A 72,089-nucleotide genomic window follows, 5' to 3' on the forward strand; every position below is an offset into this window, starting at 1 on the left:
GATAACCAAAACTGAATGATCTTGGCTCCTCTCTAGACACCCATTATCTTTCTTGAGCTTTGACATGTTGCCCTCATAAAAGGGAACCTCCTTACCACTTGAAGAAGCCGAAGGCTTTGCATGTAAGGAAGAAACCCCGCCTTGACCTCCTGCAACACCAATCCCGCCAAGAGACAGGGCTCTTTGCCCCTCCATAAAGACTATCTCAGAAAAAGAGACAGATCAAAACCTCCCCCCTACTGCTACAACACCACCCTCAACCACCGAAATCCTCCACCTAACGCGCAATAGCGAGGAACCAAAAGAGAGCAAAAATTTGAACAACATGCAACCCCCTCTGCATGCATAGGCACCCATGCCCCCTGCCAAAGTCTATATGATCCCCCAACAACACCCCAAAACACACTCAAAGCATAGGCTGGGCCAAACCCTAGCCTGCATACACCCAGCACGCTCCCCACGCCATTCGCTCACTTCATTCTTCATAAAAAATATAATGTTAATTAAAGATATTCATCAATATTTTCAACCATACCTTACCTTATCATTTATCGTTAACATATATATTAAAAAGGAATTATGAAAAATAATTAATAATAATAAAAACAATAATAATCTAAAATTTGTAATACACTGATATTAATTTATTAATAATATAATAATTATAAAAGATAATATAATAATAATGTAATTTTAATTTACATAAAATTTTGCTATTAATGTATTACTAAATTATAATTTTTAATTATATTACAATTATTGTTATATTGTAATAAATGTTATTTTGTTATTGTACTATCTTATATTACTGAGAGACCAAAAAAGATGTTTATACAGATGAGTTCAGGGGAGGTAGGGCCTCAGCAGTGAAACCAAAAAGAACTAGATGAGTGTCATATACAATGTACTAAAAGAAAGCTCCAAAATAAAGTTGTACTTGCTGCCATAAGGAACTAGAGGAGGATTTCATCCTGGTCTTCCAGCCATGTGGTCCACCCCTATGGTCCTTCCATCAAGACCACCTTCTTCCTTTCCATGATTTGTATGCACATGTCAACCTTGTTGAAGGGCGGAGCTCTGGTATCTTGGAGTTCTTTAATCAGTTTCTTAACTGCACTCTCAAAGGCAGTTTGATTTTCTACGATCCTTGCCCATTCATAACCATCTTGCATCTCGTATATAAACATGGTGGCTCGACCTTCTTTGAGGAACCGTAAGAGTTTGTTTCGTTCAGCATTCATCAGGAAGCAAACCTATATAGCAATTTTATAATGTGTTAGTTTTAAAAAAAAACCAATAAGTTCCCTAGGATTACCTTGGAACTTCTCCTCATCTCTAAGTTTCCAAATAAACCAAAGGATAAAAGAGGACAAAATTTGCCAAATTAAGTTAGCATCCTTTTTAAGATTATGGACGAAACCAATAACTATATCATAAGTAAAGACATGCTCAGTAATGGATATTCCAAACATTAACCAGATCTCCCTAGCAAAAGGGCAGTCAAGGAAGATGTGCCAAGTGGATTCAAGTTTATTGCATACAGAACAAAGATCATATGCAGCTAGATTATTCCTAATAGGCAATCTATCTAGTAAGAGCTGCCATCTGAAACACTTGATCTTAGGGGGGATGGGAGATTTCCAAAGGTTCTCAAAGGTTTTATACCAGGCGGTAGGGCTGAGGTGGACATTCCATAGGGTGTTGACATGGTCGATCACAGAGGTGTCCTGGTTAAGCAGGTTGTAGATAGCTTTGGATTTAATTTTAGGGAGGGGGGAACCATCCTTCCAAAGGAATGAGAGGTACCCGTGGGTGTCGACATGAGTGTTCTTAGGGAGATTGAGGGTGTTACAGGCATTCCTAATCATATTGTAGGTCTGCTCATGCGAAGCAGGGAGATTAAATTTACTACTAAGTTCCTCCCAGGATATGAGGTTGTCATTTTCTAGGATATCCATAACATACTTGATCCCCTTATTATGCCAGAATCTAGCAGAACAGCCTTGGGTTAAGGCCAGTGGCTTAGAGTTGTGGTGGAGGTTCCACCAAATCGACCTTTCACCATGTATAGCATTGGCTTATATTACTTTTTATTATATATTCACTCTTTTTATATTATATAATAAAAAATATTACTTTATTTAATACAATTCACACTACAATATTATTATAATAAAATGTAAGAATGTTGAACCTAGCCTTTTTTAATTAGTTGTGCATCACTTGGGTGATTGTCTTGTTAGGCATTCAAATTGATGTTTCATTATGCTCATTTTTCCCTTTTTTCTAAATGAGCACATTTTCTTTTGGTCTACGAAATTTTCCTTCCTCAACTCCATCAGTGTTGTAAGTTAAAATGATGGTTTGCTCACAAACCCAACAAAATTTGAATAGAGGCATACTCAAGATATTATTTTATTAGTTCATTTGTGTTTGTAATAATGCATAAATTATGTAATATTGCCATTTGAATCACTTTTAGTCATACATCCACATCCTCTACCTCCCTTTTCTCACATCCAATTTGGGTTTAAATTCCATAGGCGGTGCCATATTTCTCTCCATTGTTTAAATTCTTTCAAACTCAAGATTTCATATCTCAAAGGAGCACACACTTGTCAAAACCTCTAAATTAAGCAAAACAACATACAATGCATATTTCAAATCTCAAAGGAGCACACACTTGAAATAAGGCTCGAGATTCTCGATAGGAATGTACAAAAAAAAAGCAGTTTTGACAACAAAAGAGCATACCCTCCCCCCTATTCTAATCATGAATAGAGTGACCGAAAAGACCATAATACTTACAAGAATGCAAACCAAATGTTCTTATGCCACCAATATAATGACAAAAGAATATCCACCAAACCTCTCATTGCAACGAAAACCCATCTCAGTATAAGACCTAAGACACAATCAAAATATAATCAGCCCACTTCAAATCCTATCCCAAAACCAGTAACCCATACTAGATACAAAAGAACCAATACCCAATTCACTAAAGACTCAATCTACCCACCCATTTCAAATTGCCCACATTCTTTTGTTTGTCTATGATTAAATATAAAAATTAGTTATGCTTCGTAAATAATATTTAATTTTATCCATAATTTAAAAATATAAAAAATTAATTGCAAATTTTATTACATTACTCAAAAAGCATTGGTTACTTTGAAATATAAAAGTTTCTTACCTAATACATTGACTATCTTGAACGAAATATACGTAAACCCTTATAACCCTAAAAAAGGTGATTTTCAAAATTTGAAATCGTTACATTTTGTTGTGTCAATGTCATCAAACGGGAAGTGACCTTTATAATTTATTTTACGGATTGCAGAGTGCAGGGAGCTTAAAATGAAACAGTGACAGGCAACTGAATTAATAAAGGGTATCAAAAGCGATGAACAGATTGATGGCACCATGATAAGAACCAATTTTTTATAATTTAAATAATATATTAGAAGGTAAAAAATCATATTAGTTAAAAACTACATTATAATTATTTCATTAACCTACATTATGAATTAGAGATCAAATATAAATATTGGTATAAAGAAGTAGTAGCAAAAAAGAATATAACAATTTAATTTAATTAATGATGTGACAAAGATTAATGTGCAACAACCGTGAACATGAAGTATGAAATGGACCTAATGGTATCCTAACCTTAATTCATCTATAACCCTAACCCCAAGCTTTATGCTAGAATGATAATCATGTAAAAGATGATACATATTATTTAATTTCGGTATGTATTATTTGTTATTTATATTAGATTGAGAATTGTAATTAATTCATAAAAATAGCACTCCGCATATTGGATTAAAATAATTTTATAATTTTTTTAATGAATTTGCATTGTAAAATAATTTCTTAAATCATTTAGATTTATAATATTTTAAAAAATTGTAATAATTTCTTTTTAATGTTATAATATTATTAAATGCACGATAGAATTATAATATTAGTTATATTTATTTTTTTAAACTAAATTTTGTCAAGTTTACATCAAGAAGATAATAATCTAAATCATTATTTATAGAAATTAAAATGATAAGACAATTCAAATATTGTAAAGATGAACTTAAATTAATTGTATCAAAAAGAAAGAGAACATTATATTTTCAAAATTTAAAATATTTGTACATTATTTATTAAATTTATTTTAGATGAAAAACTGTTAAGACATTATTGCTATCGGATTTCTACAGTCCATGCAATAACTCTTTTGATGCTAGTGGATTTGATTGTGTGCAAAAAAAAATTATACATCAACATTTCGAATCACACTCTTGATTTATCATAGGATGAGAGTTTAAAGGAGATGAAAGATGTTGTACTTTTGGGGGTGCAAATCAACAAACAAAGATGGGTGAAGCTGGGGAGGTAGAATCCACAAGCTTGACCAAGGAAGAGAGGCACGAGAGGTAGGAATTAATCTATTGTTGTAATAATTTAAAACTAAAAATGTATTATTTTTGTATTTTATTATAATAATTAATTTAAATTTAGACAACGCTAACGCTAACTCAAATTGAACCTAATACTAACTCTAGGCTAAGAATTATTTTCGAATGAAAACCTTAATTTTTACAAACATCTAACCCTAACCTTAAGCTAACCTTAACCCTAGCCTAGCTACAATTAAAAGATGGTACATATTATTTAATTTTGGTATTATTATTTAATATTTAAAATAGACTAAGGATTGGAATTCAAATTGCAAAATACGGTAATCTACATATCCTAAGAAAACAATTCTATAGTTTTTTTAATGAATTTTTATTGCAAAATAATTTTGAAATCATTTAATTTTTCAAAAAGTTGAAAGGTTTTGATAATTTTTATAAATTGATAACATTATAAAAAATAATATAAAATTATAAAGTTTTCTAAAATGACAACAAATAATATAATTGAATGGAAAGTATCTTAATATAAATTTAATTAGCAACACACATTAACATATGTTTAACATTTTAATATATATTAATACATATTTGATATTTTTAAATATATTTAAAATTTAATATTTATAAATAATTTTTATATTTACATGCATTTAATATATAATATTAAAGTTAATTTAGCATTTTATTTATAACTGATATTTATTTATTTAATTTTAAATTTTATATTAATTTTTTATTTTTATACTAATATATTAAATATGTTTAATCTAATTATAACTAATATTAATTATAAAGATCAAATTATTTAAAAAACAATAATATTCTTTTTGATATACAATCAAATTTTTATTATATTAAAAATAATCTCCCTCCAATTATGTGGAAGAGATCCATTTTTATTTTTTATAATATCTCTCATTAAAAATAATATCCCTCATTAAAAATATTATTACATGATCATAAAATAGTTTAATGGATAAAATTATATATCAAATACTAAAAATTATATTGAAAAAATTATTAAAATTAATAACTATATAATCTACTTTTCAAAACTTACACATATACAACCTCTCTTGGATTTATATCATCAAACATGATTATTAAAACTAATAAAAACATCCATAAAGCATCAATTTCTAAGATTGATTAAGATGAAACCCTCATGATCCACCACGTACTATGAAAATCTATATTTTGATAAGTGTAGGCCTTCGAGTCTTTTCAAGAAGTTAACAATTCTCAAATACCTGACATATAAGATTAGTAGTTGTCCACTTAGAACTTGTAATCCATAAAATAGCATTTATGCAACTATTATTAAATATTATATAATAAATTTTGTTATAATTGATATTTTATAGGTTGTTTACAATATGTATATCCAGTTTAAAATAAAGTATCTATTATAAATAATTAGAAGTGTGTGAAAAAAGAGATATATCACAGTTGAAAATAAAATTTATAAATATTAGTTTCAATTTCAACTAATACAAATACTAAGTATTACGATTTAACATTTAATTTGTAGTTTTCAAATATGTCGAGTTGTACAAATTATACCAATATTTATATATTCTAAATGCATTCACAAATTTACAACTACTAGATACAATCTCGAATCAATCTTGAACAAATCTTAACACTTTATTAGACAATTCAAAATCAACTTTAAACCGTATTCTAATTATCATCATTGAAAGATAGACAATGAATACACGTACACAAGATAACATCAGATTTATGTGAAAAATGCAAGAAGTGGAAAACCATGTTTAGAGTCAACTCACACTATATGAACAATATTACAATTTGTTTTAGGGCTCACTACCTAAGGAAGCTCGTTGCTCTTAGAAGGCCTTGTAGATTGAAGTTCACTACCTCGAGGAAAGATACAAAATACTTGCTAGGGAGACTCACTATCTTTGAGCAAGATACATTAATATTTGAGTTACAATGAATAAGCCTTCAACATCATTGCATCCAACAATCTCTCTTGAATGTAACTGCTCTCGAGTCACTGCCTTAAGCAACCATAAGGCAATTCAACTCCAATACTTCCACCACAAACTCTTACTACTTTACATTCACATCTTTCATATTCAACTCTTATCCACACTACTTGAAAATGAAATGATCTTATATTTATAACATCTACAATACCTAAAATCATCAATTAGGTTGGCCAAAATAAAAGACAAGGAGTGATCCCACAAAGTTGGTCACAAAACATAATTGTGATGAAAGAGATCCTATATAGGAGATAGAGAGGACTTAAAGCATCTTCTTACATCTTCCAATACATTCCCAAGCATCACACACACTAGCACATGTCCTTCCAAGTCAACAATAGGGTAATATGTATCTATAAGACATGCAGAACGTAGCTAGTCGCCCCAAAAACACATCATCCAAATGAATTAACTCAATGTAGATTCCCACAAGCCATGGTAGGACCCAAATACAACCAAACACACTCTCCAATATTGGCACAAACCCCTAAGAGAAAATTGTGAGTGAGAGAACAAGCCCAATTGGTCATATAACTATAAATCACCTTAAAAACCAACTCTAGACACAATTTGGCACCAAAGAGATCAACCAACACCATGAGAATCACATGGACAAAATCCTTAACCTTCCAATGACACTTCCAAACACTCATTCCATTATAATAAACCAAAGCAAGTCGGCACAACCAAAATAGATACATGATTTTTCATTCTTAGAAGGCTAGGAAACATAATCATGAAATAGAACATCACAAGCATACTTCTAGAACACTTCATCCCCTAAAAATTGAATTGATAAATCACACACACGCCATAAGCATGTCCCCCAAGCCACACCACCTGAAATAACAATGCAGAGAATTCTCCAAACCAATCCTAACTAGTCATCAAATTGTCAACATATTACCATTATCAAGCGTATGAGCTACAAAAATAGGGACCTTAAAAGATAGGAGTGCAACATCCATAAATCATACACATTATATCCAAAACTACAAGACCATAACACCAAATGTAGAAGAATGCAAAGCATTGTTCCAAATCGACTTCAATATGCTTTCCTACGTTCACACACTTCATCAACTTCCAGTGACCAAAACACTTTGTAACAACATTTTCTCACTCAAAAGCAACAAAAAACTACTACAATAGCTTTTATTATGCACAAAGACCATTCGAAAAAAATATCACTTCATCATCATGCTTCTAATCCACATCTTAATACTTATAATGCTCATCACAATACTTATAATCCCAATCTCAATACTTTTAATCCTCAACTTAATGCTTATAATCCTCATCTAAATATGATACCATCTGTACTGCCAATCATAATCATTTTCACCATCATTTTTCTTTGACTCATCAATAGCATACTAAATGCATGCATCAACACCATCACTGCCATAAGCATACAAGAGAAAGCCACGTATGAAAAAAACCATCACCATACATGGTGAGAGAATAACAACACTTTGATTGGACATCCAAACAAGAACATCATCAACAACATTTCTACGCAATTGCATATAATCAATCGTGACACCATAGCATCCTAGGTATAGATGTCAACACCAATAGGGTGGAGGTCAACCATGAACCACCTGCACAACACACGTCAACATTGTACATTAACAACATCACACATCTGATAGGACAATCAACCATCTACACATACATTTAAATCCACAACACCATGTCAACACATAAGATTTACACTATCCAATAATCAACATCATATACTTGAGACATCATCCTACACCATCCACCAATCATAAAATCGAGACATAAATCTAAACCATTCATCAATCATAACATTAAGACATATACCACAAAAGCTTGTCATCAACATATCATCAATGACAACACCTAGTCATCTCCATCATAACTTTGCACACAACTACACCATGTAACAACAATCACACATCATTAATGACATGACACAAGTTGAGGATTGACACAGATGGACAACACCATAATTGCATTGACAATAATCTCTAATACCCTCCACAATATTGAGGGTTGACATCAATGACAACACTTAGTCATTAATGATAACAATTGCACACAACTATACCATGCAACAACAATCACCACATCATCAATGACATCACATAAGCTAAGGGTTGACACCAATGGACAACATCTTAATTACACTGACAACAATATATTGTATCCTCCACAATACTAAGGGTTGACATCAATGACAACACTTAGTCATCAATCACAACAACTGCCAACATAACCCCTTATTAATGCCATTGATTGTCGAATACAAACCAATAATTTTTTTACAAATAGTGAAAGCAAAAGATGAACCCAAAAGGACATCTACTTGAACCAATGTGTACCTTCAATATCCTAAATTTTCCTTTTAATCAAATTTCAATAACTTGACACAAGCGCATATTACTAAGCCATTAAAGTAGAAACAAGCATAGTTAATTTCTCATCCATTTACCATTAGAGGAATTATAATGTAATTTGCAGATCTAATTAAATTTTTGGTAGCATAATGACATGTAAATCAATATTTCAAGAACACGAAAGAAGAAGAATAGAAGAAATATAGAAAAGAGAAGAAACATCGATATACGTGGGGACAATCCTTTTAGGTGTAAAAAACCCACACTCCAAAACATCAAACCAATGCATTAATCTACAACAAATTGTTGCAATACACTTACAAGCTCTAAGCCTTTACATAGAGTCTATATCTTGCTCTTCTAGAGGAAATCCGATAGCATAACCTTGCAAAGAAATATTTTCCTCACTTCTCTCTTAAACCCACATAGAAGACATATACTTTATAGAGATTTACAAGTTTGATGTGACTTCTAGACAAAGCCAAAGGTGGGCATCCAATAACACACGATACATTTTTCAACCACCTTTAAGCATGCAGATGACACTTGCACATCATTTTCTAACCCCTCTCACATGCCCTCAATCTTAAGTGCCCATTTTTTTCATGCAACATGCCTTCTAATACTTGTTCAACCTGCCATATAAATTTGTCATAATCCGTCATAAGAATCTATCATACAATATTGACTCACACAAGTGTCTAAGATGCTAACACATGGCAAAATATCTCTACCAATGTGTGACGCCTACTTTCCCATGCAGGAACAAAATACCTCTTCGTCATCTTCCATGTCACCTACTAGCACGAAGACAACTCACCATGCCATGTCACACTAAAAAACAAAATACGATGAGAAACAAATTATAATTTAGGTATTAAATAAATAGATTCAATTTTAGGAATGGCTAAGATTGAGACACCTTAATTCCCAACAAATATGGTAGTCATAAAATCCACGTTACTCCACAAAACTTAGAACTTAAATATGTTTTTGGAAGCTAGATAAAATATGTAGATGTAATTGTTGGCCTCTTAATTTTGAAAAATTCAACACCTCTTTTATCTATTTTAGGTGTTAATCCAGGCCAATTTGGTTTCCTACATTTATTTTATCTGGAGTTACTTTAATCACAAGCAAACTCATTACCTCACTAGGTTTTGATGGCTATAAATTTCAAATGGATTGGACAAGGCTAACAACCTTGCACATCTTGTGATGTTCCTTAGTTCTATGCCGTTAGAACTTGCATGTAAGCATATGCAATATTGATATTAGAGTTTGCCAATGTTTGAATACACATATTTTGATCTTGTGGATTTGAGGTTTCATGAGGGGAAAGCGTTTTCACTTCATCATGGTTTAGGATAATCTCCCCCTAATGTGCATTACACTTTATCACATTACAATGTGAGGAAACAAAAATATAAATACATAGATTTCATTGATTGGTACAATAAAAGTCTAGTAGCCTCCATATATGTATTAAAACTCCCCATAACTCTATATGACTGCATAAAATGGTGATGATATATGTGCTCTGGTGACTCCAGAGGATACCTAATTTTGGCCTATCCTAAGCCATTACACACACACACACACACAGACACATGCACACACACACACACATTTGTTATTTATTTATTTAATCCACCCATCCCACCAATCTTAGCCATTAATTAAATAAATAATATTTATTTATTTATTTAATTTGCTCTCCACCTTTATCACCTGCTTTAATTAAACATATTTATAATTATTTGATTAATTACAGACTTATCCCCAAATTCTCCAACTGGTCAATTAATTTCTAAATAATTAGTTAATTGATTAATCCAGGCTAATTAATCTCCATTGCATTTTCTTTAATATTTAATTTCTCTTTGTCCCTTAATCCTTGTTCATTTGATCCTTGCCATTAGATTCACTCACATGGATCACAATCTAAACCAGCCATCATGGACAAGTGTCCCTCTCATGTGACTAAGACTTTGTTTAAATTCATTGAACCTAAACACTTGTCACAAAGTCAAACTAACTTTGTATCTTATCCCTCCATTTTATATTACATCTCCAAATCCCAATTATTCATACAAGGATGTTGCCCTAATGCTAGTCCTAAACCCACCCTTATCCCTCATGTGACACTTGTCATGACTATAACTTTGATCCAAAACCCTAATACTCATTCAATCCTAGCCATCTATCTTGGCCCATGATTTCTCTATTGGAAATTTTACAAATGAGAGGCCTCTCACCCCATTTGCATCTCCAATATCACCCTAGCCTTATGCCATTGAATTTTCAATCTAACCTTCTATTATCATATCCTCATCATATCTTTATTACATCCATTTGATTATTCATCATCTTAGTCCTGTCATCATGTTGATTTAATAAGCAACCACATTTATACATCAAAGGAGCAAATTAGGTGGAGCTAGAGGGCATTCTACTTCAAGTCAATCTAAAGAAAAAGAAGGATTCCAGGTGAAGATATTGTGTGTGTATTGCAATATATTCTATGTTATTCAAATCTTTCTTGTCCTTAGTGGCTATAGATTTTTTGTTCATACACTAAATTCACACAAATGGTTAACTATTCCTTATAGATTTGAGTCTTTGACTATATTGTAATCTCTTTGAATGTAATCCAGGGTTCAAATATAACTTATAATGGGAAGAGTAACCAAATTGAGCCTTTGATTGCATTGTAATGTGATCTAGGATAATATTGCACTAAAAACTCCTGCATACCATGATCACAATGCTAATTACTATATTTAAATAATATTTGAGTGACTTAGAGAATTCAAAATAATTAACAAAATAATCGAGTTCGTTTGGACAAGGAGGTCACACACGTCACCTAAGCCACAATCACCTTAACTTGAGGGCATAAGTATTTGTTTGTTTATTACTAATCTAGGCATGGGTATTCTAACCTTCTTGGTGAGCTACATCAACATGCATTAACTTAAGTAGAGTTTCATTTTTAAAGTGTTTCAATATTTTTATAATATAAATTTGACATTAACAAATGACAAGTACACTCTAGAACATCAAAATGACTCATTATATTTGTTCATGTTTTAAGTTTAATGGACTTGAGGTACAAACACTTGTAATTTTATTGAAAATTTAAAAATTGGTGTAATGAAGGTTCAAAGTAGCGCATAGGAGAATTTTTTTGAAAGAGTTTTAGCAAAGAAATATTTTGTAAGGTCAAAGCATGGGAGGTAAAAGTACATTAGGAATATAAATGAATTTCATAAGCAATTCAAAATAACGCTTCCAAAATTAAAACCATAAACTTCAACAATTACAAACATCCACCAATTATTCATTTTCATACTAAACAAACATCTCATGCTTCAAGGATATGAATTTACCATTAAGGATTTCCAAATAGCCTAGAAATGTTTATTATTATTTATGTTAAACAAATACAAATATCCCATGAACTTTGTTTCTCCACCTTGTAAAGAATATTGCTTCCACTTTCTTGTTTAATTTCAAATGAAAATTGCATAACAAATGGTAAGGATAACAATGACTCCTTAACTTGCAAACAGTTTATTTCAAACACAATGAAAAAAAATGACGTAAAGTTCAAAACATTGTTATTTATTCTTTATATAAAACAAAACTTGATCAAAAACACAAAATCTTTAAATCACAATAGATTTTTATGCGATTTCCACTAGTTTGATCCTCTTAATTTACCTTCGCAATACTATAAAAATGCAAAATCGTATTATGAATTTTTTAATTTTTTATCAAATACTATTTTGTATGAAAAATAACAGTTACCTTAACAACCAACTTAAATAAAAACTTAATCTTAATTTTTACAAATACTATCTTGCTACCTTATTTTTTTATAGCATAATGATATCTGGCTAGAGTAAAAGTCTATGCCTCGCACTTCTTATCTAGTATCATTTTTTTATAGCATAATGATATCTGGCTAGAGTAAAAGTCTATGCCTCGCACTTCTTATCTAGTATCTAGCATAAAAGCACTTAAAGTCGATACAGTATCCATGTCTATTTAGGAGAGATATTTCCTTCCCCGGGAAAAAGTAACAAACACTAGCGAGGAAATTTAGCATTAAGTCTAATAGATTTGTCCCCCTTATTCCTGTTATCATTATTTAATGGGATTGTCTTTAGGTATTGCATGGACCGTGAGCTTAGTATAAATGGTATGCCGGCTTCACCCCCCCCAAAAAAAACCCAAAACTTAGTCTTCATTTGCTGAAGCAAGCTCTCAGTCCAGCGAGTTGCAGAGGTAACTATGTTCTACTGTACTTGTTCTCAGATGGAATCATACTTTCTGTTTAATCTGAAACCCTTCTTGTTTTTTTAAATAAGAAATTAGTGAAGGGTTTTATCAGCACTTTGTTATTGCTTCTGTTAAGAATAAGGCCATTTTGTAATGAAGAGTCTTAGTTTAGTTTAGTATGCATTTGGCTGAAGCAGGCCAGCAGTTTCTGAAGGTTGATCAATGGCAGAAATATGTGTTTTTATCAAAAAGTTCAGGGTTCCTTGAATAATATATTAAAAATATGATATCTTAAATTTGTAATACCATGGCTTAACTGGTTGCGGTGTAATGTTAAAGTGATGTCTAAAATGATGCATTTGTGAACGAATGGTTGAGGATAAGGATCGTACACTGCAGTACGGATGCATTCTTAGCTCACTGCGAAGCTAGACACCAATTTGGTTTATAAGGCTGAGTTTATTATTGGTAACTAACTTGTGAGACGCCAATTTTGTTTACGAGACTCCTCTCCAAACGAAGAGGTTGTGGTGTATTTATGTACGAATAAAAGAGATATTGGATCATTGGAAACTGAGTGCCCTTAACATTCTATTACATAGCCGTAAGGCGACCAACTATCTTAGCAACAAACCCTAGGGTAACAGAAAAGCAAAGCATTAGTCTTAGTAAGATTCTATGATACTACCTGAAATAATGCATTTTAAACAAAGCTTTCTAAAGTTGTTTTATTTTAGTTATTATTAACAGCGTTTCAAACAAAGCTCTCTGAAGTTGTTTTATTTTAGTTATTATTGGGTTCATGCTGTAAGTTTTATTATGCATCCCCTAAACTGCGCGTGTTCAAACCTGTCAGACTTCTCAAACATGGAGAAATTGCCATGTAAGTTTAAAGCAAGTGTTGTACCTTTTAAATTTAAAATAAGTGGTAAGTGATGTAAAATTGTCATACCCAGCTGTAAAGCTGTTGAATTTATTTTGGTGGTACTTTGAGAGAGAAATAAATGATTGTGATTATATTAAATTTTAGGTTTGTTATAAAAGTAAGTCCTTATTCACCAGCAAATTTTGAACCATATGTGTAACTATATTGACAAAAAAACCCATCGTTTGTAACTTTACTAATCTGAGTCATTATCAATAAATTGCTGCTAACTGCCAAGTTTGAAATGTATAGGGTTTTTCGACCTTAGGTTCATCCCCCATTTTGGCTGATCTATTATTTTGTTTTACTTTTATTGAGTGTTAGCTTGTAGATACCATTGGAGCTTCTTTTTTCCCCATTGTGTTAGTTCTACTGGTTGTACTTTTGAGTCAGATTGACCTATTTTGGTCATTTGTGGATATTTTGTAGGAATATAGTTTGTTTCATTTTTTTTGCACTAAATCTTTCTTTTAGCTCAAATTCCTTTATTTTTTTTTGCCCCCTTTGGGAAGCAAGCCAAACCCCCCACACATGATATTAAGCCTGGAAAAGGTTTGAACCCATGTTGTTTGTTACGTGACAGACATCATTCTGTCACTGTGACTAGATGCTTGAAGGACCTTATTTTCAAGTATTAATAAGTTTGGCATGTGTTTAATAGAAATGCTTAACAGTATCCTGCATGACAGATTATAATCCCTCTCCCTCTTTAGAAAAATGGAAATTGATTATCACAACTCACAAGTTAAATTGACTTAGTTGCAAAACTGAGGAAAATGAGAATGGAATAGGTAGTGTATCTAGTTGCAGAAATACGTTTCGAAGCTGCACATTAAATGCAAGTTACTAAATTTAGATATTGATGTCCACTAGTGGCCATGAATGGTAAACCGGATCTACAAAAAAGTCCATCTTCTGAGCATGGAATAGGAGTATTAAGTCCCATCTCCAACTTTATCAAGCTAAATGATGATTCACGAAGCAGCAATCCCTAAGAGTGCAAAAGCTAAGATAAGATTGGATAATATAATTACCTGAAACTGAAAGGTGTATGAAAAGCTTGAAACAATGTTTATCAGTTACTCTCTATTGGTTACCGAGTTAAAAGGAATTTTGTATAACGTTTTACTGGTTTTGATTTAAAACTGTTGAGGTCTATATCTTTTTCAGTTCTTAACTGATCTTAAAAGTGCTATCTGGTCATGATGCTTCTTATAGCCAACCTCTGTTACTGGATTCTGCATGAACCCTGCTTGAATCTGTACCAGTTTGAACTGTGTATGGATCTTGGTCCAGTTCTGGGTCCGTTCATGGTTCTCCCCTTATCATGTGGACTTGGTTCAGATATGTCCAGATATATCAGGGTGGAATCCAAAGGTCTGGGTTAGGGTCTAGGGCGAAACTGGGAGAACCCACCTGGGGCCAGGAAAAAGTCTTTTTTAAATGAAAAAAGCAAAAAAATAAAATAAAAATATTTAAAAATCCTAACAAATGGCCCTCATTAGTCTTGAACCAACTGATTGTATTGAGTTTCTCAATGAAGAGCGATATGATTCTTTTTATCGATTTTCTGTGTGCAGTGCACAAATATAAATTTGATTAATCTCTGATATTGAAGAATCAATTTTCAGCTGTTTTCGGTCTTTAATTTTGTACAGCTGATCCCAGCTGTACCTAAACTGGGTATTGTTTTTGGTAAACTCCTAAACCTGATGCTCAACTGGCAGCATAAAAGTCAATGAATAAGTAAGAGATAATTAATGTGGAGCCGACAATATTGGATGATCTAGAGGTGAGGATTAAAGCTAGACATCCTTGGTTGACATGTTGTACGAAGTTATGAACTACCTCAAGCAAGCATGTGGTTTATAAAAAGGCACAACCATCATACATGCATTTTATAAGAAATAGTGCATATGGGAATGAAATGTTCCTCGGTTTCTAGCTCTTGAAGATGGCATCTGCAAGTGCCCACTGCACATATTGAAGGTGGTGACCCGTCTGTCAAAATTCAGGAGTGAATGTGAAGTTGTGCTTAGGGGACTCTCAAGCACTAGCAAGGAAAGGACATGTCTCAAAAAACAACTGTAAGAGAATGAGTTCTGGAGGTTTTTCTTTGTTGGGATATGTTTGGTAATATACAAATGTAATACATTGATGTGAGTATCAGTTGCTTGTCTCAAATCATGTTCTTAAAACTTAACATGCATAAAAAACTGAAGGGGTGATTGATATGTACAAGAGACAAATCTTGCCCTGAATGTCCCAAATTTGGTGCATGAGAACTTGAAATGATGCTAGTCATGAAGGGAATGATTATAAAGTTCTGTGGCAGGGTTCCCTGTAATGTCTCCGATATAATTAAATAGTCAATTTAAATAATTTATTGTATGGCCCCCTACTAATAATATATTTTGGGCTCTTTTTCTTAATAAGTTAGTTATAAACTTTTTGGTGTCAGCCCGTTTGTAACCCTTCGGGAAACTTCCTGGAGCACATTTATATGGCCGGGTTTGGCTTAGTTGTAGGTGTGTGAATTTGGTATTTTTGCTCTGTATGTGTAAATTCTTGTTGGAGTTCGGTTGTCTGCCATTTTGGAAGTGGAAGATCCTCCCTACTTGGCATCCGCAGTTTGGGTGGGAGTAACTCCTCACCCTACTCTGCTTTGCCCTCAGTCTGAGATTTTTGTAATCTGAAATGTTATCATTATTGAATCTGAATTTCTGCTTGCCTGGTGTGTTCATTCGTGTTAAACTAATTATATTGTCCAACATATTGCACATAACGGAACCATTTTTCTGAGGCCGAGATTATTAGTTCCGCACAAGAGAGTTAATTGTCCATATGGAAGGCAAGGAGTGTACGGGTAGAGGACCGTACGGTGGAGGTCGTACAGTGGAGGCTGTGTTGAGCGTACGGTGGAGGGCCATATGGTGTTGGTTGTACGGTACAACTTGAGTTGACCGTACGGTGGAGGGTGTGTTGTCCGTATGGGAAGGTTGTGCTGCCGTACGCATACAGTACATTACATTCCCGTTGGTTTCAAATCAAACTCATTGAGGCTTATATTGCCCAACTGGTCTTATGAATTCTATCTGGTCATATCGCCAATTTCTGAAAGCATGAGGTCACTAAACTAGAACTGATGTAGAGGGTAGTCTTTCCTGTAGATGTTTTTAAATCCCCAGGATAATTCAAGCCACACATCTTTTGCCCACATTGTATAAAGGATCTTAAGGAACCATAGGAGTCTCTAAGTAGGCACATACAGCATTCACAGTTTTTATGGAAAGAGTGTATCTGAGGATAATATTTTACTTAACTTAGACCTGACATGAAATGTCATGATTCGACACCATTCAAACCTGACAAGATTCAACCCAGAGTTATACTAAAGGGACTCTCAGGAAGAATGTAGCTTGCCTCTAAAATGATCTGGAGCCTAGATTTGGCCATCTTAGAGGCATGGGTAGTGAATTAGCAAATGTTGAAGGTTGTATTGGATCTTTCCATGTTACTTTCCATTATGGGTGCTTTATAATTTCTCTTTAAAGGGGAAAGGAGCTTAAATAGAAAATTTACAGAGCAGCAGGGATCTTTCTATGTCTTATCAAAATGCTGCTGCAAGATAGTAGTAACCTTGGTTTTCTAAATAAGATTGCACCTTTCTGTAGTAACCTTCATAAAAGAATGGAGGGTTAGATAAAGATATCTGTAATGGTCTTGGTGATAATCAGTTATGCAGAAAATCCTGTGCAACATTGTTATGACTTGGAAGGAAGTGGGGGAAGGACATTTCCCAAACTCAACTGTAAGATGACCACACACGGAACTGTTTTCTTTTTTATTTTAAATACGTTTTATCAACATAGATTAGACCAATCTTGATGTGAGTATAACTAGCTTGTCTCAAATATGGTCTCCAAAATTTACACCCATAGTGAAGTGAGGGACTACATACACACTTGAAGAGATGGATCTTGGCTATAAAAATCCTGAAATTGGAGCTGAAAGCACTATCTTTCCAAGAATTAGTACTTCATATCCTTTGCATGCTTTTACTGCAGGGAACTAAAGTTAAAGACAGTCTGGAAACAACTGCGCCCTGGTACTTGAATGCGATGCCTTCTGTATTAATTACACATTATAAATCAAATTAGTTGTTGATGATTGCTTTTTAATCTTCGATGCTCTGAATGCCACACCCTTTCTCTTTTGAAGATATCCATGCTCATTTTAAAATGAATTAATCACAGCAAGTTAAGAGGTTGAGTGATAAAAAAAATAGAGAAGTTGAGTGATAAACAAAACAATGTCATATGCTAACTGTAGGAAGACAATGACGATCCCAAAGACAAGATGGCTGCCTAATGGGCAACTTTCATAAGTGTTATTGTATTTTAAAGAGCTATTCTGTTTCTGAACTTTTGTTACTTTAAGCACGTGTATTTGCTGAAAGAGTTTCCTGGGTGTTACCTCAAGTGCTTCGTTTGTGTTTACAGTAATATTGTTTGAGTTTATTTGCAATACAACTTAACAAAGTTGCTGCTGCATACTGCAAAACTATTAAGCAGCAATAAATCTTGATTTTACTGCTAAGTTTGTACAAGACTATATTTTATATTTCGGCTTAAGTAAAAGAGCCCATAATAGTTGGGTCACAGCAGCTATCATCAATAACTAATAGTCCTGAAAGTAAAAACTTGTCAAGTTGTTCGGGCAACAAATGTATAAGTTACATGGGAATTTTCAGTTTGGAGAATATTTTTACTGAACAAATTCTTAAATGATTAAAATCTGGAAAGAACTATGTAAAATTAGAAGTAGAAAATCACGAGATTGTATAAGTGGCACCTACATCAGTAATATAATAATATAAAATTCTTAATAATTGTTGTCAATATAAGTATAACTATTCTTTTCCATCAAAATGTTCAATTCCCTCTAATTATATTCATTTGATACCTTGAATAAAGTGTAATAGTGTTGTTGAACACTTTCTATCTTATAGATTTCACATTGACAATAATTTAAAGGGAAATAGGTTATAATCTCTTCAATACATAGCTAAATCAGCATGGATAAGAGTGGTGTGAACTTTTTATATTGTTCTTGCTACATTCATTTGGGCTTTGTTACCAATATCATATTCAAAATTTAGCACATATGTATTACAAGAGGTAATTGGTAAAAACTGAATGAATTAAAGAATGATCGAAAGATCATTAAATAGAGTTACAAGAGATTGATGTCTCTATTGAGAAACAACCAATAACAAACACTAAATTAGAAACTCATAATATTTACAATATCATACAAAATTGACCATTAAATAACTAATAAAAGATATTCTTCTGATACCCTCCCTTAATGGTCAATTTGTCTACTACACCAAGTTCCCCCCTGAACTTAACGAATTTATTGGGATGTAGGGACTTGGTGAGGATATTGGCAGTCTGGTCCTCAGTAGGAACATGCTGCAAATTCATGGATCCATCTTCAACCAACTTGCGGATGAAGTGACAATAAAGCTCAACATGCTTGGTCCGCTCATGGAAGACTGGATTGTTGGCGAGTTTCAACAACCCTTGATGGTCAATTTTGTAAGATATTGTAAATATTAGGAGTTTCTAATTTAGTGTTTGTTATCAGTTGTTTCTTAATAGAAACATCGATCTCTTGTAACTCTATTTAATGATCTTTCGATGTTTCAATCATTCTTTAATTCATTCAGTTTTTATCAATTACCTCTTGTAATATGGTTTAGAAACTAGGTGATTTTTTTTGAAAATTTCGTCATTCTAATTTCCAATTAGTGAAAATTTTCAAATTTATTCTCGACCTGACTAGGGTGTCTAAAAAACGCGATTTCTTTTGTGTTTGTTTTGCCTCATATCTCCGTTTTCCTGCATTGTGGGTCTATTTTGAGGATTTATTCCTCAATCGATGTCAATTTTCTGTAGGGTTTGGCGACATCTTTCCGTGTTCTTCTATTTTTTTGTTGTTGGGGATTTTCGGCCCCGCGTTTTTACATGATTCTTTTTGATGATAGGTTTTTATCCTCGCAAAGGGCAAAAATTGCGATTTTTTAAAATTCTTTTCTGACGTGATTTTGTTTCCGGGTTTCGTTTGCGCGAATTTTTGTGTGTTTTTTCTCTGCGCGATTTCATACTGTGACAACTTGTTTCAGCTTTGCGTTGCTCGTGGTTTCTTTTCGGCCAGTGTCTGATATTTTTGGCGATGGGCATTTTTTTAATTTTCTTGCGTGTTTTGAGCAACGGGTTTTCCTTTGTATGTTGAGCGATTTTTTCTGTGCTTGAATCTTTTCTGTGCTTGTAACTTTTGTGATCTCTGTTTTGTTGCACTTTGCTCGAATTTTTTTGCAGATTCCTCAGTTTATTTTTCAGTGGCCGAAAATTTTTTTGGGCACTTTTTTGTCGTGTAGGGTTTATACCACACTCAATTTTTTTTTGCAGCTAGGGTTTTTATTGGAAAATCTTTCTTCGAAAACTATTATCTGGGTTTTTCTAGTTTTTTCGAAAACTCATTTGGGTTTGTCAAAAATTTCTGGGTCTTCAGCAATCCGTATATTGGTATCCATGCCAAAAAATTCTCAATTTTGCCTCAAGTTTATTCTTTACATGGCGTGTTTACGCGATTTAACGCGTTGATGAACTCCTACCTTAATATTCGTGCTATCATTCGTTCAACCAGCTTTGACCTCAGTTTTTTTTGATGGCGTCTGACAAATATTTTGCTCGAGGGGAGTAAAAAATTCAATGGTAGAAACTACAATACCTGGAAGCAGCGAATGCTCACTATTTTTGAGTATCACGTTATTGATTAGTTGGTCTTTGGAAAGACCCAACGTCCTTCTGCAGCTGGTCCTTATTAGACCAAGTTAGATGAACAAATTCGTGAAGTTGTCATGCTCATCAAGCTCTTAGTGACCGATGATAAGCTTCCTCAGATACCTTCCAACAAAATAGCTGCCGAGATATGGGAGCATCTCAAGACGTTGCATAGGACATCTAATAAGAGTAGAGCCTTCTTTCTGAAAAATATGATCTTCTCTATTGTCATGAATGAGCGCAAATCCATTCAAGATCATCTCAATTGAATCAAGGACATCCATGACCAGTTAGAAGCCATTAGGTGGAAATGGAGGAGGACATGGTCGTGATCACTTTGAAAAGCTTACCAAAGTCCTACGAGCATTTTGTTGAAACACTCAACATCACCTCCACCAATGTTGATCTAGAGTAAACTGATCTCTACACTAAATTTTTGCAGCAGGATCGGTGGAAACATGTAATGTCCCCTTTTCCACTCTAGTTTGTTTTGGGGACCGTTAGCCTATTTTGGAGACCCATGGGCTAGTCAGAAGCAAAAATTAGGTTTTCCTACCTCTGGGAGGACATTTCTGCATTTTCGAAGGCTTGTATGTTGGAATTTGTCAGTTTGGGTTCTAGATTCCTTCTGGGTTTTCAAAAAGCTTTGTAGTGAGGGTACTTGCATACGAAGTTTTGGAGTTTGATTTACTTACTATTTTTAGTAAGTGGAGACAAAAGCAGTTGAGTTATTTGGGTTTTTCTGGGTTTTTTGTGAGATCTGCGATGGTATAACATGCAAACCAATCTTAGGATCTTTTTGGGACTTACTATTTTTAGTAAGTTTGGCAGTTGCTCAGAATATGGTAAAAATCACTTTGGAAACACTTACTATTTTTAGCAGTATGCTATTTATAGTAAGTACTATTTTTGGCAGGGGGTTCTATAGCTCAACTCAGTGGCTATTTCTGGCAGGATTCCGTGTTCACTCAGATGATTATTTTTAGCAGTTCAGTTCAGAGCTCCAACTCAATTTAGTTTTGGTAATTTCCAGCATTTCAGTTCCCGACTCAATTTGGCAATAATCAGCATTTGAGGAGGAGGTATTTTTAATATATTAATACCTTAGGCATAAGGTTTTAATATTTGATTATTTTATGGATGGATGTCTTAGGAAAAAGGAGAAAATAATAATTTTATCCCAAGTCTACTTGGGCAAATTATTTCACCCTCTTGTTGGATGACAAAATACAATGCATCACATTTTGGAAATATTTAGCGGTACTTAAGCTTATGGATTGAATAATTTTGACGCCACTATGGAGAAATAAGGGGGTTGAATTAAAAGAAAAAATTATTTTACATTTTTGCCTTGGAGTTGGACGCCCACTTTGGGAATGGACTTATGTTTTATTTAAAAAATTATTAAGCGCCCATTCATGTGATGGAATTTCATTTCATTTGGAAATGAATTTGAATTGAATGTGGGGGAGATTTGTTCTATAAATACAAGGCGTGGGGCTTCATTTGGGCATCTTAGAAAATTTACATCGTTACGTTGTCAGATTGACTCCAGACAATCTTCGAGGGTGAATACCTCCTAGGGTTTTTTGGCAGACCTCAAGTGTGAGACATCACTCCTAGCTGTGGTTGGATCTTTAAAATGCTTGGTTCGATTTTTGTGGGCATTGTTTTGTGTGGAAGCTGATTTTGGGGTGATTTCTTCCTCAGAAGGGCGAGATTTTTGGTGTGGTGTGTGATTTTCCAAAGAGGTCATACCATCTTGCTGGCCGTATCCTCTTTGCTGGACATTTTCCTTGGAGTGTGTGCTGCTGGGCGTGTTTAGTGTGTTTGTGTGGGCGATTGGTGGTGTGAGTTCAGTGTTTGCTTGCTTCTTTGGCATTGTGTAAGTCTCCAGTGTTGTTGAAGCTTCGTTGGAGAGTTTTGCAGTGTGTTTGCTGTGGCTGTTGTGAAGTTGCAGCAGGCTGTTTTCTGTAACAGCAGATTGGTATAGTGGTTTCTTATATTTTGTGTTGTACTTCTCTCATAGTTCAGTATTTGTATTTGCTTATATCTTCTTATTCTCTTCCATCTTATGTGATGTTTATTGTAAAGCTAAATGGTAGTACCATTAGCTGTTTCTGTTTGCTTTCCTCTTTGTAATTCTTGCTGCACAAGTGGAAGAGGTTGGCCTAGCCATCTTCAGTGATTATAATTTTGGATTGTAATAGTCCTCCTGTTGAATAAGCGGTTGAGTCGATTGTATTGTTGTCCTCCCGCTGAATAAGCGGTGGAGTTGATTGCTATTTCATTCCTAGTCCTCTCGCTGCATAAGCGGTAGAGTGATTGTTCTTCAGTTTCTTGCATCATCCTTGGCTGGTTTACAGACTAGTGATTTTTAATATTCTCCATATCCCGCTGAAAAGTGGAAGGGGCTGGCTTGCCACCCAAGCATTGTATTATTTCCAGTTATTTGAAGCTAACGATCCCCTCAACACCGTATGCTCTCACCTTCCCATATTGGGCACTTGGTGATTAGAAAGTGGAAGGGTTACAATTTCAGCATTATTGTATCTTGATTTCCTAACCTTAACGGGTTCTTGTTGTGATTGTAACTGGAAAAAAATTGAAAAAAATTGTGGGGATATTACAAAGCAGCAGTACTAGCTCATCCTCTACAGAACAAGCATTCGCAGCCAAATCCTTTCGTGAGGATAAAGGCAAATCTCAGTCTCCTCAGCCCTCTCAGCAGAAGAACTTTGCTCCGTTATTCGAAGGCTTGAAGAAGAAGAGTGTTCAGTGCAATTATTGCCATAAGTTTGGTCATATGAAACTTGAGTGTCATAAATGCTTGGCTGCATAGGCTAAGCAAAGTGGTTCATAGTCGAAAGCAAATGTAGTGGAGCACATTGAGAAGAGCGAGTCTACCTTTTACGCCTTCATGGCTAAAAGTCCTGCAGACCATGTGAAATCTTCTGCCTGGTATATCGATTCAGGTGCCTCTCGCCACTTCACTCATTGCCGAGATTGGTTCAATGATTTTCAGCCTTACTCAGATTTAGTTATTTTTGGAGGAGGGGAAGAGTAACTGTTGTCGGAAAGGGCAATGTGTAGATTCAGTTTGGAGGGAGGAAATTGATTTTCCTCAACGTGTACTATGTTCTATGAATGAAACGCAACCTTCTCTCAGTCAGTCAAATGCTAAGACATTCTCCTCGGCCCGACGTGACCTTTAGTTCACATTAGTGTAGTATCATTGATCGGGAGACTTAGTCAATTGTTGCTGTGGGTCTTGAGGATCATGGTCTATTCAGACTAGTTGATTTTGGTGATTCTTAGGAGCTTGCCATGGCAGCCAAGCGCTCCTCTGTTAGTACACTTTGGCATCAACGTTATGGGCACTATCTTTCTCAGCTTGTTCGAGAAGATCTTGTCATCGGATTGCTAGAGATCCAAACCCAGATTCTCAGAGTTTGTGGAGCATGTCAAGCTAGAAAGCAGCATCGGACTCCATTTTCGGATAGCGACTCCTAGAGAGCTTCTAAAGTATTACAACTAGTCCATGTTGATATCTGTAGTCCAATGGGTTTCTTCCTTGGAGGAAGATCTGACATATACCAAGTGTTATTTTTCAGCAAGCTCTGGTGCTCAGTTGCCATAGCTTGTTCCCACTCAGGTATCTCTTTCGCCTTTGTGTATGTCTGAGGTTCACACTGTGAATGTTGGCCATGAGAGCAAAATTGAAATAGTCAGGCTGTTTGCTCTTCTTCGGAGCAGTTCTACCCTCGATGAGCTCATCATCATGAAGATTAGCAATCGTCTTAGCCCACCATTTAGGCCGGAGAGTAGAAGTGCCAACATCAGAGGCAAGAGGTGCAATAGGATCGGGTTTATCAATATGCTCCATTGAAATTCATTCAAAATGCAATGGAGAAAAAATTATACCATTATTGGTAAAACTTCCTTAACCTATAGTATGCTTTGGGATAATCTTATATATAGTTTTATATAGATAGTTTGGTTGGCCTACGTGACATCCATGACATAAGTATGATATATATATGGGAGGTAGTGGTTTGTTTATTATCATTGTTTTTTTGTTTCTTTTTTTTTATCAAAAGACTATTGAAGGTAGACAACTTGAAGTGGCTTGCTTTTGGAAGTTGCCCCATTGAAGTTGCCTTTTATTATTAAGTATGGTAGGATATTTCCTATTATATTCTTTTTGTGCAAGTAATTTTATTACAAGTGGTATTTGAGAATAATCTTGGTATCCAGAAGACTTATTTATTTATTTAGGCTGTTAGATTGTGAAGCACTATCGCTTTTTGATACAATCCACATTCAAGATCATTTTGAAACAATTTTGAAGTTGTTATTGCAAAATTATGGTTTTCATCAATTTTTACAAAGTTTTTCTAGTTAGAGATAAAGTTTTATATTTATTTTGAGTAAGTTATTGTGAACTCTTTTTGTCACATCAAAGCTTCAGCAAGAGGCAAGGATAGGAATCTGGTCAGTCCTAGGAAGACCTTGACAATAACGATTCAATATTAAGGGAGAGTTATCCCATAACTATTGAAGATATAAATGAAGCAACCATTAGGGTTAAGGAAGATATCTTATAAGAAATGAACAATTAGTTTATCCTAGAGTTGTATAACTATAGACTCTCAATGAGAAGATTCACACCACATGACGTGGGATGCAAATTTGTCTTAAAAGGGACATGAAACTTCTTGTTTTGATTTTGATCTAAAGCAATGATGGTCAGACAAATAATTCTATGACCAAGTCTAGGCACTTCGTGCCAAGGATGAAGATGCACAAGTTTGATTGCAAGGATTTGGGAAATTGGCTATGCCAAATGGAGCAATTCCTCAGTTCTATAATCTTCATCATGTTCCATGTCAACAAAAGGTTGCAATGGCATTATTATATTTGGAGCCGAGTCAATTCATTTGTATTGTTGGCCATGCGATGAAAAGAAAATGAAGGGATGCATTGTCACATGATCTGTTTTTCAAGATATCATGACATATTATGGCAATAGTCTTATGGACAACTACCTAATAAAATATCAGGATTGGGCCATTTGAGTGTAGTTCTTGGGAAGCATCCGTCATACATATCTATTCCTTGAAGGTATACCAAAAGGATAGAGTAGTGGAAGAACACATATAGCAACAGCAAGAGGCACTCTCTAGTTTAAAGGAAAACAAGGCAAAGATACATGATAGAATGAAGCATCAAGCTGATCAGTGCAAAATTTTAATTGAGGTAGAGTTACAAGAGCTTGATGAGGAGGGCATAATCATTTTGGAACTTGACAGATTTCTTTCAATATGCATTAGGAAGTGTGGATGGGGACAATTACATATTCAATACAAGTCTTTAAGTCTATATGTGGTAGTCTTGTAACACACATATATATCTTACTCTTTTTAGTATGCGTATCCTTTTGGTTCCTTTTTTCCTTGTGTAGTTATTAAATTTTTATTGTTATATAAGCATTTCTCTCACATTCTTTGGTATACTTTTTATTGTCCTTTTAATATCTGTTTCTTTCTGTTGTCTCTTTTTCTCTTTGATTGCATGTATATATTCTCTCTCCATTTCTTCGGTGCTTGTTTGATTGTACATATTTTTCTTTTCTTTTTGTCTATGTGGCTATCATCAGTTTTGGATTGTGAGCCACAGATTCTTTCTTTTTTATGTCATATATACCCATCATGTTGTTTATGGAATCAATTGTGTATGGTTTGTATTATAATATGATTCGTATAAATTCTATGTTTATTATACATATAAATTTGTTTCTTCAATTTTCTCTTAAAATAGAATATATATATATATATATGATTTTATTATTTCCTTACAAATATGTTTATACTCGTATATTCATATTTATACACATAAATCTCATTTCTTATCAAGTTTATTATCACTTTCTTCTATTCTATTTTTCATTCCTTTTCTCTAATCTCCTTCTCTTTCCTCAACCTCTCTTACTCATAACTTGTCCCTAATTCTCCAGCTTTGGTCACTTCCACCCTTGCCTTTTTTTAAGACTGTCTGAAATCCAAATCTTCACTATCCTCTTCTTGATGATGGATCATAAAATGTGAACCAAAATGTCTTTTTTGATTAAAAAAATATACATATTTGATTCTAGAAGCGATCTTCTGAATACTTAATGGATTGTGGTAAACTGATGACAACTATTCTTATTTACTTATATTTATATATCCATTTGCACATATATATTGTTTCTCGCATATATATATATATATATCAAAGTTGCATTGACACGGATACAGATACAAATACGGATACGGTATTGGATATGGATACGGCCATTTTTTAAGACCCCTAATATGGATACGGCCATTTTTTAAGACCTCTAATATGGATATGGCTGGATATGTCATTCATAAAAAACACATACACAATTTTCTAAGTTATTCGAGGAGATTTTCATTACTTCAAAAGCAATATAGACACATTACAATATGCAAAAATAGTAGAGTTGCATTGGAAATTAACCCAAAAAATGGGTCATTGAAATAGAAAAACATTTCATTTGTCTTTCTCATTTAGTGTAGGTTTTGTTTATACCAATTTTTTTTTTTTTTAAATGCATTAATGAAGCTTTTTAAAATTAAATCTAGGAAGATTTATGTCAAATTTTAAAAAAATCAAATTACATAGTATCTGGCATTGTTGGAAATTGAGGTTTTTTGGGCACGCTTGGGTACAATACTTGATGTGTCTTTTCCTTCCCCTTCTCTAGAATTTAGAACTTAACCTTTTCGCATATTTTCCTTTTCTTTTTATATTCCTGCATATATATTATATATGTGCATGTGTGTGTGTATCTTATCTTTGCATCTATTTTTCTTTATTAAAATTTGTATCCATTCTTACACACACACACACACACACATTTGTTATTCTTTGATCCTTATTTCCATATATTGATCTACGTTGGTGCTTGCACCCTTTAAGATTTTATGTTCCTTTTATTCTTGGATTCTCTTGCATCATTCAGCTTAGGTCCTTTTGTGGTGCTATTTTGTTTTTTTCATTTCCAATTTGCATTTTGAACAAAAAAGGTGGTTGATTGTTCCCTCCTCTCTTCTAGTTTTTTGGTTCGCATGTCATCGCATCTCCCTTCATCTATTTAGTTGACAGCTTTGTTATTCTTCATTATTTTTCTCTTCGTTGACTATCATCGTCCTAATGATGAATCATGGAATATGATCTAAAACATTTGGTGGAAAAATACTTACACTCAAATCCAGAAACTCCAAGCTAAAATTACGGAGTATCTAATCAGGTGGAAGAATTTTGCCAATGAAGATGCGACATAGGAAGATGAAGCATTGCTCTAGTAGCATCTAGAGTTCGTCAACATTGGTGGCAATATTGGCTTTAAGGGGAGGGGTATGGTATGTCCTAAACCTCTAGAGTTCACGGGGTTAAGTGCAGCTGACTTGTAGTTAGTATATAACCTTAATTAAGTTATATGATCCTTGATTAAGTCTTATAAGGTTGGATTGGGTGGCATCCATGGCATGATAATGGTTAGTTTATTACCATCATATTATGTATTTGTTCTCATTGAAGGTGATTGGAGGTAGCTCCCTTGAAGTGGCTTGCTTTAGAGGTTGCCCCATCAAAGTGGCCTTTTATTATCAAGTATTTGCAGCAAATTTCCTATTATATTATTTTCTTGTGCAAGTAATTTATTACAAAAGCAAATGATAGTGACTTATAAGAGATGTAATGAAGCTGTTCATATTTATTTGGAGTAGTCTGGATTTGGTAATTACACAATAGTTAAATAATATGGTTCCAAAATTCAGTATGAATTACACAACATTTTTACCCTTTTTTTTTCTCATTTTTGTGTTCTTTTTAAAAAAATTGTACTTTTTGCAGGCTGGGCTGTAGGGGACGGTTAGCTGCCCCTTGCTATTTTTCAGGCATACTGGAAACATTTCTGAAAATAAATTTTGTAGGGGACGGCCTTGGGGACAGTTCCTACATGTCTTCACATTCCCTAAACATCCCTGGTGCTGAGATGAGTGGAAATACCCAGGGAACGCATCCTTGTGGAACATAGAGTATAACTGTAACATGAACAAATTGAAAAGCAACGATAAATTGTTTATGAAAAAACATAGGAAGCTTTGAAATAAATAGAACAAAAATAAACTTATCATAAATAGAAAAAGCCAAACTTATCCTAGAACAGGGAATCTCTTTGGTGCAAGTTATTCGATCTTTTGACACTTATGATATGCATTTACATGCCTTTGTAATCCTTCAGCACTCAAAATAACCAGCAGCTTTTTCTCTTGGGGAAAAAACAAGTTTGGGCAAGTTAGAATGAAAGTGTAAGTTGTGTTTTTGTCGTAGATTTGGATTTTTAAAGTTTTTAGGTTTTTTTTGTTTGTTTAAAAAAGTGTTGCTTAAATGGAAGAATGTTTTTAGAATGTTTTAAAGCTGTTTAGCTTGTGGGTATGTTTGGGTATGCTTAGGGTTGGCTAGGGTATTAATTGGGTGACAGGGTATGCACCGGCATGCCAAATGGATACCTGGGATGTACTCGAGATAAATCCCAGCATAACCTGTCCTCAGGCTTGGACCTTGGCCCAGACCCATTTGGGATGGGTGGGTACGAGGGCTGGGATGGGCTTATCTTGCAACATAGTTTAAAACTTCATATCAATACTTGTGGAAAACCTGTATGCTTTATATGATATAATTGCTGGAAATACTTCAAAGATATTCATAAAACTTCAAAACTTTGAAAAATACATATTAGAAGGTTTACGATAAAAAGGAGGCTGGTTGGTATATGATTTATTTGAGAATAGAAAGTTTTCTGATTTTCAAGGGACACTTCTAGTTCTAGGAGATGTAAAGACACAGAGATGTCATCTAAAGTCTCCTAATGTACGGAGACATCCCCATATATGTCTCTAAGACCAGGATGTTGTTTCTGATACGGGAGATGAGTACCAGTGTCAGGTTACGACTTATGAGTCTTTGGGTGACTAAACTTAAAAGTTATAGAACATATTTGTATTGCGTGGCTTTTTGATTTTGTTCTAGTACTTTTTTCATCTGATTAATATATAAACCTATATATTACTTTTGCTGAATTATTTTTTTGCAGTTTTTCTTAATAACCCTGAACTGGATGTGTCCCAATGGAGTGGTACTGAATCCGGGCATGTCAGATACTGACGAGGTATAAGCTCATATGTGGATATGCTTGGATATGGTATCTGTGTTTTATCCGTACATATCACATCCATACGTGGTATTCTATACAAAGATACAAGTATATGGACATGAGGGGAATGCCTTGCAACTTTTAACATCACTGATTTATGATTGTACTTCATGTTCAGGCAATCTTCAGTACTTGAAGTGACTTATCACTCTAGGAAATATTGATTGACAATTAAAGCAACAAAACCTCACTGATCTGGCAACTTTTAACTTCACTGATCTATGATTTTTCTGTATGGTCAGGCAATGTTCAGTACTTGAAGTGACTTATCACTCTGGTAAATTTTGATTGACAATTAAAGCAACAAAACCTCTTGATTGGCTCTCAAGGTTTGTTTTGGCACTTTGTTCAAACACTTGAAAACATCTAGATCTTAGTTTGAGGGTTTCTGGATTTGACTGTGTTAACTTTTGCTCAATCAATATTTTGGATCACACTCCATGCTTCATCATCAGAAGATGAGATAGCATCGATGGATATATATAGTCAAATCCAGAAATCGTCAAACTAATAATATGGATTGTGGAAGTTTCATGTCTTTAATATCTAGATCTTCATCTGGAATAGAAAGATGACATCTTTACTGAAAGCAGAAAATGGTTGACATCTTTATTATGCACAGATAATCATGAGATCCAAATACTTATCTATTGGGCAATATGGTCTAATTTGTAATGCACTACTTCAAAAGTATCACCCCCATCAACCTGTGTCTTAAATTCTTAATGATCGTTTTTACATTTAAATAAAATATTCAGAAAAGGTAATTTAATTGAAATTTTTTATTAAGGGTTTATATATTATTAACTTATAAATTTAATTAATTAAGAAGATTGAATCCAACATTTGGATATGCTTCAGCAACTATATGTTTGATTATGCCTCTATTAAAGAGCTATGTAGTAATCTTCCTAGTTTCTAGCCACAGATCCTGCTTGGTGAGGCTAGAAATTGGAAAAGTGGCATGAATATTTTGGCTTCCTCTTTCTAGAGTTAATGCATGCTAATAATGGCTGCTTTTCTTTTAAGAGTTGTTTTCGATTTTTGCTAATTTATGGGCAAATTCAATGCATAACTGTTTATGGATCAGGATAACAGACGTTCCTTTTGAAGACACATCTTGCCATGTAGATTTTCCTTGAGAATGGTTATTACTTATGTTCTGTGTAGTATTTCCAAGTTTTCTAGAGAATTTGCAATTGTTGTGACAATTTCATGCCATTTTCCCATGCATATTGTTTCATTCAATTTGATGGGCATGTCTGACACTAAAATTTATGAATGGACATTCAGATGGATAGGGAGAAACTCATGAAGATGGCTGGTGCAGTTCGCACTGGTGGAAAGGGCACAGTGCGAAGGTTATTATTTTGTTCAGTGGTTGCTCTGAGAAATATTTCAAATGATTTTATATAAGTTTTTGCATCACACATTGAGCTGCCATTCAGAAGCCAAATGCCTGCTTCTTCTAAGTCATAGGCTGTACAATTGTTGGGAAGGGTCATGGTTTTTTAGTTTACATTTAAGCTACCATTTTTTCTAAAAAGCCTCTCTTTTGTAACTTGTAACAGAACCGTATATTATACTTGAATGTTTTTTTTGGACATACAGAAAAAAGAAGGCAGTTCACAAGACTACCACAACAGATGACAAGAGGCTCCAAAGTACCTTGAAAAGGATAGGCGTGACTAACATTCCTGCTATTGAAGAAGTCAACATTTTTAAGGATGACTATGTTATACATTTTGCTAACCCAAAGGGTATGTCTTGAAACTTTTTTAAGACGATGTGTGCCTGTTTACTCTATTAACTTTCACTGGCATAATTGTACCTCTTAATTTTGATGGCAGTGCTTATGGATCTGAAATTTTTTTGATGATGAAAAATATCTAATTATTGGTCTTTTTTATATGTTTGTTTACAGTTCAGGCTTCGATTTCTGCCAACACATGGGTGGTTAGTGGGTCATCTCAAACAAAAAGTAATCATTTCAAATTCAAACTTTGATTTTTAAATACCATATCATTTCAGTTTAATATTGATGGTTATACCATGATATAGTTTCATAAATCACACATGTTTCTGCTAAACATTAGACGACTAAACATCAATCATATTTACTGGTTATTTTGAAAATTTCTTAGTAATAAAAGGTATTTTGCTTTATCACTGTGGCTGCAGAACTACAAGATCTTTTTCCTAGCATCATCAACCAACTTGGTATGTTTAAAGACAATTTGTAATGCATGAGATTTTTTCAAAAGAAGTTACCATATAGCCCTTGATCAACGATTAACTACTTAAATTTTATTGTTGTTTTAAATACAGGACCTGACAGTTTTGCCAATCTGAAGAAGCTTGCCGAGCAGTTTCAAAAACGGGAAGCAAACCGTGCAGAGGGAGGAGATGATGATGATGATGTGCCTGAACTTGTTGAAGGTGAGACGTTTGAGGAAGCAGCTAAGACTGACACTGCTTCATAGATGAATGGAACCTATGAAGTAGAAGCAGCTGGGTTTAAGATTTTAAATATTCTGATTTGAATTGATTTTATTTTAAAATTAGATTTTCTTTTTTAGCCAAAGTAATGAGCATGGTGTGGAGTTAAGTAAGAAACAGCAACATTCACTTCTACGTTTGGTTGGAAATCATGTTTATATCCTGTGGATGTGATTGCTCCAACATGTAATCTAGAATCTGCTTTTGTCAACTAATCTTTGTGGGATTCTTTGCATATAATGAGTCAATCTTTCAAGATATGGCACTTCACATTGAAAACTTAGAATCTGAACAATGTAAATTTTTCTTTTGTAGTTTAAAAGAACCAAATTTTGTTTATGAAATAACATTTATAATTGAAGAGGTAATTGTGCGAGGAAAGTAACACAAAAAGTCAGACATGGATGCGAGAGTGCGCCAATAGGGTTATTTACAGAGTTTGCTTCTCTCACAATTGAAGGTGGAGTAGATTTTATTTCCTCTATGGTATTACTGAACAGGACTACAATAACACTTAACAAGACTGCAAGTTCTGTACTGTCCTCGTGTTTCTTTTAAATGGATGAAGTTGGTAGCATCTTTGGGTTTTTGCAGGCAATATCTGGATCATTGCAAGGGATTTGGGTACTATCTTTAATTTAGGTATTTTACTCCATTGCAATGATTGATTTTGTTGGTGGTGTTAAATCCATGGCTAATATATGATTAAAAACTTGGCTTTTTCTCCAATTATGCTTATCCCTAGGTTCAAAATTTATTTCACATATTTGTTCCTTCCACTTGTAGTAAATTACTGTTAAGTCGACCTCGAGCCCTAATCACAACCAAACAAAATAGGTGCAACAATAATTGTTCTCCGAGATGGTCTGTTTAAAAGCAATGAGATAACCATAGAGTAAATGAGAGAACTCTTTAGAATGTCTTTTGTCTGATCAACATAGGTGTGGTTGTTTTAACTATACAAGATGAGTTCATTAGACAGGCAATTATATTTAGCAAGGGTGCCTTGGTATGTAGGCAATTTATGCTCGCTTGAATATAGCTCCTTTATGCAGGCAGCCTAGTAAATGCAATAAACACAGATGGGCTCACGAGTCTTGTATGGGTGCCTTGGTATGTAGACAATTAATACTCGCTTGAATCTAGCTTCTTTATTCAGGCAGCCTAGTAAATGCAATAAACACAGATGGGCTCATGAGTCTTGTATATGAAATAAGTTGCTAGGTGCAACATGGTTTATCAGTTTGGCACACACAATCTATTAATATACATGGGTTGCCCAGAAGTCTTGAGCAGCCAAAATGGCTAAGGAAGATTTGTGTGAGCCACTGTTTTTTATTTTATCGCTGAGAAGTTGGAACTCAGACTACCATTTTTAACTTCCTTTATGCCAACTGGTTTTAGAGACTACTAAAAGTAGTTTGACCCTCTCTAAGAACACTGTTTGCAATTGTCAATTAGATTTTTGATAATGAAATCTAACCCTATCATTGATAATCAAAATTACTAGTTTAAAATCACTGTATATTGAATTAGTCTCTTTTTAAGGCATCATCACTCTCTTGATGTTGGGTCTGGAAGGGTTGGAAGTAAGAGCCAACACAAATCTCAAATAAAGAACAAAGTGCTGACCGTTCAAGCTCGTACCGTCTGGAAGCTGGACTCAATATTCAGAGACCTACAAATCCAAACATAGTGAAGATAGGAATTCCTAAGTAAATGCTGTATAAACCTCAAAACGTTGAAGGGGTGAAGATAGGAATTCCTAAGTAAATGCTGTAGAAACCTCAAAACATTGAAGATAATCAACCTTCTAAGATATCAACATTCTTTTAAGAGGTAATCAATTGCCTGAAGTTCTGCCTGCTAGGTCTCAAAGAGACTACAGAAACAATTTTTTTCTTGATGGTTCTAAATGGTTGCTAGTATAGATTTATGATTTTCCAGGCAACTGTTGTTTAATGGCTGCTATTATTTAAATTTGATCTTCTTAACCAACAAGCCTGCTAAAACATCGTTCTTTGTGTTGTAGCTCTTTATGTTTATAATTATTATTTTGTTGTGTGATGCGGCTGGTGTGCTGGTTGATTGTCACTTTTATTTGTAAAATTTTCATGAGCTACATGGTAAGCATATGATTTGATATCCACATGGTTAAAATTGAAGTTAAATGTTTTTAGAAGTATATTTGACTTCAAATTCCCTCGATGTCAAACATAGGAAGTTAAAGGGGAGCTTAATTGAATTCCACTGATTGTTCAACCACTTTTTTCAATGGTTGCACGAATAAGTAAATAATGGTTTTATGATAATTAGGACCATTAGGGATACTGTAATGATGGTGTATGGCCCTTTTGCTTTGCATGCGGGGCTTCAAAATATGCCCCTAATGACCATTTTGTAATATGAAAAACTACTTAATCAATCTTAGAATTTCACCATGTAGTTTATAATATTTCAATGGTGTTGTACTATGAAGGTCAATTTGGTGGTTTGTTTTGTTCAACTTTTTTTATTGAGATAGTAGCATCTTTTTGAATATGTCTGCTTTTTAATTTGGTGCATTGGATGTGGCAAAAACCATAAACAATTACAACAAAACCAATAGATTTAAAGTTTCCACAATCTATGAGATATCGATCTTGATTGGTTTTGGATTAGATTGTGTATGAGTTTTTGCATCAATGTGTCGGATCACACTCCATGATCCATCATCAAGATGATAGAGAGCAAACAGAGAGCATGTAGAACTGAAAAGATGAACAAGAAGCAGACCAAGGTAGCTAAAAAGGAGGGAAGGGGTACGAGGAATGACAAGGGGTGACAAGACCCCTAAAAAAGGAGGAAAAGAACAAAACAAAAAGAAAAATAGAAAGCTACTTCTTTTCCCCCTTTTTAGGGGTTTTGTCACCCCTTCTCGTTCTTTGTGCCACTTTCGTCCTTTTTAGCTACGTTGGTCTGCTTCTTGGTCATCTTTTCAGTTTTGTATGCTCTCTATTTGCTCTCTATCACCTTGATAATGGATCACAGTGTGTGATCTGAAACATTGATGAAAAAACTCACACTATTCTGGAAACACTCAAAGATTGTGAGGTAATTTATAAATTGTCTTAGCTTTTTGCAACCTCATTGCCATAAATTTGTATATCTTTGTCGTGTTTATTAGCTTGCTATTGAATCATGTACTTCAATCGAGTCACTTGTGTCGCATCTCATTCAATGATCAATTAGCTATATTGCTTGACCACAAGTTTTGAAATGCAATGCTATTTATCATTGGGCACATCAATGTCTTTGTTTCCTTTCCTCGTACATAGTTTTGCATGCCTAACGATACTCTCTGAGTTCCTTGCCTCGAATATTATTCGCTCTCCTTGCACCATAAGAACATGAATCAAAATAATTTGAAACATTTTCACTTGCATGGTTGCTATTAACCTGTTATCCTAGTAATACATTTATAACCGGAAGGCACTTTACCATTGTATGTCAGCAATAATGACAATCACAAATGCAAACATTGTCTTAAAGAGTATTTTTTTTATGATAGGTTAGATTTCAACTATGTACAAGGCATCAAAAAATGTTGCTTCTTTGTATTGTCACCACAGTAGAAAATGCTGTGTACAACATTGAACTAATATGAGTCTATCTGTCAATGATGTATGCGTGTAGAAAACACTCTAGAAATTGTTGTCATAAATACATTGAAAGTGTTGTCATAAATACACTATAAATTCTTGGCATAAATCTTTTTGTTTAAAGAGTGAGTTAGGAGCAATGGTGGCAAGAACAAACATTTGAAGTCCCAAGGGCAATACGATCTTTAATTAACCAACAAGAAATTTAGAATCAAGAGGTTCTAAAGATATTAAAACAATGTTTTGTTTATATTATTAAACCCTCTTAAGCTCTATCCAACCATCTCATCATCATTTTGGAGCACTAGTTGGGAGACCACACAAGGTGCCTTGAGTTGTTCCACCTAGCCCAAGAGCATGGGGCATCAATCTTCATCCAGCCTCCCAACACCACTTGGGGTGTCTCTACCAGCGTGGCTTCCTAGCTGATTGCAATCCTTATTATGTACCATCTCTCCCCACCAAAATGAGATAGCCCAATGGATATGAATTCTTTAAGGGAATTGCCATATATATATATATATATATATATATATAGCCTCCCAACACTACTTGGGGTGTCTCTACCAGTGTGGCTTCCTAGCTGCTTGAAATCCTTAGTATCTACCATGTCTCACCTCAAAAATGAGATAGCCCAATTCAGCCCAATGGATATATATATATAACTAGACTCTCAACTGCTTGCAATCCTTAGTATGTGCCATGTTTCCCCTCCAAAATGAGATAGTCCAATGGATATATATATATATATATATATATACACCAGACAAATGTTATGTCAAAACTTTTTCTGGTATCTATTGATATGAAATCTATCAATTTGTATATTCAGAAAACTTTTCCCCTTCATTTCAAAACCCTTCAATGGATACACACAAAAAACGGGCTAATTCGGTAGCTTTTTGTTCCATTTCTCGCCTCCAAAATGAGATAGCCCAATGGATAGGAATTCTTTAAGGGAATTGCTATATATATATATATATATATATATATATATATATAGGCAAAGATATGTCAAAAATTCTAATATCTACGTACAATCACTAAGAAGATTGTATTTAACATTTAATATTGCATAATTATTAGGCCATATGCATATATACACATGTCATAACCCACATGTTGGTTGTTGACTTAGTATGTTGCAATCTGAAACGATGATCTTAATCTGCTCAAGTGCTAAGTACTTTCCTCCCCTCCAAAAGAGATAGCCCAATGGATAGGAATTCTATAAGGGAATTGTCATATATATATGATTATATTTAACATTTAATAATGCATAATTATTAGGCCATATACATATACATGTCATATCCCACACGTGGGATTTGTTGGATTTGTTGTTCAACCTTAATACATGCATATGTGTCTAATGTTTACGTATTGACCTAGATGCTATTTAAAAAACCATTATTTCCTCCTTTTGCTGTTAGTTTGGTCTGATCGGGCTTTTTTCAAAATTGTAAGTTCTTAGAAATAAGATCATTTTTCTATGCTTATGTGTCTCTTGACTCATTTAGTAGTTGTGCGAATGTAGGTGTCATGGCGGGGGCATGACAGTTTGCCCTTCCCAAGATTCCTTGTCCTTGAGCAATAGTTGAATGATCATGGAATATGATTCATAATACACCTTTTGCTATGCTACTTGATATTATCTTAGGGTGTATATCTCTGTCCTTAATTCAAAATTTGAGTTATCTCAATGACTGGAAATTGCAAGGTTTGTAATTTTGATACAAGTTTTCTCTCATCCTCATTTTGCATTGTTTTGTAAATGTTTAACACAATATCAGAGATATCCCTTAACGTTAAAACAAGAACTTATATATTACGATGAGGGTTAGAAGCATGACACACATCTATGACCTTAAAGACAATGTTCCTTTCTAAACGAGTTCATATTTCTTTGGTTTCCTCTCCCTATTCTCAAATAAAATAAAAAATTTCACGATGATAGGAATATGCTTATAGTAATCATATCGGGTATGAACCAAATATAGAGCATACACATAAAAACATGAAGCATACCCATGGATATTGCAAACATAGAGTGTCCACACAAATACATGTATTGTTAGATATCTTCTCATTGACTAGAATGATTCCTTGATTCATCTTTTCCTTGTAAGATGGTAAGATCAAAGCTTTAATACCAATTGTAATGTCCCCTTTTGGGATTACCCTAAATCTTGTCCTTACCATTATCAAGTATGCTAGCTTCCTCTCTTTATTATTTTGAAATCAATTTTGAAGTTTGATGCTCCCTTGAATTGATCGATTGATCTTCTTAGTTCCATCCTTCTTCAAATGATGTCTCCTTCACTTTATACCCTTCCTGGAGAAAAAGGATCACACCCTTTGGTTATGAAAAACTACATCTGTTTGGCAACAATTGCTGCCCTTTCACTTTTTATTTAATCTTCACCTATCTCTTACTTCTCAAATATATCTTTATTGCTTTTCAAATCTTCATATATCCCATTTAAGATCTGCATATCTTCTTCTAGATCTGCACATCTTATTATCTTCTTCCCTTCTCAAATCTTATTTCAATTTCCACCATATGCTTTTTTCTCTATATCTCCTCTAATTCCACTTCATTCCCCTCCATTCCATTTGATCCTTCTTCCTCTTTATATCTTCCAATGTGAGGGAGAGGTCACACCTCTTCATCATGTCTGCCCTTAGACAAGAGTCACGACCTTTCACAATTAACACCCTTTGAAAGAGTACAACCTTCATAATTTCTACCCTTTTGAAAGAGCCACTTACCTGTTTACTTCCCATTCCTTTCTTCTTTCCTTAGTCCTCCCTTGATTCACATGCTCCATTCTTTCTTCCTTTCTCCATATCTCTCCCTTCAAATGAAGTTCTCTTCTTGTTTTCATATCACATGTTTGAGGGAGTCACAACTTTTCATTTCATACTTTTTGACCATTCATTAAACTTTAACTAAATTTTAATTATTTTAATTTTATTATTAGCATTTATTATTGAATCCTATTTTAAAACAAGGACATTACATTCTTTCCATATGATCTCAATGTCATTTGAGAGGGATCTTTCTTAAAAGATGTAGATTTTTTATTGGTAATCAAAGCCCAATCCATCTCTTTTAAAACATCCACATCTAGCTATCTAGCTATGTATGTAATTGCAATACCAATTACATCATAGAGGGAGTATACACTCAAAATATTGTTTGCCTAAGAGACAATAAGGGGAATGCTAAAACAACCTCCCCAAGAGGCATGTGAACAACCTTCAAAGGTCTTTACAAGATGCTAGAGGAATATCTTTATTCACCATAGTGGTCATTAATGTTAGTTTTTCAAGAGGCACCATAGAGGGTTTAGTTGAAATATTTTTAGATGGCTCAAAAGCAAAACATTTTGAAAAGGTACATTGGCCATTTGATATGGCTCATCAAATAAACCCAAAACAAATAATTGATGGCGTTTTGCATATTTCCACCAAGAGGCTTGTACAAGAGATTTGTGTTTTAGAAGTGTTGAAGCTAAATGACAATATTCTCATAATCTATTTTTTGTGAACATATACAACCCTCCACTTTAAGCATGATTTCAATAGGGAGATCTTTTGACATATCCATCCCTACTTGAATATGAGGGAAAGCGGTATGGGTGAAGTTTACATAGTAGTAGACATATATCTCCCAAGGCCGTGCCTAATGCTCTCCAAGCAAGATTCAATCCTAAAATGAAGTGGAGGTTAGAAAGCCCAAACCTATACTAGAACCACCTTGAAGGTTTCTATCAAGAGGTTGAAGTCTAGAAACCATGGTTTCATTAGGAGAGAATTTTGCCTCTAGAATGAAAAACCTTGAGGATTAAATCTCTATCCTTCATGGATTCAAACATTGCTATGAAAACACCACATGCATAGTGGTAAATTTTTACGATGCTCTCCATGAGTCATGTCCAATTACTAGACAACCATTTATGCATACCAGGATGATTCATAGAAGTTATTAGATCTACAAATCACACCATATTCTGCATGGTAAGCTTCTCCGAAAACTTCCACCGCAAAGACTAAAGAACGAACGCCCCTGAGCACTTAAAAGGTTTAAATATTCTCACTCCTCGAGAAGTCTTGACTGCCCTTCACATTAAAAAAAAACACATCCAAAGAAGCTGTAGCTGCATGCCTTGCACCGTCAACAAACTGAGGCAAAACATTTCTCAAGATGAAAATGCACTAGATGATTTAATGGGTGTTTTTCCTACGGGTGTGAGTGTGTGTTTAGTGCATTGCAGATAACCAGAATATGACAATATACATAGATGCAGACAAATAGATGAATTCAATACTACATTCTCATTGATAACATGTGCCAGTACATCAGATAACATCAAGCCCGTACTATCCTCCTACAAACTGGAAACAAGGATGACTATATAGGTGTCAGCACGGTTACCCGGTGCCAACTACCATCAATCGTTAGTTAACCGTTGACCTTTAACACACAAATTAACACATACGTAATTACCCGACAACGTCATCCCCCCAAAAAAGAAGGGTCGTCTTCGGACGACATACAACCAAAATGGGAATGATGTAACATATACAACAAAAGAAACTCAAGACGAAGGGGGTACAAAGGGTGTCCTGATGAAGAAGGGCTCGCTGGTGTGGTTGCCATCTACTCCCGCAACTGGTACACCTGCTGTGTACGGTGGCGAAGATCGCTCTCGGCGACCAATTACCGCTCCCTTGACCGCTTCACCATATGGACAACCTCCATAAGCTCCTTTTGTTTCTCGTCAAGCTCGTCCAAGGTAGAAGTGAGTCATGTCTCCAACAATGCTCGCTCACCTGTGGCAGATGCCAACTCCTCCTCCTGGCTACTAGCCCTAGCTCGCTACTGGGCAAGCTCCAACTCAAGAGGTGGAACACAGGTGGCCAGCTCCGCTCGAGCTGCCAAGGCAGCCACTCACGCCGTCTCCGCACTGTGCTGAGTCTTCTTGAGCTGATAATAACTATCCTGAATAGATTGCTCCACTCTCCTAAGTAGGGACTGCATCCCACTCTCTCTAGCCACCCTCGAATGTTGCCACTCCTCCAACATCGTAGGGAGCTCAACCTCAGGCCAACCCCTGTCCTCAAAACATCGCCCAAACACCTCGGCGCAGCCTCCCTGTGGAAAATACGAGGAGACCCTCTAAGGCTGGCGGGTCGAGGGTCTGCTCTTGCATTGAAGTCGCCCACTGTCGAGCACATGCCTCAACCTTGGCTAAAAAATGGCCCATCCCACTGGGTTGGCTCTCTGCAGGGTCCCCAATCTGTAGATCTAGCTAAGGGGCCTCCTCTCCCAACCCCTCTGTCTCATGCAGTGTCCTGGTGTTCTCTTGCTGGGGAGAAGAACTATCCCCCTCCAAGTTCACAACAATCTTCAGAGGTGGTCGTGGGGATACGGGCGGTGGTCCCACTAGCGTCAAGGGGGGAGCTGCATAGCGACCCAACCATGTATCCATAGAGGTTTCATCCTCTGCCATGTCCGCACCTCCCTTCAAGGTTTGTTCTGCCAATTCCACGGAGGAGGGCGTACTCCCTACAACCCTTTGTGCTGGCATCTGTGCGGGAACCTGTGCTGGTGGAGGATGCAACTATCCAAAACCCGACACAGGGACTGCTGGAACGACACCAACTGTCACCCCCGTACATGAGAGTGGCGTCACCTGGCCATCCACACTCAAAAACATCGGTGTAAAGAGGATGTGGCTTGTCTTGGCTCCCTTTGGGGTCTTGACCCTACCAGATAGAGGCCCCTGAGTTCCTCTAGGTATATGTCCAAAAGTCACCGTGCCGTTAACACTCTCACCCATACAAGGGCTCTTCTGCACCTCTCTCCGACCTGTAAGGCGAAACACATCGTCTCCACCACTGTTCCTGGATGAACCATCATCGGATTCCCCACTGCTACTATCAACCTCTTCTGCAGTCTCTGCCTCGCTCTCAGAAACGGTCACCTGGACTAGTCTCCTTCGCTTCTTACTAGATTGTGCATCTCCACCACTTGTGGAGGTTTCGAGGTGGGTCCAATAAAAAATGGAGGGCTGCAAGGGGTCAATGTTACTGCTCGGCTTCCATACCCATTGTTCCAGAGCCACCTATGTGCGTACTGCATCTAAGAAGATACCGATGGTGTGGAAGGGCATGTAGAATGCCTTGTGCTTCAGAGTAAAAAATTCATTGATTCTATCTGAAAGCACCGTCGCCCAGTTATACACCGTGCCGTTCCACAATCCATCCATCAAGGCGATCATAGGTACCGCTGTGTCAAATGTCCTGCTGGCTCCCGTGAGGCGGCTCTTGATTACATCGAGCAAACACTGCCACCCTCTTGGTACGATGAAATATTTCTTCAAACCCCTACCCTTCGGTGTAGTTATCCTCCCCCCATTCGGCTGCTAACAAATCACTGCGGCATATCCACTGTAGGAGTTGCGTCTTCCTCTCGGCGGACATTTTCGTGGCACTCCTATCCACCTCCTTGCCCTCGTCTGGAATACCAAACACCTGAGCGAAAGCGTCTGGTGCGAAGGAAACAACAATATCTATGTCTTGGTATTTGAATGCCAATACTCGTAGCTCTGCATTATAGGTTTTAATTAACATGCGGAGGTATGGCTCAAAGTCGTGTATGGCGAAAACAGGCATCGGTATAGCCCAATGCACGCGTGCCCTGCACAATGATGTCTTCAGCGCAGTGTCATCTAGGGTTTGTGCTTCCACCCACCATGTTCGACACACACTTCCGCTCAAACCTTCAAATGTAACTGTTTCTGTTGTAAATTTTGTTGGCATTGCTTTCTTTCCTTCATCTGGTTGCGCCACCTTTTTCGCTTTGCCGACATTGCTCGAATCCGCCATTCTGCTCCTTCTAGACGGTTGTCCCACTGAGTTCTCAGATTGTTGTAACTGCTTCCTCCAATCTAACTTCTTCAGTTTCCTGCTTCCTAACTCCATCGATGAATTTGTACCCTACTTGCACACTTATATCCTTTTCAGAATTCATACCCTATCTCAACTTCTCTGGCACACTCTATTCTCAATGCCTTCCTTGGCCGTATGGATTTCACCTTCTGCACGTACGGATTTCATTTCATGATGTGCTGAATTTGATTTAATACTGTATAGATCATATTCCATAATGTGCAAATTTCTTTTCTCCATCGTATGTACGAAATGCTCCTATCTATGTGTGCTGTACTGATTTTGTACGAATTTTCCCCCAACATACCGTATGGATCAATAGTACGGACTTATCTTGTGAGAAAACCTTTTTTTTTCCAATATAATGGCTTTTCCGTACGACTGTACGACATTTTCCGTACTGTCGTACTAATTTTGGTTTTTATTTTTATTTATTTTTCAATTTTTTTTTGCTATATGGCCTTTTCCATATGGTCGCAATTTTTTCCTTTTTTTAAAAAAAACTTGCTTATCCGGTGGGGTCCTTCAAATGCCTCTTGTGATACAATTTTAGTTTCGACTCGTTTATAGCATCCGACACCTCCTTCCTGTCGAGCGTTCACAATTTAATTGCTCCGCTTGCACTGACCTGGCGCACCTTGAAGGGACCTAGCCATCGTACTTTAAATTTACCATGTTTGCTTTCGTTCCACCCATTGAATTTCAACACTAATTGCCTCGAAGTAAATCTCATTCGCCTAAGATGCTTGTCGTGCCAAACCTTCCGTCTTTGCTGGGCCGCCTCTATGGCCCATTATGCCATCATTCGCCGTTCATCCAACTTGTTCAAGGCGTACAAACTCTCCCTTAGGCTTTCCATGTCACCCAGCCGATTCTCGATGGCAATCCGAAGACTCGGCACCATGAACTCCACCGGCACCACGACTTCTTGTCCGTACATCAACTGAAAAGGGGTTTGGCCGGTGGTCACTTTATATGTTGTTCGGTAGGTCCAGAGCACCGATGGTAGTCGTTCCTCCCAATCATCTTTTTCGACCCCACACAACTTATCAATGACAAACACTATTATTTTATTGGTTTCCTCGGTTTGCCCGTTCGCTCGAGGGTAATAGGGGCTTGACAGGGAGTGGAAAATTTTAAACTCTGTGGTTAGCAGTCGGATGATGTGGTTTACGAAGTGGCCCCCCCGATCGCTCGTCAGCTGGATAGGAATTCCATATCGAGTGATGACCTGTTCATAGATAAACTTTGCCGTGCTGATTGCTGAGTTGTTTGGGAGAGCTCGTGCCTCGACCCACTTTGTTAAGTACTGTCACCTCCACGATGTACTTGCATCGACGTGCTCTACTTGGCTTCAAGGGTTCGATGAAATCCAACCCCCATCGTTCGAAGAGCTCCTGTGTGTGCGATGGGTTGAGCGACATGAAATCCCTCTTAAGTGGCCTTTCGGCCCATTGGCACGTATCACAACTAATCACCCATTCCTGGGCATCGTTATAGAGTGTCGGCCACCAAAGTCCTGCCAACAACACTTTCCTGGCAGTTGTATCCGGCCCCATATGTCCACCTGTCGGCCCTTCATGTGCTTCCCTCAAGACGCCCTGAACCTCTTCTTCTACAGCACAATGCCATAGGACTTGGTCAGGTCCCATTTTATACAAGAGGCCATTGATTAATTGAAATGTCTTGCAACGGAGCACCAACTTCCTTCTTTCTCCTGGCAGCATCTCCTTTGGAAACTATGACGTTGAAAGGTACTCCCCCATGTTGGTGTACCAAGTAGGCAAGACAACAATTCGAAATAGATGAGCATCCAGAAAGTCTTCATTGACTCCCTCAGCTGGCTCGCAAGACCTGATCCTTGACAATTGATCAACAATCACATGGCTTTTCTCGGGTCAGACAATGATATTGAATGTAAACTCTTGCAGGAGGAGTAACCATCGACTGATCCGTCCTTGGATGATCGACTTGTTGACCAAGTACATCAATGCCTGGTGGTCCACATAAAATGTAAATGGAGTTGCCAAAAGATAGTGCCGAAATTTCTAGACCGAATACACCATCCCCAGGGCTTCTCTTTCCGTGGTGCTGTAGTTCTTTTCGGCCTTTGACAACAACCGACTCGTAAAGTAAACCAGGTGGTCTAGTTCGTGGTCCGCAACTTGTGCCAATGTGGCTCTGATTGCAAAGTTGGATGCGTCCACGTGTACATGGAACTCCTTGTCCCAGTTCGGGTACATAAGAATTGGCGCACCCACCAGTTGTGTCTTCAGTTCTTGAAATGCTTTTTCCTACGCCGTTCCCCACGTGTACGGTTCTCCTCTCCGTGTCAGTTTGTCCAGTGGGTATGAAACTCGAGCGAAGTTCTTGATGAATCTCCTATAGTACCCGATGTGTCCGAGAAAGGACTTCACTCCAATGACGTCCGCTGGTGCCTCCATTTCCACGATCACCCGAACCTTGTCCGGGTCGGCTTTTAGTCCAGCCTTGCATACGATGTGCCCCAGTAACTTCCCTTGGGGGACCATGAATTTGCACCTTTTGGGATTTAGTGCCAGTCGCGCCCTCCTGCATCTTTCCATGCATTCCTCGAGGGCCGCTAAATGTGCATCCTGTGTGTTTTAAATTGACCAGTCGTCTAAGAAAGCCTTGAAGTTGCCCACCGATATTTTGTCAAAGATGTGGAGATTTATTCTTTGAAAGGTTGCTGGCGCATTGCATAGGCCGAAGGGCATTCTGTTATATGCATAGACGCCATCTTCCACCATGAAGGTTGTCTTCAACTTATCCTCCTCTGCGATGGATATCTGGTTATAACCGGAAAATCCGTCCATAAACGAGTATATTTCGTGCCCGACCACTTCCTTCAGAATGGTGTCGGTGAATGGTATAGGGAACAGATCCTTGATAGTGACTGCATTGCGGCATCTGAAGTCTACACAGATTCTGATCTGATTGGCCTCTTTCTTCAGGGATATCACTATCAGGGATACCCATTTGCTGGTCTATACCTAAAAAATGATCCCCGCTTCGAGCATACGCTCAATCTCGTCAATTACCTTTGCCGCATAATTCTTGTTCATCCTGTACGACCTTTTCCGTACAAGTATGGCTCCCGGTACCAAAGGAATCTGGTGTACACATAGTTCTGGTGGTATGCCCTTCAATTCTTTATAGCTCCATGCAAACACGTCCTTATATTCCATGAAAATTTTAAATGCGAAAAATTTTAATACAGGGTTCCAATCATCACCTACCAGAATATTCTTAGGCACAACTTCTTCACCGAGGTTTGTGGCTTTTACGGAAGGCTCCTCGTATCGAATGGGTTTTGTCATGTCGAACTCGTGTGCCGGTGCTTCATTTACGGGTGCGTCCCCTTCCGTGTACTCTCCGAACGCTGGCGGAAACCTGTTCTCCTCTGGCTCCTCTATCTAGAGCATGTTACACTGGAACAACTCATAATCCTCCATCTGCCTATGGAAGAGTCCATTCAATGAGCATATGTCATCCTCTTAGCAATCGTCCAGTTCAAACACTCCTTCGTTATTTGGTTCCATGTTGTCTCTGCCTTCGTAGGAATCCCACTCCCATCTATTTGAGTCTTCTGAATTAGAGTCCAATGCGAGCTCCTCGGTGACGACCTGGTTCATGAGGTCAATGACGTACTTCCGTCCATCTTTCTCCGTGGAGAGGGTGTTCTTCTTCCAATTGTGATTCACCTTTGCTTTGACCAGCCACCCTCTCCCTAAGATGGCGTCATAGCCCTTCTTCTTAAGTGAGATCACCACAAAATCCAGGACAAATGGTTGTGTTCCGATCGTCACATGTTGCGCCATAAGCGTTCCCAAGGGTTTTATCCCATGTTGGTCCGTGCCAAGCTAGTTAAAAGTTGGTGACCATAGTGTCGGTTTGCCAAGCTTCTTCCAGGTTTCTTTAGGAAGGACATTTACCCCAGACCCACCATCTACAATGGTGTCCGTTAGGATGATCCCGAGTATGCCCATTTCCATGACTGCTAGATGTCGACCGTTGTTCAATGTCAGGATCAAGGGGTCTGTTGCCGACTTGCCAGAGGCATCCGTACCCTGGGTTATCCGACTTTGCGTGGTTATTTGTACTGAACGCAAGAGTGCCGTATGTAGTTGAGGCATTGTTTCTAGAAGGTCCTTCACTTTTACGGGTACTTCTATCTGCAACATTTGCTTCAGAATATTTTCCTCTGCCTCCTCGTAGGTGTCCCTCTATTGTGCCATCATCTCTTTCTCCACTTGGGCTTTCGCCTCCAGTGTTAGTTGTTTCTCCGTACGTGGGTCAGGGTAGGTGGCTTTCTTTGTCTTCGACCTTGTGAGAGCCAACACCGGCTCCTCCGTCCTCGTGCCCTTGATGTTTAGTAGGTTGACCCCATATTTTGGGCAGTTTCCATCGTCATGATCTCCCGGTCCACACCACTTACACAACTTTTGCGAGGTTTCTTCCGTTGTGCAGTCTCTGGCGAAGTGCCCCTACTAGTTGTAGGCCCTACACTAGATCATTGGTCGCCCTTTTGTGTCGTACTGGATCCGGCTTCGGTTGTTATTGTTATTATTGTTATTGCTTTTTCCTCCCTGTCGGTTGTTTCGGTACTCGCCAGATGATGCATTGTTATTGGTGGGCTGGGACGTGCCCACTACTGCGGACGCTGACGACTGCTCTTGTGTAAAGAGGATCTGTTGATTCCTCATCTTCATATTATAAGGGCATTCCTTTGTTGAATGTCCCATTATTTGGCAAATGTCACAGCAGGCCTTCTTCGGGCAAGAACCTTTCGTGTGCCTGTCAGTTTTGCATTCAATACACCATAAATCGCCTTCCTCGATTTTGCTCGTGCTCCCCTTCATTGTTTTAAACTCTTTCATCATTCGCTCCATGTCTTTCTGGAGCGCCTAGACCTTCTTACTGGATTCCCCGCTGCTGCTGCTTTCTTCCGAGGAGTCGTCTTCGTCGGACGAGGATTTGTCCTTCTTCTTTTTAGATGTTTTATGTTCACTCTCCAGGTCCATCGCCCTGTTGTACGCATCGTTGTATGATGTGGGTGGTACAATCTTCATTTATTTTCGAAGGGAAGGCCTCAATCCTTCCATAAACGATCTCTTCTTCAGCCCGTCTGCTGGCTAGCTATCCATCTTCCCCAACAACTCTTTCAGCCTCCGACCATATGCACAGACTGTCTCCTTTTTGCCTTGTTTTGTACTGTAGATTTCGGCCACAATTTCATTATCGTCTCGTAGTAGCCGAAACTCTGCTTGAAATTCTTTTTGTAAGTTAGGCCATGTAGTCACCTTTTGTTTATCTATGTCAGAGTACCAATCAATGGCTACTCCCCTCAGTGTGGCCGAAAATTGCAGCACCCACTCAGCCTGGTCCACCACCCCATTGGCGGACTAGATGGTCTCGCATGTATGGCAATGTTGTACGGGGTCTTCCTTTCCGTCCCCCGCGAACTTTGGTAATTTTTGTTTGTTTGCCATCACACTTCTTGGTTGCGCTCTGCGTGTGCCTCCCGAACCCGACCCTCCAGAGGTTGGTTCTCTAGAAACTGGTGCATTGGTTCCTACTACATGACTCTTGACTTTTAGGATTAGATGTCGCCGAGCCAAACAAATTGCTTCTCGTCCTGTGCCCCTATGTCCCTCTAACACCTTCGGCCGCACCGGTATCCCCGACCTCTTTGTTCTCGGTTTCAGTCCCCTTCTCCCTTGTCGTCTCGTTTCCCCTAAATGGTGTGTACAAATGGACCGCACTCTCGTCATCGATCTCCTCCAATGTGGGGGACAAATCCCCCAACCGTTTCCCGGTGGTTTCGATTAGCACCGCATCTTGGCCCTCGCCAGAGCCATTGCTGCCATTTCTGCCGCTTCCTTCCTCAACAATCCTCTTGAATCTTCTTCTTCGTTTTGCTTGTTGTTCGAGAATTAATGCTCGTTGGGCGGCTCTAGAGTCCCCTACGTATTCCTTTTTGTTTTTGTCCTTATTTAGCAGATTGGGCATTAATTTTAAATTCTCCTTATGAAATAGAACAAGACATCATATTAAAAAGAACATTTTTATTAATTCATCCCTCATATATAATGTATGTCACTGACACACTCATTACAATGGGAGTGTTCTTGTTTATTCTCCTTCACCCGTACACAGTTCAGGGATTATTTACCCCTCGCTCCTCTTCTTGGAGCTCATAAAACTCCTGTAAGGATTTGCCCGATAGGTGTCTTCCTTGTGGTTTTGAAGAGCCAAGAATGCTCGTGCCAGAAGGTTAGGCAAGTTGCTCATCAAACGATTTACCGCAGGGCTTATACCAAGCGCACTCCACACAACATCCTTTGGAACATCCTCGGTGGTGGCTTCTCTTCGCACGTGTGTTTCGATCGCTGCTTGGAGGATGCAGGAGAAATCTTTCATAAGTGCTAGTTCTCCCTCGAATAGTTCTTCAGGCTCTTCGTCAAGGTTATTGCTCGTCCCTTCGGGCAATGGTTGTCCCATTATCCATGTGCCATGTAGTATGTTCCCGTGCTCGAGATTAATTTAGGCAACGACGCCAGATGTTTTCCCTACGGATGTGAGTGTGTGTTTAGTGCATTGCAGATAACCCAAAATATGACAATATACACAGATGCAGACAAATAGATGAACTCAATACTGCATTCTCATTGATAACATGTGCTAGTACATCAGATAACATCAAGCTCGTACTATCCTCCTACAAATTGGAAACAAGGACGACTATATAGGTGTCGGCATGGTTACTCGGTGCCAACTGCCGGCAACCGTCAGTTAACCGCCGACCTTTAACACAATTAACACATACGTAATTACCCGACAACAATGGGTGGGACTGAGATACTCATTCCATCATCGACTCCCTTGGTGCTGCCAACGTAACTACCATTATGAAGGACATATCTGTCCTGTAAGGGATAGGCTTGGTTTACGAAAGGGACATTAATGATGCCTTCGTCCCTAAACAATTACCTCTTTCTAACAAGAAAAGGCCTGGTTAGCATCTACAGCTACACATGACCCACTGCCTTGTGAAAAGATGCCTTCGAAAACTGCTTCCTAACCAAGCGGGCACAACATGAGATGATAGGGGCTGCCGTGCTAGCACCAGCAACAGAAAACCCTGTACCCATAGAGGAAGCATATTTAGGGTTTGGAGGTCTACAGCTACAGGAGGAAGCTACAGCCATCTTTTTCTTAGATTAAATGTATAGCTGCTTCTTCCAATCTAAGTGGGCACATGGGGTGACAGGAGCTGCTATGCCAAAAACAGCTTAAAAAAAACCCAGTGCAACTAGAGGAAGAATATTAGGGTTTGGGGATCCACAGCTATAGGATGGACTCGCTGCCATCTATTTCATTGATTAAACATAGAGATTAAGATGACGTTAATGGAGCAGGATTTTGTTGAAGGTAGGAATAATATCTATGATAATAGGCAGCCTAGCGTTTTTTATTTCCATCAATTGTAAAAATGCCACTTTATGTCAACTATTTTATTTGAGGAAGAACAAAATGCGAGAGGATAGAGGACACCAAATCAAGAATATATACATCATGGTATAATTAAACAACAATTCAATGAGAGTTAATTACTCAATGAACCTTGTGATGATGGATCACAAAGGGCAGTTTGAAAGTCATGTTAAAAATTTTAGACCCGTTTTTTTAAAGAAGCATATTACCTTAGATTATGTGGACTATGGAAACCTCCAAAATTTTTCCCAAATGCAAATTATTTTAGTGGGTACTGTACACCCAGATCAGAAACTTTTAGATGTCACTATTTTTTAAAAGTTTTTATTGGCAATTGGAAATTAGAGGGTGTATTAAGTGTACTTATAATTATACTTTCAAATTTCAAGTTAGTTTTTCATAGTTATTCTGAGAAAAGTAACAAGACCATTTCACCTGCAAGATTCCTCAAATTTCTCTTAGCAGCACCTGATGGGTTAAATATCAGCACCCTGCTTTCATTGTCGTATTGTCATAAGGAAATGGCAACCATACAAATAACTTATGAGAAATCAGATATGGCATTGATAGTAAGGGAACATGTTTGTATTGGGGAGAGGATGTGCTGGCATCAAACCTTGGGGTTGCACTCCAATGTATGCTTTCATTTTATTAAATGTTTTGCTGTAAATAATGTCTCATAAACCATCTCTTTCTGAGAGTTGTATCTCTTATAAGCGATTACTTTCTCACATCTTCATCTTTTCTGAGTTTGTTTCCAACTACATATTAAAAAGCGATTATTAATATAATCCAAGTCATTTCACATTAACATAAAGACCCTTTCTCAATGAATCTTTTGGAACCAATTTCCTAAAAAGAATCTGTAAATTCAATATTAGAATAAATATTCTATCTTCACCAGTTCTTAGGAGAGACCTTCCATTAGTTTTAGATGTGTGTTCCATGTTAGTGTCATTACACCCCTTTACTCATCATGGTTACTTTTATTGCTTCCTTCTCCTTCTTCATCATCTTTGAAGTGATCGAAGAAATCATTACAGAACCAGGGGCACCCCTCATTCCACTGCCCTCTGTTAGCTTTGGCTCTCCACTCCTGGTCTACAATCATTTCCTCGGAAAGACCCCACTCCACAAGCTCCTCTCTGCTATGATGAACAGCAAGGCTGTAATCTCCACCCAATCCCAATTGCATTACCCTTATTTCGCAATTTTGAGGATTATTGAGATGTTCAAACTGCTCTACAGTCCACTTGAACCATCTCATCAGAAATACCCTTGATGTCAATCCATGCGAGACTATCACCAAGTTCAGATCAGAGCTCCGATGACGATTGATCCTGTTCATGTCTATGTCTCTCCACAATGATTCAAGAAAACCTGCAAATACGTCAAAATAATTTTGCTTAATTTATACGATTTATAATGTTAACTCGATACTTTACGACATTGTATACTACGGTTTAGATGTGGAAGCCTTAAAAAAAATGAAGAGGGAAACTTTAAGTCCCTGGTAGATGAAGCATTTTAGACAATACAATATAATGCAGGAAATGAGAAGTTAAATTCAATTCAATTCAACTTCTTATTTTCTAATACAGAGATTGAAGCACGACGAGAATCAATTATGACATACCAAGCAAGGGCTTTTCATTTGAATGATGGGAGAAAACCACAATTAACTCAAAGGCACGGTTCAAAAATTCAGTACATTTAAAACAGCAATACATTTAATTCAGCGCATATCCTGCAATTGGACGTTTCAATTAAATAAAATTTCCAAAAAGAAAGGCATAATGACAAATTCAACTGGGTCAAAAGTAACACTTCCATTACCATTTAAAGAAGATAAAAATTCAATCGTATTTGGGATCTGAAGAATTAAAATTATCTGCAGTCAGAAGTCTTTCCTATATTTTGGACAATAAAAATGCCACAGATTTAATTCCTAAGGACTCCCACAGGGTTATGGATACACCAAATACCAAAGGAACGTTACACGTCTACAATGAGAAAAAATATATTCTAAAATCTGAAAAAAGGGTGAAAACCTAAAACATCTAACATTCTTACTTGTAACACGGTCGAACACATCCGCTGCAGATTCCCCCTCAGGAAACCTATAAAAGAATCTCCCAAATTTCTCTCTCGTCTTCTTAATAATCTTCATCCTCTCCTCCTCCTGAAAATTCCCAAAATCCTGCTCCCGGATCCGAACCTCTTCCCTCACACCAATTATCTTCTTCCTCTCAAAGGCCCTACCGATTCCCTTAAGAGTAGAAAGCGTCCGCTTGTATGGAGACACATAGAAATAAACCTTCCAGTCCTCTGATCCTTCCTCGCTTAAAATTTCCCTCACTCTTCTTCCACATTCTTGTGCCTGCTCCATACCCTGATCAGTCAGCCCGATCTGGTGATCTGGAATGTGTGTATACTTGGAATCATCCACATTTCCTTCGCTTTCGCCGTGCCTCACAAGTATTATCCTGCGCGGCAGCCACATTTTCTTCTGCTTCACAATATCTTCTTCTGCCATCTCTTGTATCTCTCAATTTCTTTCCCGACTTTTTATAGACTTTCTGGAAAGCTGCTGAGTTGGCTTCCAAATGTTTTTTCATTCCTTGTTCACTAAGATTTTCTTCTTGACTATTTCCGCGTTTGTTATTTGACATTTCCGTATTGGGTAGAAGATAATCTTTAAGGCGTGTGCGTTGTGTGTGCACAGCGATCAGCAGGAATGCCCACTGATTCCAGGTAGGTTTTCGGTGTCAGCCTTCATTACCAGTTTCTAGCCCTTGTTTATTCAAGGAAAAAGAAGGTTTCGGGTGAATTCAAATGCTTCTGGAAGAAAATTGTATGAGAATTTTTGACATTTTCGATATAAACTTCCTATGTATCATTGAGTTCAATCTTTCTAGATGAACAATTTGGGTAACATTATGAGTGCCTCCACAACAAGAAAAACACCAAGTTCAACATTTCAACATTTCAACATGTGTGCCTTTACAACTAGAAAAAAACCAAGTTCAATATTCCAACATTTGTGCCTTTACAACTAGAAGAACACTAAGTTATATATTTATTTATATAAAGAACCATTGAGTTTAATGGGATTTGTGGTGTCTATACAATAAGAATAGAATTCAGTTAAGGAGAATTTAATTTATTTTTTTAATTATAATTATTATATTGTTTTAAATTTTTTTAGTTTGTGTAATGAATGGATTTATTTGGAATTTTGTATTTGTAGATTAGACATTTAAACATTATGATTCTCTCAAGGCAACCACTAAACCTTCCAATCAAAACTGAATCTAGTCTATCCTATAGAAAATGTGAAGAATACGAGCAAACTTTCATAACAAAGAAGTAATAAACATGACAACATCAAAATCATAAGCATAAAACAAAAACTCCCTTAGAAATCTCCATAGTCTTCAAGTCTTATTTAAAAATTGATATAATTGTCCTTAGAAATCTCCAAGCATAAAGAGTTAGATAGAAGAAGAGCTCAAGTGATAGTGGTTAAAAAAGAAAATGGAGGCAAAGATTCAAATTTATAGATTTGGAGGGAGATAGATCAATGATAGGAGAGTAGTGGGAATCTAGTGAAAGGAATCAAAAGGCAAGTGGCAGCGGTTGTGGTTGTAAGAGAGTGGAGAGGTGAGTGGGAAAAAGGGAGAAATTAAATAATTTTAATATCAAGATAACAATAAATATATATTTCATCTTTTTACCTAGTTTAAGAGGGAAGAGGGATGAATTAAATAACTCATTCAACTATAGAGGAAAATTAGATTATTAAACAATTTTAATTATTTAATTATTAAAGGGGTAGAGGAGGGAAGAAGATATCAATTAATTAATTAAAGGGAAATTGAATAATTAATCAAATAATAATAAAAAATAGTTAACATTAGAGAAAAATAGAAAATTAACAAGTCAATTAAATTATTAAAAAATATTTAATTATTGAAGAGAATTGATGAACAGAGGAAGAGTTAATTTTTGGTGTCTACATTTTGCCCCTCTTTGAGACAATGCAATTTTGAGCATTCTCTCAAAGAATAGAAAAAAAATTCAAAGGGAAGATGCCTTAGTATGCCCCAAAGGATCGAGATAAGGAGGCATGATGCCCCCTCAAGAAATTGAATGACAAATTTTTTCGAAGGAGGTCAATTTCTTGACAAAAATATTAGGCTAGGAAATAGGTTGAAGCGATGATAGGAGATGAAATAGACTAAAATGGGTAGAGCAAAGGGATTAGGGGAACCTCAAGGAGCTCCACAAGCAAAGTTAGGTCAATTGGAGGGATATAAAGTTAAGGGGAGGGATCCACAAGTACCATTTTGACATTTCACTTTACACCTTCAAGTGATACTAGTGGGTTTGGAAAGTGATGGTAGGTGTTCCTTTGGTGAATCATCAAGCGAAATGAGTGAGGACTTTCGAGGAACCAACGATGTATGGGCCACCTGTGAGTTGACTATCTTGACTTTGTGAATATTAAAGCACGCTAGGTCAAATTTTATGCATTTTTTGAGGTTTTTAGGGTCAACTTAGGGATTTAGGCTGGGTAACGTACAATTGAAGGTTTAACTTGCACATTTGACTAGAAACCACGCTATTGATGAGTACATCTACACATTTGAAGCGTTTATGTGCTTTTGCAAGTTGTATATTGGGTTAAAATTGTGTAGTTGATTAGCTATTGCATTATTGACAAGAAATTATTCATTTGCAAGGCTTTTGTGCATTTGACAAGAACCTACATATGTGTTAAAGCTAGGGTTTGACTAGGTTTGACCTAGGGTTTGATTGGATCATGTATTAGATTGTAAGACCTAGATGCACTGTTATTGAGGGAGTGAGGTCACCCAACTAGTGAGTTGATACCATACTTGATAGAGTCTATTGGTGGAGTTTCTTTAACATCTAAAGATCAAAATCAGGAGGTAGTTTAGCTCCTTGTTGTGCTAGCATAAAAAAGTATCAATTTCAGTCAGTAGTGAGAAGAGCATCTATAATGGCTTGAAATTTAGGTTCTTTTAAACCTTCATCGATTTCTTCTGTTGACTCTTAATTTTACATTAAACGCTAACAACCTTATGGGAAATTCGGTGATGGGAGACCTTTTGCACAAGATTCACTAAATGACCTCTGGGTTTGAGAAGCCAACTCTTCATACAATTGGGGGAGAAAAGGGGAAGAGGAAAACTTAAAAAGATACATTACTCAGGCGATACGCTAGAATATTTTTGGAACACTAACAACATATTAAACCCAGATACATGCAGTTTTAAAGCCCATTCAACAATCTACACACTCAACATCATTAGAGAACAAGATCAAACTAAACTCCATTCAACATTAGATGACATTCACCATTCATCCAACAGATAACAAGTCCTAAAACATAGTTTAATTTGTAGAGTCTCACAACATATATCATAGAAGTTAATAAATCTGAATACAACACATCAGTCAATTTACTAAGCTTCAAATAAAACAACCACAGAGGCCATAGGCACAATCTGATATGTTTATCATTCGCCTAATTTAATTAACATAAAGTCTTTTCAATGAGCCAAAGTCTAATCAGTTCTCCCAAAATTCTGAACCCTTTAAAAAACAAAAAAGAAGGTGTATATAGAGCCCTTGACCCTCAACAAACAACACAAAAGTATCAACAAAATCCTAGCAACCACTTCTGATTAGGAATCTCCCAACGTGGCACTCCATGAGATGCTACCCAGCGAAAATAACCTTTAATGTTGTTACTCCAACTGCATCATGGCGACCCCTGCACCTACCAAACAAGAAAATCATAGTGCAAACAACATTCTGGTACACGAACCATCGTAGCGACTCAGGGGAGACCCGAAGTTGAGCACAAAAAGAGAATTGGAACATGCAACACGGGGGCACCAAGTGTCGCTACTAGAACACGGAAGACGGTGGGGACAAGAATCATACGTCGAAGAAAAGAACAGTGCCACACGATAGCTCTGCATCCTCTCAGTATCGGGTGAGAAGAACGAGCTGCTTAGAGCAACGCCGAGACACCACTAGGCACACATGCGAGTGATCGAAAGAGCGAGCCAAAAATTAAAGGAAGGGGCCAAAACTTTACCGAAATGCCGCACACGAACCATTTTGAAAGAATATTAACATTTCTTGGCGACTTAATGGGAATTCTTCCTGCGGAATGCTAGGACCCAAAATTGCTGGTTTAGAGACAAGACTTCATGCTTGAACAAGAAAAAGCAGATCAAAGACCCGCTACAACGGAAACCAATCATCTTCCCAGGGTAACACCCAAGCTTCCAGATTCTGACAATTTTGGTCCAAACAGATCACTTCATCAAATAGCAAGATCGCCAGTTCATCATGGACCATCTTCAGGAGTGCGTAGAGATGGGCCAAGGGGTGTAAGAGACACTCGACTTCCTCCGCCGAAATAGGACTTCTAAGGCGCTATAGGAAAGTTCGATCTTGCTGCAATTGCTCGATCTGATTCATGACTTGCTCAATCCCCAACACAAAACCATTTGCGGGAAAAGGTGAAGGTAGACCCAGGAACACAAACTTCTCTACACGTCACTTGATATCTGGAATCAAAATCTTCAAGGACTCAAGTGTTGTTGATGTTTGCATGGTTTACCTGTGTTGGTTAATGAAAATGTTGGCCTTCCCGATCAATTGTTTGCAATCTGTCACTCCTTTTTCTCTTAATTCCTCATCTGAAGAAGCATACAACAACTGAATCAAACTCTGGGCCACTGGGAGTTTAGGACCAATGAAAAGCGTAATTCTATCAATAAGAGCACCTGCTTCGGCACAGAGAAATTGTGCCTCACCCAAGAACCTCAGCACGGGCTGTAGCGAAGGGCAATACTGCTTGATCTTCTTCCAATGAGAAACATATAAAATTTTTCCATGACTGAGGATAGATCCCGAGGAACTTCTAGAGGGGGAGGAAGATGCAGTAAGCGCGCGATTTCATTGTCTTTCGCTCTTATCTCATTCTGGCGATTTTTGCATTTGTCCTACTCATGGGACACTTGATGTTCCAAAGTGAGGATCTTAGTACCTCCATCTTGAAAAGCCTCTTGAAGATGTGTTGTACGATCTTGCTCTAGCTGTAATAATCTCCTTATATCCTGGAATTTCTTCTCAATCTGTTCTAGGTTACTTTGTATCTCACGCGTTTCTGTTTCAAACTTTGCTCTCTCTTCAAAAAGCATGACCTGTGCTTCACTCAGCTGCCGAGCGTATTCTTCCTTCAGGCGGACCTCCTCTCGCAACTGAGTATGAATCTGAGTAGCATCTCTAGAAGCTTATTTCAACTGTTGTATCTCTTTCTCTCTCTCTCCTGCAATTCTTTCAAATCCACATTCCTCGTCGCTTCTTTCCCTTTCAATTGAGAGCTCACGTTGTTCAGGGCAAATTGCAACTTCCCCTTTTTAGAGTTGGCTTGAGTTAACAAGCCCTGCAAGCAATTTATCTCAACACTTATAGCTTTGTCCTCTTTCCTTTGAGTATCCAAATATTCTCGGAGGTGGATGAGCTCTGCTTGCATCTTGTCCAAATGACGACTCTTCTTGATGAATCCGAAGGCACCTCCTTCGAAGTTTCTTCCATCATTTCTACTTTATCCATAAGCTGTGGCGTTTGTGAGATTAACCCCAATAACATGTAGAGTGTAATCATTGGGATTCATTTGTGAACTTTGGGAACATGGTTGCAAAGAGGAGATTATCACTTTCCTCACTGAAATGCGTCTGCACACGTGGTCAGGTTGGCTTAGCACCATCTTTCTCCTTTCTCTTGCGTACCCGACTAACCCTCTCAGATTTGGAAAATGAAACTTGCTGATAAAAAGTATTCAGGACCGGAATGGCTTGCCCTACAAACATTGGACCGGGAGGGACGACATAGGGGAAATAGGAAACTGGGCCGACAAAAGTGGTTTGAATGGGCTACGCTAACGTGGTTAGAGAGAACAATGGTACAAAGGGAGAGGCTCTTGAAAGAGAAGGATCAGTGGATGCTTTACTGACATTTGGGGGAGGAGTGGACTCTCCAAAACCAAGCCTACGTGAAATGATGGTTGTAGCAGAAATTTGCGAGAAAATCATTGCAGGAAATACGACATCAGGGGTAGGGAGCGAAGAAATGACCTGTAATGATGCAACTTGAGGCTCAACCGGTGTTCTGACGGGCGCTAATGTAAGGGTAGTAGGGACCAAAGCATACATCAACGTAACTTGGGGAGCTGAGGAAACCACATATTGAGCAGAGAGGAAGGGAAGAGCATACCTGAACCATAGAAGCCACCGACTACTGAGGGGCTGGAGGAACCACAGGGGCTTGAGAAGATGAACCCTTCTTCGTTGAACCCAAATATTGTTTCTTCATGGAAGGGGAATCGGGTATCTGCTTCTCAGATGATCTCTTGGCAGATTGGGAATGGGGCCTTTGAACTAAGCGAACGAGAGAAACTAAAATGTCAATTTTGGTATCTTTCGCTTCTATATTTATAATCTCGTCCTCCTGAGGTCGGGCCTCCTCGAGGGAGGAGTCATTACGTGAGGACTCGTCACTTGTCTCTTCTTTTGACTTGTTATGATTACACCATTCTTCCTCAGAACACCCATCAAAATGGGCGTTCCCTAGATTAGCCCTAGGTTGATTAGTCTCTTGGTCGTAGATCCATAAATCATTTCTCTTCTTTTTTGGCCAACAATCAATTTCCATGGCTTGCCACATGTTCCGAGAAATAGGCTTAACCGGATTGTGCCTTTGAAAGATATGGTAAAAATCCAACCATGGGGGGCGCTCAAGGACAAGAAAGTCACTAGGACCCACATAAAGTCTTGGATCATTCAACACTGGGCAGTTGCGTCCCTCCCATGAGTTTCGTGACACATGCTTAATAGATTTTTTCCTGTGTTTACTGGATAGACAATCGTTCGGGTCATAGCTCCATACATCATCCAACGCTACCAAGCCTAGCTGCACAAGCTTGGAGGTTAGGACCCTCTCGACGAGGCTTCTTCGCTCAAGAATAATAGGGCCAATAAATTTGTGGTCTTCAATAATAGATGTATCATGCTTTCCCTCTCCTATAGCCTTTTCAACTTCCACCAGTTGTCATAATATATCGAGAGACAGGGTTCTCTCATTAACATTAATAGGAAGGCGAAAGAGTTCTTTAGAGAAGCCATGTACTCAGACAAAAGATAAATCCTTACCCAAAAACCAGTCTCAGTGGGGGCATTCATTACTCATCCAATTTATTTGAATTTGAGAAAAATGAGCGAGAGGATCCTTAGGGATGACACCAAGATCGAGGAGGACGAGAGCTAGGAAACAATTTGAAAACTAGTATACATCATAAGTGGCTAATAGTATGGGGGTTCAGGCGAACACAGGCATTCTATTTCCGAATTCATCATGAGTAGCCAATGACATGAATTGACTAAAGAAGGTGACATTTTGGTGTACAAACAAATGGACTACGAATGAGACAAACTTGAATCGTCGTGATTGCTCAAATTCGATCAACTGCCTCAACATTTCTTTGGCTATCTACACAAAGAAGTCAAAATGGAATGGCTCCTTTTGCTTCTGACATATGAACAAGAAACCCATCATAGGAGTGGTGGTCTCTCGATCATTGTCATGACCGCACATGAATGCAATGGTAGAGGAGATATCTTTGAGATCATCATTCTTTAAATCGCTATAGTGGATAGGGAGCTTTGGAGGCTCGACCACCGAACTCCGGTTCAGATTAGTTTGAAAAAATGAGACAATATCCCGCCTTCAATGCCAATAGTCTTCCATAGTGTGTCTATCAAACACCTCCTTGCTATCAATTCTAGGGCAACACAACATATCCCGAATAGCTTCTGGGGTTATGACGAACCACAAAGAGGAGCCATGTATCAAAAGAGAGTCTAGCATGAATCTACTTGCGCATGTAGCCACAAATTTTGGACAATGTGGAACCATAGGGACCATGAACTGAGGAGTGTCGGAATGCCAAAATTTGAGCGTCGTAGCTTTTGTGATTTAGCATTCTTCCGAACGTAGCCTCCCTAAGAGCTCTTGGCTGTTTGTGTAGTTTGGGCTCAATGACCTCTTCTAAGGAATCAATCACCACCATAGAATCACGGGTGACTATCTTGGATTTGGGTTTGGTTCTAGGATTTTCTGGCTTGAGGGGCATGACGTGGGATGAGTATGAGCGTCCCCATATATGTCTACCCACATTTCACCCTCGGCAGTACTTGAGGCTATGGTATCCATCTCCATTTTTGCAGGCGAGCTTTTCTGACACACTAGCTTTTGGCACTGGGAATGCAAACCGCAAATATGACATGCACTTTTGAAGCTCTCTTCCTTAAATGAATCACATGCCTAGATTTGTGCACGAAAAGGAAGCATTCATGATAGGCATCTGCCGACATGTATGCCACTTCATTTTCTAGACAACATTAATGCTAAAATGGGAAGAAGCGCTGCCACTTGCATTTTTGAAAAGACGTTAGCTCACTATGTCATCATTCCAATCCACTAGAGATGATTTGCTTGTCCAAATAGGTCTCCTTATTTAAGAGAAAATACATAGCCAACGACGCTCGCATGAGCCAAAACAGATCCGCGGACTATTGGGTTAAGGCACGATGTACTAAAAAATACACATGGCATCTGGACATACTATTTTTCTTTTTGAGGTTCCAGACAAGACATATGCAACCTTTAGGCTTGACTTCATTCACTTGTGCAAGTAATGAGAAAGGACAACCACATCAGAGATCAAGGGTGTTGGCTTTTAATTTGGTTTTATTACTCAGAGTTGGAAATTATCTATAAATATGTCATTTCAGACATTCCTTTGCACAAAAGTTAGCTCAATGGAGAAGTTTCTTGAGTTATGGATACTCTCGTCAGGCTTACCAGCAGCAAGGCACAAGTCTATTTTCTAGGCAACATTTCAGGCTGGAGGTTGCAAGGAATGATGCGGCGGAGAAATTTGTTGATCACTGCTGCAATTAAATGGGTGCTAGGGGAGAATTTTAGTGACGACGTTGACAGATATCGTGTCAACACTGATATCTACTCCCACTTTGTGGCTTCATTGCTGGATGCTGGGACTGGCGATTACATGAGGACAGAGCTGACCGAGACGCTCTTCCCATCAGAGTATCTAGGCGGCCTTAAGGATTTCACGAAATACTTTGTCCCTTTCAGAGGTTTTCCCTTAGCCTCAGACCTGCAACGTTTCATCACCCTTAGAGAGGAGGTGACTTGGTATTTTCTTATAGGCGGTTTGAGGAGTATGTCATCGTCCGCTCATCGCCTACGCGTAGAGAGCACTGTGGAGTTCCTCCTCAAAGTCCATTTAATAGTGCCCACTCCGGCCGACACAAAATGGTATACCGAGTTCCGTGACCACATCTTCCTGCAGATCTCGACGCTGCACATTCTTTTGAACTTGGTGCTTGTGTCTATATCTCAGGAATCCGACAATGACTCTGGCCACGAGTGGATGGGAGATGATGACGATGAAGATGATGATTTAAAATTACTCATGGACAAGGATGAGGATGAGGAAGACATCCGAAAAAACTGCCACCTTGCCACTAAGATCTGTAGGCTGCAAGCCTATTTATGCATTGTATAAAGATACTGATATATAATATACCGAATCTTTTGCTTGTTTACAACATATCTTGTGATTTACTTCTTTTCCTTACAATGCATGAAGAAACATAATTAAATAAATAAGGCACACTAGAATATAATATTTACATTGGGGGCACTAAACTTAATAGAAAGGTTTAAGATGAAACCCATTAACCGAGATTTAGAGAGACTCCGCTTGCATATTCTCGAGATCGAAAGCATTAAAACCCTTGCAATTCATGATGCAAAAGGGTCCCTCCCATAAACCATCAAACTTAGCATGCTGACCTGGCCTGTCCGCCCTCTCATTATATTTTAAAACAAGATCGCCTGGTTTGAGCTTCGGGTCAGAACTCTTCTTGTTATCAAACCACCTCTTGATGCTCTGTTGGCGGTTCTTAAGAGACTGGAATGCCACCTCCCTTTCTTCTTCTAGATCCATAAGCTCTGTCAACCTTACCTCCATGGGCTCATTTTTGGCCACCTCAATGGACTTGAGGAGTTGCAAAGCAGGGATCTCCAAAGACATGGGGAATAATGCATCTTTGTCGTAGACCGGCTTGTATGGAGAGTTCTTTAAAATCTGCTTAGGCATGATCTGGTCCACCCATAACACGCTTCTCAAGTGGTGATGCCACTTCCTTTTGTGTTCTGACCCCATTCTCTTAATGAGTCTTATCAGGTTCTTATTGGTAGACTCGGCTAAGCCATTTCCTTGAGGGTAATAATTCGAAGAAGTCTTCAGATATATGTCCTTGTGGAGAGAAAATTGAGTTACACGGGAGCTCGTAAATGCACGTGCATTATCCGATATTATGATCTTTGGTGGACCATACTGACATACTGGCTCCTCCAAAAATTCTAGTATTTCTGCTTTTGATGAATTCCTAAGGGGTACAACCTCAGACCATCTGGTGAAGTAGTCAATGTCAGTAAGGATCCACTTGTGTTCAGTTGAGCTAGGCAGATTAATCATCAGAATCTCCTCTTTTCAGGAGAGATGTCACCTGGGAACATTCTAGTCTCCATGAAGTGTCTTCGACTCTCGATCCAACTTGCTTCCGTTTGCTCAGAGGTGAACATCACAACCTCCTCCACAGTACTCTCAGCTTCTCGAGGGTCAGACTCTTGGGCTATATATTCGCAAATGCCTTTTCTGCGGATTACCTTAGTGGGCCTGACATCAATGTTATATTCTAAGATCTTGGTAATCCAGTTTTCCCTTTTCTTTGTAATGTCACCCTCCATTATATACTCCCTGATTGAAGGATGAGCGACATACACAGTAATCTTATTGCATGCAATGAAATGCTTGAATTTTTTGGGGTCTTTGACAATGGCCAGTGCTTGTTTATCAACAAAGTTGTATTTAGCCTCATACTCCTTTAGAGTTTTAGAATGAAAGGCTATGGGATGCTCACCCTTTTTGTTTGCATCTTTCTGGGTTAGTACCACGACAATGCTATAATCGTTAGAGAAAACATACATTATGAAATCCCTAGACATATTAGGGTTTGAGAGTACTGGAGTGGAAGAGATGGCGTCTTTGATTTTTTCAAATGCCTCTTTTGCTTCAGGAGTCCATTTAAAATGTATTTCCCTTTTTAGAATTAGCGTGATAGGCCTCACTATTCCAACAAAGTCTAAGATGAAACGACTAGAAAAGTTGACCTTGCCTAGGAAGGACTGAGTGCCCTTCTTGTTGATGTGAAGAAGAAGCTCTTTTATTACCTTTGCTCGATCTAGATCGATGGAGACTCCTTATTTTGACATTACGTGTCCCAATAATTTCCCTTGTAGGACCCAAAAGATGCATTTCTTTGGGTTCAATGAAATGCCAAATTCCAAACACTTCTTGAAAACTAGCTCGAGATGATCAAAATGATCTTCTTTACACTTTGAAAACACTGTCAAGTCATCCAAGTAGATGAGGATGATTTTATTAATCAGCTCCTTAAAAGCCAAATCCAGAGCCCTCTGAAAAGTGGCACCTACGTTTGACAATCCAAATGACATTTTTTGGTAAGCAAATGTTCCCCATTTGGTTGTGAAGGTTGTCTTATATTGGTCTTTTGGCTTTACCAACACTTGGTTATACCCTGAGAATCCATCCAACATTGAAAACATCTCCAACCCCACCACAATGCTTAACAACTATTCCATCGGTGGCAAAGGGTAATGATCTTTTAGAGAGGCTTGGTTCAAGTCACAGAAGTCCACACAAAGCCGTATATTCCCATTCTTCTTTCTGACTGGTACCAAATTTGATACCCATGTACTATGCTTGATGGGGTAGACAATCTTAGACTCTATCAATTTCTTCAGTTCTTGCACCATGAGAACCTCAATCTTTGGATTGACAAGTCTCTGCTTCTGTCAAATCGGGTTGGCCCCATCGACAAGCTCAATGGTGTGTTGAATGATGCTATAATTGTAACATTTCAAATCCTCATATGACCATGCTAGTGTGCCTACGTATTCATCACAATATCGAGCCAACCTTTCTCTGTCTTCTTGGGGAACTTCCTTTTGGACCTTAAGTGTTCTTCCATTCCCTATTGGCATTTCAGCGTAGTCACCTTTATTGGTCATCAGTTTTCGCTTGTCATTTTTAGCATCATCATGGTCAAATAGATTCTCCAAGGTGATCAATCCATTGAGAGATTGTTGGATTTCAATTGAATGATTTGATCCCCATAAGCCTCCTTTACTTTAGATTGCATTTGATCGACAAACTCTCTGGAGTTTTGAATGAACAGAGCAATTTGATCATCACTCTCAAAAACTTTCCAGTGGGTGTCATTGTCTAGAATAGTTGGTTGAACGATCACACAGATCGCCTGGGGGTTGGTGAGCAAGTCCACAATAGGGTTGAATTGTGACCCAATAGTGGCCATCTGATCAACAGATGCATTTGTCTTTTGAGGAATCCTCTAGATGTTGAAGGCATCAAAGCTTTCAATCAAATCCCATGTCTTATGACGGTAGGACCTCATGCAGACGTGCTGGGCACTTGATATTCCTCGAACCTAGTGCACTATCAGCTCAAAATTACCCAAAACTTTCAGTTGTTTTATGCCCATCGTTTCTTCTAAACTTAAACCTTGGATCAACCCTTCATATTCCGCTTCATTTTTTGAGCAAACAAATTGTAGGCAGAAAGATATCAGGATTTGTTCACCCGAAGGCGAAGTAAGGAAAATTCCAATGCCTAAACCTACCTTGCATCTTGCACCATCAAAGTGCAAGGTCGAGAGAGCAGAAGACAACTCTTCCTTTGTTAGGGGACCCTTAGTTAGTTTTGGGATAATATGGTCCTCATAAAAAATACAGTAGGTACCGAGACTTGTGGCATGGTAATTGGAATATGGATCACAATTTATAAATTAGTTGAGAAAAAATTCTTGCTTTGGTGTAATATCCCCGGTCACCTCTTCATCCTCTAGAAGTTCTACCATTTTTCTCTCCTCATTAGAGATGGAGGTATGAGTAGGCTCAAAGTTGAGCATAGCTTGATCAACTGCGTGCTCAGTGTGTAGGGGTTCTGAAAGAGTTTTGATCTTAGCACCATGCTCGGTCCGGAGGATGAGGTGGGACCAATCTAAAGATAGGTAACCTCCTATTTTGGCGGTAAAGTCTCGAGAGAGGCATAGGCCGAAAATAGGTGGGATGTCAATAACTACTACTTCTTGGGACACGGTGACACTAGGACACACGAACAATGTCAGCAGAAGGCTTTTAATAAGACCCACAGTCTAGACTCTATTTACATCTAATTGCATAACACCCCTACTTAGAGGCTCATATTTGATGTTCAAAACCTCAACAATTTGCTTAGGCATGACAGTAGTGCTAGCACCAGAATCTATCATAGAGTTCTGTAATAGCTTGTCTCCTACTATGAGGGTCAAATAGAAAGGGTTTGGTTTAGGCTTACCTTCCACTTGGGATCTAGGTGGTGCGACCTCATTTGTCAACACTGCCGGCAAGCGTGATTGTGCCGCAGGGGTCACAAATCTTTCTTCATTAACCTGCGAAGAACTGGCAACATTCATGTCAGCAGGTCTCTACACCTCTAATAGAGCTTCTTTTAACGAACTCTTCTGCTCTGGGATGCTAAGGAGATCCCATAAGGAGACGTTAGTCAGGGCTTTCTTTAGCTGCTCCACCACGTCCAATACTGATGACACTGATGTTTTTGCTTCTCTCGACTTATAGGGAATAAAATCCTTTCTCGGATATGTGGTAGCAACCGCGGGTTGTTCAGGAACTTTAACTGAGATGAACCTCCCCTGTGTGCCTACATTCTCTCTCATAAAACATCTTTTTGATCAAAGGTTGTAATCTGACTACACTTGAGGAGCTCCCGAGATTGATGGAATTGCATCATTTGTGAGAACGACATCCTCATCCTCCATCCAAGAGAATAAAATATGGTCTGAAGATATCTCCATTTCTTGCTCTATTGACATACCTTGCATTTGCGCAATGAGATCCGCATTTTCCATGCCAGGGGAAGCATAAACTGAATCATTTGAGGCAACACCTTAACTTCGCTGATTTGTAATTTTTTGTTGCTAATTGCCTTTCGGGCAGTTTCTTGGGGCGTGAGCATTGTTACATTGAAAACACCAAGAATTGGTGTCATCCGCTAGATTATTCTATCCTACAATCAACTCTTTATTGGTGCTAGGATAAACAATTTGTAGAGGAGTGGGCACTAGAACTATCTAGCCATTTGGCTAACTTGAGGAAGCTTGGTTATTCACATATTGAGTTTGCTGATAGGTGGGTCTATTCCCTTGGAAATTTTGTTGGAAGGGAGGTCTAACAGGAGGGATTTGAGATCTTTTCAAATTAACGATTTCATTTGAAAAAGATCTCAAGAATTTTTTTATATCATTGACTTCCGCAACCAGAGATGAGGGGGAAGACGTAGTTGCTTGTCGGGAACTGGGATACACATACATAGATTGGGGTGCAGATGTGCTAGGCACGACTGACTCATGAACTTGATTTGATAACTTAGGGAAGACCGATATGAGCGGTCGTGGCACAAGCTTTCCAACATCAATTAAATTGTTTTCTGCTCAAATCGCCAAGTCATATGCATCCAGGAGAGTATTTTCTCTGAGAGATTGGATCATCATGGATATATCTAAATTGAAATATTTTAGATAAAAAAACAAATGCCATATCTGCGGGAGGACAAGCGGACAACAATATCCTCTGCCAGGTCCTCTGAAACCTCATATTGAATTTTGTCACCACTTCTTGAGGAGCCATTTTGATGGTAATCAATTGTTGCATTAGAGATGATCTATCAGCCTTGTCTAAAAATCTCTCAAAGAAGCAGTCACCCAGCTAGTCCCAATCGGTTATAGATTTTGGACCGAGAGATCTGTACCAATCTAAAGCTCTTCCTTTAAATGAAGCTGCAAGCAATCTCAGAGCTACATTTTTCTCTGTAATGTTATGGACGGTGCAAACATCAGCCACATCTTGTAGGTGTTCCCTCGACTTCTTGGAACATTCTCCAGTGAATTTAGGGACAAATTTTAGTGCGAAGGTAGGAATTGGACCCCATACTACAGGTAGAACAGGGGGAATGAGAGGGCTACTGCTATTCCAAGTCACAAAGTTTCTAGGAGGAAATTGAGCCATTACTACAGGAACAGGTATCACAGGGATAATAGGTGGATTCTGAGAAGAAGTAGTTACGGGTGAATGAACGCTTACTAGGGGTGGGAGAAGAAAATTGGGATTTAGAGTTGTTTGACTCCTGGTAACAGGTCTATGGCTCATAAACTTGCTTAAGCTTATTCAAAATTTGGGTCCCACCGGGCATGCCAGGAAAATAATTGTTGACTTAATTTTACATTAAACACTAACAACCTAATGAGAAATTCACTGATGGGAGACCTTTTGTGCGAGATTCATTGAATGAACTTTGGGTTTGAGAAGCCAACTCTTCATACAATTGGGGGAGAAAAGGGGAAGAGAAAAAATTAAAAAGCTACATTACTTAGGCGATACACTAGAATATTTTTGGAACACTAACAATATATAAAACCCAGATACATGCAGTTTTAAAGCTCATTCAACAATCCGCATACTCAACATCATTAGAGAAGAAGATCAAAATACACTCCATTCAACATAATATGACATTTACCATTCATCCAACAGATAACAAGTTCTAAAACATAGTTTAATATGTAGATTCTCACAACATATGTCATAGAAGTTAATGAATCTGAATACAACACATCAATCAATTTACTAAGCTTAAAATAAAACAACCACAGAGGCCATAGGCACAATCTGATATGTCTATCAATCACCTAATTTAATTAACATAAAGGCTTTTCAATGAGCCAAAGTCTAATCAGTTCTCTTGAAAGTTTGAACCCTTAAAAAAGAAGAAAAAGGCCTATATAAAACCCTTGACCCTCAACAAACAACACAAAAGCATCAACAAAATCCTAGCAACCACTTCTGATCAGGAATCTCCCAGTGTGGCACTCCATGAGATGATACCCAACGAAAACCTTTAATGTTGTTACTCCAACCACATCATGGCGACCCCTGCACCTTCCAAACAAGAAAATTGCGGTGCAAACAACATTCTGGTTCACAAACCATCACAGAAGACACACGATGACTTGGGGGAGACCCGAAGTCAAGCGCAAAAAGAGAATTGGAACATTCAACGTGGGGACACTAAGTGTCGCTGCTAGCACACAGAAGACGGTGGGGCTAGGAAGCATACGCCGAAGAAAAAACCAGTGCCACGCGGTAGCTCTGCGTCCTCTCAATATTGGATGAGAAGAACAAGACGCTTAGAGAAACGCCGAGACACAACTTGGCACACATGCAAGCTATCAGAAGAGCGGGCCAAAAATTAAAGGAAGGGGCCAAAACTTTACCGAAATGCCACACACGAACCACTCCAAAAGAATATTAACATCTTCTTGAGTCAAATTTGCTTGTTTTCTATAGACATATTAGGAGGAAGTGATGGTGGATTTTTCAGGTATTTGAACTCCTCCTTTGGTAGTATTGACTCATGGGATTAAACATAAGATTGAATTGAGATGGGTCCATCTTGTTTTTCTTTCTTTGCGACCTAGTGACAAGAGGCATGAAAGAGACCGAGAGACCTTCAAAATGAGATGCAAGCTATATGAAATCTAAAGACTATCTTTTTAGATTTCTAAATGTTGTGATTTTTTTTGATTTTTCCAAATGTTTTTGGGTTTTTTTAGATTATAAAGGTGCAAAAGAAAAGGTAACTTAAGATAGTCAAAGGGATATCTAAACCTTGGATGGTAATTGATAAGTCAAACTTGCACTAAACTGATGAGTGCAAGTCCAACACATGAGATGATAGACTAACCTGGCCCAAGATGAAGGCCAAATCAGTAACAAGTAAGACTCAAGGTTTTGACAATGAATGATTCATCTTAGATTTAGCTAAAGAAAGATGATCTAGATGTAAGAAGATTTTGATTGATTCTAAGGATGCAAAGAAATTGTAGGAAAAAGAAAGATGCAATCTTATTGGTCTCAGTCTCAGTCTCAGATTTGAATCAATGTGAATCTTAAGATCCTTGGTTTCAGTTTCAATTTCAAGAAAATATGGAAGTCCTAGTCTCAGTTTCAATTTCAAAAGTGCAATTCTAGTGATTAGAAGTGCATGTCTGGTGATCATAAGCACAAGTCTAATGATCAATTATGTAGGTTCTTTGCAAATGCATAGTTTTAGGTTTTAGAAGCATAATTAAATAACTAATAATATCATAAAGATATGATGAAATCACATTTTGAGTGTGGGTTTAATTTTTGGTCCAAGTTTAAAGTTAGTTTTGATCAAATTTCCATACTGTTTGAAGTGTTTTGAGGTGTTTTTGAAGCAAGAAGACACTTGACAAGCATAAAAGATATACTGGGTTGTTTTAATTGACTCACAAAGCGCAAAAAGAGGGACTTAAGGAGCCCAAAATGATGATTTTGCATTGGTTTCACATAATTGAAGACACTTGAAAGCATGTATAGCCTAGTACTCAAGGGTAGGAGACTACTTAATTAGATCTCTAGTAGCAATTAAATACCCATCCAAGGTTGATAGATAGAGGTCCAATGGCACGAGCCTAGTAGCATAAGCCTAGATGACAACTGACTCACCTTTCCTCTTACCTCAAAGATTCAAAAACCTCGAGGGATTTCTATCTTACCAAGGGAGGTACATTAGAAGTATCTATAGGGTACGACCCACACACCCTAAACTGATAAAGCATTATAGAGGTTGGACTCTAAAATATAGCAAAAGGCTCATAATAAGAGCTCCAAGAACACCTGTGCTTGAACTTTTCTACACGTTGAGACCTAGTATATATTTGATTTTTGTAATCTAATCCAAGTCCTCATCCTAATGTGTCTTGCATCACTAGGGAACACATGGAAACATGCATCAGGTACATGCTAACTTTGAATTCGAGCTATTGCTTCCATCCCTTTATATAGCCCACTAGAGAACTAGAGATTGTGTGCTTGAGATCGAACCCTGAGGTGATGAAATCCCTAGAAAGGCCTCCTGCTAAAAAGAAAAAGTGGGTGTCATTATCACTTCTCATGCATCCCAGGTCTATGAAAGCAAGAGGAGAGAATACACACATAACACTTCAGGTTTGCCTAAACGGAAGTGCAAACACACAAGACATGAAAAACATGGTTCATTTTAATGCACCAAATTAAAATGTGATGTATTCTAGAAAGAAAAGACAATGAGAGCAATGAAACCCCTGCAAAATCACATTAGAAGTTATGATTTTCACCCCCCTTTCCATGATTTAATTCTACAATGAGATTGTCATAGGCTAAGGGGTATTCACCAAATGAAGGACAAGCTACACAACTAGTTAGGAACATATTCAACATGAAGAATAAATCAACATAATATAGAAAGCTAGAATTTAAAAGACCAAACCTGCATGCATAAATAAAACCCAAGCAATAGATATACCTTCCAAAGTGCAACACTGATGATCAGAGGCACAATTCTACTAATCAATAGCATAGGTCCTTTGTAAAAGCACAATTCTATATATCAAATGCACAAATCCAACCTTTGGAAGCACAATTCCATTGCAAAGGTGCAATTTTGGACACAAGTAACTCAATTTATGATTGTGGAAATGTAGACCTTCAGAAAATCACCTGCCAAATCAACAAAAAATCACATAAATGATCTGATTCGAGATGTGGGGTTTTATCGAGAGTGCAAAAAATGTGGCCTAGAAATTTAAATGCGATGATTCTCCCAAGGCAACCACTAAACCTTCAAATCAAAACTAAATTTAGTCTATCCTATGGAGAATGCGAAGAACGAGACCAAAAGAGCATAACAATAGCAAAGTAATAAACACAACAACATCAAAATCATAAGTATGAAAGAAAAACTCCCTTAGAAATCTCCATTGTCTTCAAGTCTTCTTCAAAATTTGATATAATTGCCCTTAGAAATCTGCAAGCACAAAGAGTTAGATAAAAGAAGAGCTTAAGTAGTAGCGGTTAAAAATAAAATGGAGGCAAAGATTCAAATTTATAGATTTGGAGAGAGATAGATCAAT

General features: G+C 37.5%; 2 protein-coding genes across 4 annotated transcripts; one reads left to right on the forward strand and one right to left on the reverse strand.

The window, feature by feature from the left end:
• The first annotated feature begins 12,821 nt into the window (after positions 1–12,821).
• LOC131028870 (basic transcription factor 3) lies at positions 12,822–32,899 on the forward strand. 3 transcript variants are annotated; one of them, XM_057959242.2, is made up of 7 exons: positions 12,827–13,086; positions 28,175–28,286; positions 31,436–31,503; positions 31,754–31,902; positions 32,067–32,123; positions 32,324–32,362; positions 32,471–32,899. In XM_057959242.2, the coding sequence occupies exons 2-7, from the start codon at positions 28,284–28,286 to the stop codon at positions 32,623–32,625; spliced, it is 471 nt and encodes a 156-aa protein (XP_057815225.1). In that variant the 5' UTR covers positions 12,827–13,086; positions 28,175–28,283; the 3' UTR covers positions 32,626–32,899. The 3 variants fall into 3 exon arrangements, with proteins under 3 accessions (XP_057815226.1, XP_057815225.1, XP_057815224.1); XM_057959243.2 differs by lacking the exon at positions 28,175–28,286 and having other exon boundaries at positions 12,822–13,086; XM_057959241.1 differs by lacking the exons at positions 12,827–13,086; positions 28,175–28,286 and having other exon boundaries at positions 31,424–31,503.
• An 18,304-nt stretch (positions 32,900–51,203) lies between these two features.
• Positions 51,204–53,562, reverse strand: LOC131028871 (phosphoglycerate mutase-like protein AT74). The gene is made up of 2 exons (XM_057959244.2): positions 52,834–53,562; positions 51,204–52,140 (listed from the first exon to the last, which is right to left on the reverse strand). Exons 1-2 carry the CDS (start codon positions 53,294–53,296, stop codon positions 51,728–51,730), a joined length of 876 nt encoding a protein of 291 aa, XP_057815227.1. The 5' UTR covers positions 53,297–53,562; the 3' UTR covers positions 51,204–51,727.
• Between the last annotated feature and the right edge of the window lie 18,527 nt (positions 53,563–72,089).

This window comes from Cryptomeria japonica, chromosome 8 (genome assembly GCF_030272615.1).
Source record: "Cryptomeria japonica chromosome 8, Sugi_1.0, whole genome shotgun sequence".
Taxonomy (NCBI): domain Eukaryota; kingdom Viridiplantae; phylum Streptophyta; class Pinopsida; order Cupressales; family Cupressaceae; genus Cryptomeria; species Cryptomeria japonica.

Bases quoted from the DNA above. Each gene is read 5' to 3' on its own strand.
- LOC131028870 (XM_057959241.1), top strand. From the start codon at position 31,424: ATGGACATTCAGATGGATAGGGAGAAACTCATGAAGATGGCTGGTGCA. The intron at 31,903-32,066 runs GTATGTCTTGAA...GTTTGTTTACAG, and splicing joins ACATTTTGCTAACCCAAAGG to TTCAGGCTTCGATTTCTGCC. The intron at 32,124-32,323 runs GTAATCATTTCA...CTGTGGCTGCAG, and splicing joins TGGGTCATCTCAAACAAAAA to AACTACAAGATCTTTTTCCT.
- LOC131028871 (XM_057959244.2), bottom strand. From the start codon at position 53,296: ATGGCAGAAGAAGATATTGTGAAGCAGAAGAAAATGTGGCTGCCGCGC. The intron at 52,141-52,833 runs GTAAGAATGTTA...ACGTATTTGCAG, and splicing joins TGTGTTCGACCGTGTTACAA to GTTTTCTTGAATCATTGTGG.